Below are 72,089 nucleotides of genomic sequence, written 5' to 3'. Positions count from 1 at the left end.
CCTAAACAGGCTGAATGACGTCGTGGTTCGGATTCGTAAGTCTTCGAACTCTAAACCTAAAGTCGTTCATTACGACAGGTTAGCACATTACTATGGCCATAGTACATAATGTAAATAATTGTAAATAGTATAAGACCATGGTCCTTTTTGTTTATAAATGTGTATTTGATTTGATTTGTATTTAGTATTTGATTTGCATTTAGTATTTGATTTGTATTTAGTATTTGATTTGTATTTAGTATTTGTTTTGTATTTAGTATTTGATAGCATTTGATTTGTTCAAGTTAGTTATTGCATTTATTGTTTATATTGTTTGATATTGTAATGTAATGTTTATGCCTCAGTTGCATTTATGCCACAGTTGTAAATTTAGCTTCCTGTCCAGGGATTGTACTGCACGGGACGTGCAGTCTTTGGGAATGGGGCAGTGTTACGAATTTGGTATTTAAAAAGCTAATATTAGTTCAATTATAAATTAATTGGTTTTATTTCTCGCGTAGTGCAGCGCGTGACGAATATTAAAAGAAAGCTAAGCCGGAAAATTGAAAATACAAGAGCGCGTGCATTAAATAAATAAATATCTCTTTTTGATTTCGAGAAAGTACTGGAAAATTCTAGCGCGTGATTTTAAAATCTTATAAAAGGAGGAAAACATCTCAGTTTGTAGTAGTTGCTTAGTTTGTTGTTGTTTAGAAAACTGCTCTTGTTGATTGTAGCGAATTCGCGGATTAGCGTTCTTTAGCTGTTTTGAATGACGTTCTATTGGACATTTGAGTAGTTAAAAGATAACTACTGTGAGATATTGTAATACTGCATGATAATTTGAGAAAATTTAAGCATTTTCGTTGTGATAATAATAAATTTTTGTTCATTTTTCATCGGACTTGGGCATTCATTTCATAACGAACCCGTACGCACGCAACAATATTTTAAATTATTGTTATTTTAACCCCTTTCCCCGGGTAATTCAAGACTTAACGAAGAATATATAAAGAATATAATCAAAATAAATGAGGCCATAAATTGATGAAGACAAGAAAGAGTGTTACTGGGGGTAGTTGAAAGGCTGCCGCACTTATGTCTTAAAAAGGTCTTGCGTAAGTCTTATGTGATAGAATTTTAAAATTTTAATACGGTTTAAACTTCGTATACAATTACTAGATGGCAGCACAAGCAAGTTTTCTTCGGGAAAACTACTACAAGAATCTTTTCCCAGAAGTACATTCTTCCTAGAAGTGCAAAGAAAGGCTTTCGAGAAAAATACTGCAGAACCTTCCTCTGACTGATTGATCTACTCGTAACAGAGCTGTCAAGAAACACTAAAGTGCAGAAAAAATCATAAAATTTTGTATGAATGCATGTAAAAGTTCTTTCTGTTATAACCCGAAGTGATAATTGTAGGCAATGAAAAAATTGTTGGTCTTATTATTCTATAATTTAATCAAAATTAAATGAATATATTTCAAAAAGAAAGCAGCTTTCATTTTCGACTGTAAGAAAATGACCTTGTTGCTGATACTGGAGATATAAAAATGATTTACTTAAAAGGTATATATTTTATTAGATGTTACTTTGTGTTTGAAACTTTCTAGTATGTATTATTAAGAAATGTTTATAGTAAGTTAAAAATTATAGTCTGTATTACAAAGCTGGTATTTATTTGTAAGTAAGCCTCAGTAGTACAAAGTTGGTGTGCAATAAATATATATACATGATAGTTAGTTTAAAACAGTTACATCAAAAAAATGCACAGTGTTTCAGAAACAATACTTAATTTTTCTTTAAAAATTAATAAATACTATACTAGTATTAATCTCACAAATATGTTACCCGTTAATAAATCTTTAAAGAAACCTATATTTACAGAAACAGAAAAACCTGATAATGTGACGTATCTACCTTCGTTTCTAATAAAATTCTCACACCTTCCACTCTTTATCGAAACTCAGTTATCTTTTAATTTTCATTTTTAAAAAAAAATGCTAGTTTTTGCTAGTGTGTCAAGTTATTAATTTTAGTATCCAGTTATCAGCAAAGAACTAATTTTAAGATACTTATATGCATTTTTCCCGAAAATATTACGCAATTCCTTGAGGCAAAGGGCTTATTTTTGATTGAAGAGGAGAACGATTACTCTAATCTTCAACTATTTTATTTAAAATAAAATTATTTAATTGGAAATCAGTATTTTCTTGGGAAATTCATTTAAGGAACTCTCACCTTCGTCATGCCCTTCGAGGACTCTTTCGAAGGTATCAGGTTTTCTATAATAGCTGTGTGCCAGCATAACAACTACTTCCAGTACTAATGTAATCATAACTTTCGGTATTATTAGAGTGGCGCCATCTACTGGAAAGGCTATAATATCGTATAATATTAGTCTTGTAGCATAATTGGTCTATTATAATTTTCTCAGATGAATAGCTTCTTTCTTGCTGCAACAACACAAATAATTTATTTATAAAAAGCCTGTGGCAAATAAAATAAAATTACAGTTTACAAATTTAATAAAAATAATGAGATTTATGATAACTTAATATTTTCGCCAATGAAACAGTTAGCCTATTATATGATTTTCGTTATTTCAATTTCAAAATCTTAGGACAAAACTGTAGCCACCTTATGCACAGCGTAAATTTGTTTACAGTAAAATTCTAAGCATAATTTTAATATCATATATAGGTAAGTGCATGATAATTTTCTTTACTTGAAAATAGCGTAAATGATATGCAGGTGATGTTGTAGGAAAAAAATAAAGTGTGGTGGTGTCCCTTGAGATTCTTTTTCATCTTTCGCAATAAGTTTAGTAAAAGTATTTATTATGAATATGTCTGTGTGGTTAATAGTGTCTGTGGCGGATTTTCTGATCATGTGCATTTTCATGTGATCTTTGGTAACGATAATTTACACGTTCTGAGTGTTTTGATTAACTTTACGTTTTATGCTTATAAGTTTAAGAGCATAAATATTTTATACAGAAATATATTAAAAAAGTGATTTTACATATCATATATCTTACTTTTGATTGAAATCGGTTCTATTTGCGACATTATTAACAAAGCTAGTTTCAAATATAAATTATTGCAATTTTGAAATAACCTCATTCATTTTTTCGAGACGTATTTCTAAAATTCAGGAAGGGGGGGAAGTTGTACGCTGCGTATGGTTCTTACATAGATTTTAAACTGGACTTTGTATGAACACAGCCCATCAACGGTTGAGATGTAAAAGCTATAAAACACCTGGGTTCGATTCTTGGCGAACGCTAACTGCATGAGAGTTTTGTAGGTAAAACGTAAGTGAAATTATAAAAGACTCGCAGTTTTTTAATTATTTCTTGTGAGTTTATATTTCATTTCCGTTTAGATTAAGTCTTTTCACTAAAGTATATTATAAATTCACTTTCAATTTTGGGGGTAATTCTTTTCTCCTTGTTTAAAGGTTAAAATTTTTATTTGAATTTATCACTAAAGTAATTTATTTCACTTACGTTTTCAATTCTTTGAATAAAGTTCTCTTTGTTTAAAAGTAAAATTTTAAATTCAATTTACTTTTTTCCTTGCTTTGAGGAGATTCCAGAATTTTCGGGTGAACTATTATAATTAAAATACATTGTAATGGTTCATCGGCTGATTCTGCATACAGAAAAGCATGGATTTTTTTATGGAAAAGAGATTTTAATTGATTTCAATGTCCCTCCTTCTGACGCAGTGACAGTCAAAGTGAAATTGATTGAATTCCTCTTCTTTTATAATCTTTATTCTTTAAATTTCATTGATTTTTTTAACTAGGATGTTACTTGTTTGAAGTATCTTAATTTTAACATTTATTAAATTATTTTTACACTTACAGGATTTTGTGAAATTTATTGCTTATGAGTATCAATTTTTTGTCTATGTGAAAACTTGGTTCTAAATTTGTTACTTTATGTCTTTTTCAGCAGCTTAACGCGCAAAAATACTAGGCATGATTATATTATGCGTTTTTTTTTTTTTTTTTTTTTTTTTTTTAATTGTTTTGTACGTATGTTACGGTGAAACTCCGAAATCTGGAGAATGCCGACTTTCAACGGATAATGTCAACATTCACATAGTCGCTTAGTGTATTTCCCAAATATTTTCCAAATAGTCTTATTTCTGACTTACACCGGTAAATGTCGACATTCACCATGTACTAATGGTGAATGTTGAACATAGTATAAGAATATTATATATTATTCTCCGTAATTCAGTCGCGAAAAAACGCACTTGAGACATAAAATAAGAACTTAAAATATACAGTACATTCAAAATGAGAAAGGAAAATAATAGAAGTTAAAAACTTACTAAATTATGTGATTCAAATCTTATTTATTGCAACAACTTAAACTATTCTAACACTTTGAATCGCACAAGAGTCCCTTGCTTTTACAAGTGCATTTATTTGTGGAACACTTCCTTTTGCAATGACAGCGTGTGCATATACTCCTCTCTTTTCGAACTACACCACAGCATATCTGTGACTGTCGACATACACCGGTGAGGGTCCGAATGTACAAGAATGTAATGCAATATCGGATCTTTCACCGACGTATTTGGTGAATGTTGACATTCTCCGGTGAAAGTTGGCATTCTCTAATTTCGGTCTTTCACGGTGACATATGTTTATATAATCATAGGTAATTTTTAAAACGAAGTCTAGAGGTGTAAAGTTATATTCTTTCTTATAGCATTAAAATTCTATAATACAATGCAGTAGTGTCTACCATTATCAGGTATTTTCTCTCGCCTTTCTCCTTTCTCCTTTGTGGTATAACTGGAAGCACGCTCGGCGCGTATTTGTGAGATCCAGATTTCTGATCCTGGAGTGGGCACTGTACATTTTTTCCGTCTCCAGCATTGAAAACCTTAATGACTCTACAACGTCATTTATATTCTGCAATGTACGTGAAGTTTCTTTGACATAAATACTTGCATATTGTATTTTTTATTCAAACCACATATAAATCATTCTATTATGAAGTGTATTTCCGTATTATTTACTTTGATTGATGTCGCTGATAAAAAATAACAAAAACTGTTTTGTCACAACCTTTAAGCCATTCCTGCGTCGCATTCTTAAATCATCGACACTGTTGTAACGTGAATTACAAAAAATGCTGTTTTTTTTGGGGGGAAGAAGAGTCACATAGGACCATGTGTGGTGAATACAATAGATGAAAGAGAAGCTGAGAAAACAAACCTTTTCTGCATCGTTTACCATGGTATTTTATCTTTATAGTTTCTTGGAATTTGGTCAACAAATTAGCATAATAAAGACCTGTTATTACTGTATTATGGAGCTTATAAATAGCTGTCCCTCTTAGCTCCTCTAGTGCTGAAGATATTTTTTTCATGAGCTGCTGCTGACTGATTGAGGCATAACAGGCCCTTAGAAAAACTTTTTCCTGTACAGCAATATCTCCTCTTCCCCAAAAAACTTTTCCAAAAAGGAAACCATCTTCTAATTCGCATTCTGTATCAAGTTCTCACAAACATTTTCTTCGGTTTCTTTAGAATATTCATTGCAAACGGTATTATATTATAAAAACAGTTTCAACAAAAAGCTGTTTAATAAACAATTCCATTTTTATTCTTCCAGTCAAAAATAATGCCACATTACCTGCTTTTAGGCGAAGTGAGACAACAATAAATACATTGAAATTCATATAATATTGATTTAACCGGTGCAGATTACAATATGTCCCTCGAATAGGGGTAACTGAATGAAACAAAAATATATTAGACTCATCTGTTCTAGTTCTCATTTTGTTGGTGTTATTAATATCATTTTTGAAAAATAAAAAAGTCATAATACACTAAAAATTACACTAAATGTGTTCTGAACATAATACAGCATTAAAAATTAATAAGAAATACTATATTTAAAAGGAAATTTACTACAGATGATCATACAAACTACGATGATTTTTACTCTTCATAACATCCAAATATTTAATAAATGTGTCTGTATATTTACTGCAGTATCAAATATTTTGTTGAGATAAAAAGTTTGATGGCTTCCGAATCTATACATAAGTATGATATGTGCATTTTCTGTCTGTAGAATTTATTTTGTTTTAGAAACGTTTCAAGAAATATTCTGCTACATGTAATATCTCGCATCCAAAACAAAAATTCTCATTATTTTGAATTCCCTAACTATAAAACTAAACTAGGAAACATTCTTTATCCTTTCGTCTGATTGAGAATAACTTTATTTGGTATTCGTAATTTTCTTGTAGTGTTTCAGTTCTTATAGTTTTAACTACGCTGATCTTCGAAATCTGTTTACAAGTTGCATTGTTCTAAATTAGACATACAACAAGAACCATCATCTCCTCTGGAACGACGGGGAGTTGAGTTTCGGGTCCCCCTAGATTCCAAAAATTCGTAAGAAACCATTTCGACCATTCTCATCTTCGTACGACTTCACTCAGCCGAGATATTAATTAAAAACTCTAAAAACGCGAATTTTCGCACTCATTTTTCCTAGTGGCAATAGTCCTGGGAGTCTCTCGAGATAAAATGTCTTTATTTCGAAAAGTGTTGCCACTACTCGCTTTCAAAGAGTTTGTTAATAAAAATTTGTAAGTTTTACAAAATAGGAAATAAAAATAGCATTGCATTAAAAAGTTCTTAATTTAATTTAGATGAATGTGTACAACGCGGAGACGTACTGTTTTGGGGAAAATCAGTCACCTGCCAGTAATGCGGCGCAAATACTGTATAAATAAGGATTTGAAAGGTAATAAATATCTTAGGAGAAGCAATTATGAGATTATTGAGATATTAAAATATGATGGCATGACTCTGATGTTGGACGGATTTTAAGGTACTCATTCGATTTTCTTTATTAAATCAGAAGTGGTTTTAAACTGTAAGGTGCCAAAAAGGCTTTAATACATATTTTAGTATTGGTGTTTTTATTGTATTACTAGACGGGAATTACAGAAACATTTTCTTAGTACTTTTAACTGAAGAGAAACCGATATACGATTTCTTTAACGTAAAAATTAGTGTCTTATTTATTTTTAGCATAGTAAATACAAAAACACGTTTATGTCTTTCATTTTTTTATTTAAACAATTTCATTTATGTATTTTAGTTCAAATGAAAATTGGCTGTATTTAAGGAATTAAAAGTAATTCTACTAGTTAATTTTCTCAGAAAAAAGGCGTATTTTATATTGTATTAATATTTATTAAAAAAAATTTAATAAAAATATTTCATTTTCCAGGTACATAAATTTACAATTTTCGTTAAAATAAAAAATAGTTAAAATATAAATCTTCCATTACATTTAAAGAAATATTTTTTGCCTGCAGTAAAAGGCAGCGCAATTATCCGTAGTTTTCAAATACTTCAGCTGACTCTTCAGAAATTGGCTTTCTACTATAAAGGAATTTCCAACAAAAATTTATTTGTTCTTTGAATGCGGCAAATAACATGAGGTCTGTCTCAATAAAAAGAATTCCGTGAAATTACATTTTGCCTTAAAATCAGTATTTCTTCCTCTGGATGGTGGCAAATGCTTCGTTTTTATGAATTAGTATTTTATAATATGCAAATTTCCAAGTTACAGTGAAATTTTTAAATCTTTTTGGGAAAGAAGCCTTTTTTAACGGTCCTAAGTTTATTAAAAACGATTGCTGAAATTAATCTTTTCACTGTCCATTTTTGAAAATAATACGTCAAAAAAATTCTAGATGTTACTAGGTTAGATAATTGCCTTTAATAACTAGACGTAATTAGAAGGCTAGATGTAATTTCCACATTTCTAATAACAAAATAAAGTATCTTTTTTGCAGATGTGAAGTACGTCTATTTAAAATAAAATTATTATTTCGAATAAAGTTTGCCGGTGTTACTTAAATAAACATTTCGATTTATAGTGATTTTCATTACACTTATTAAACTTTTTACAATGGATTAAATACTGTTAAAATACAGTTTTAAATTATATTTCTCTATAAAATGAAGTAACTTGTACTTTTGGACACGAATTAGTATTAATTTACATTTTTTTGTTACAAGTGAGGTTTTTAATTCCTTCATATATAAGTACTAAAGAAATATAATTTTCGTATTTTTAGTTTGTCATCATTTAAATAATCAATTACCTGTTTAAAAATTTGATACCATAATTATATTCCCTTACTCTTTCAAGTGAGTACTTTTGCATGGTTGGTTTTCGTGGTTTTCTTAACCTTATGGTTTGTAATCTAATGGTAATGGTTTATAACGTTTCCTGAATCTAATTGTAATGTTATATAACGGGAATAAGAGCCAGTTTTCCCTGAAATGTCCTCAACAAAGACGTCCCTCCTCTTAGGTAGGCAGCCCTTGTGCGTTTTGCCATATTCAAATGACCTAACCTAATAATACAACTTTAATATATTATATGCAAAACCGTGACTAAATTTACGGAAGGAAAAGATCTGTAAAAAACAATATATAGTACAATAACTTTTATAAATAATCTCAGACTTTTACATAAAGGAAACATATGAAAACTTCAGCATTGTAAAGTAATACGCCATTTGTAAAATCATAATAACTAAAAATCTTATTATATATAACTAGAACCTAGTTGTGGAAGTATAGCATCATTTATATGTGACGCAAAGTACCACGTAAGGAAGTAATTAATTAATTTATGAAAGTTGAATTTGAAAATTAGCAGAGCACTATGTAAAGTGCCGCAATAAAATAATAAAATAAGTTTTTTCACATTTTCTTTTTAATGGGAAAAGCAACAGAAATTGAATTATATTTACCAAATAAAACTGGTCACTAAGTTGTATTATTAAGCAATGAGATAAAAATGAGAGTAAACTTTTGCTAATGCCCTTCGGCAATTTGATAATGCAAATAAATGTGAATCGTTTGTCAATTCATTATTTCTTTTTTGTTCATAGCTTTAAAAATTACACTTTTATTATTATATACTTGCTGCTACACAGCAAGCCTTCGTCTGGCTTTTAAATGTACAGGGAAAATGCTTAAAGGGAACACCAAACATTAAATTTAAAAACTGCACAGAATTTTATTCTACAGAACAAAAACAAAAAACCCACAAATTTCAATAAAATGTATTACATATACGAAATTACAATGAAATAAGCAATGTGCCTTAAAGCAAATATTAATTATCCTAATAAATAAATTAACCAACGTCCTGTTGGTTTATCTGGACAACGTCTAGTATCCAAGAGAAATATTAAATTTAAAAACTGAAAAGAATTAGCACCTTTCTTTTTCCGAGTGGCAACAGTGCTGATATCAGCAGCAATGACATCAATGATATATCAGCAATAATGGCACGATTACTTTGATTTTTCCGAGTGGCAACAGTGCTGATATCAGCGACAATGGAAAGAGTGGTATATCAGCAACAATGGCTGCGTGCCAGTGTTGCTGGTTTAATGAGTGAGAATAATCGATTTGATGCAATTTCATCAAGAAACATAAATTAAAACAAAATCTCATTCGAATTTGGAAAAAATCGCTTCTAGGTGCACTGGCTCTTGTCTAGATTCACTTTTGTACCAAATTTCGTATCCCTGGGTCTATTAGCTTATGCGCAGCACGAACGGAAGACACACACACACAGACAGACTTTTCCTTTTATTATATATAGAGATTAATTATTACTGGCATCATTCACATCAATATCCAATAAACAGTGCTTACCTGAAAATTTAGCAGTAATGAGATATTCAGCTAACAGAAGGAACAGAACTTAAACAATTGTCTCGAAAATCCTCAATAGAAAAAACTCTATGCTAAGCTCTGATCAGTCTCTCTTGATAACACTAGGTACGGTAGAATGTGTATACTAGTACACTAGGTACGGTAGAATGTGTATAAATTCATCACAGAGCAAAGTTCCAAGATTTCTTAGTATCACACAAAAAAAAACAAGCAATAAACTATCAATTTTTTTAATAAAAAAAGAAATAACTAAAATCATAAGCTATTAGCATAAAAAAAATTTATTTCGAAAGATTTATTGAAACATTTAACAATGAATCGGGGGGGCGCAAGGTGAGCGCCAGGAATACTTCCCATTAAAGAGGAATTACATGAGCAAGGTCAGGGTAGTAGAGACTCAGAAATTTCTTGTGGCCTCATTTGTTTGGTGGGATGTGTATGCAACATCCGTACGACATTCACATTTACATCACAAAATGAAATCTCTATTGCGTTATATCGCGGTCACAAATGTAATGTGATGAAAATGTATCAATAGGACGTCAAGTCAAAGCAACTGACTGTAAAGAAGGGTGGTATTAAGTGGTAATATGGGGGTAATAAGATGTACTAGGTACTGCCATTTAGTTTCTAAAGTTTTTTAATTCATTATTACGCGAAAATAAATTAAATACGTATATATAATCAATATTACTAATATTGCACGTTAACTTATTAGTCCAAACGGATTTGAATCCCGAAGGACTATTAGTTTCGTTTTGGCATTTTGCGTTGGACTCATAAATGTCGGTTCACTTTTCAAACTGTTGCCACAAAATGTTAGAGTCCTGCATTATATTTGAAGAAATTAAATAATGAAAAATCTGCATAAATTTATGTATATTTCTCGTATTGTGATAAAACAACGGTACATAAAGTCATCGAATTTTGAATAACGTAATTCTCCAACGAATATGAGCATGTGGAAGACCAAATTTGAAATTTGAAATTTGTTTTATGATCGATTTCCTATTTTTAAAACTTTGACGAATTTTTTATTAACAAACTCAAGGATTTCAAAGCGAGCAATGGCAACGTTGTGCAGAAAAAACATTTTTATCTCCAGCGCGTGAGTCTCTGTATCGGAAATTCTAAAGATATGCTCGTTTTAAAACTATTTTGCGATATTGCTGTTGCACTGGATCTTATGGTTTAAGTGCGAGGAACATGATATTTAATAAAGGTAACACACAAAATGTTAAAAAACGCCCCTTTGGACGTAATTTAAAATCTGAAACATTTCAGATTTTTATTTATTCAATTAATTTAATTAATTAAAACTTATTTTTTATTTATAATAAAAAGTAGATTTTACAGGAATTATTTTTCCATGCTAAGGTTACTTGCAAAACGTGCTTGGTCACTCAGTGACACAGCACTCAAAGTTTATGGGCGCGAGGTTGATTTCATTTTCTGGATGTTGAGCGCGAAGAACGTACTTACCATTAATTTCAGAAAGTCAGATGAATATTGGATTAGCAATCGTTTTTGCTTCCATTATTCTGGAGTGATTTTGATTACGTTTAAAGTGAAATCAGTTAAAGTCCTGACAAAGCTAAGTAGTTCTGCTATTGTTCTCTCACTTAAGCTCAGTATTTACCTACTATACATCTCTATCCTAAGATTAATCCATGTTTTTAGCTTAACTTACCGGAAACTCGGAGGCCCTTTAAATAAGAAATTTACACCTAAGTCTAAATCTCTGTATTTAAGTGCTCCAAACTCCTCACGAATGTGCTTTTCCCTCCTCACTTATGACCCCTGAAAGAATACTGCAATTGCATCGTTGGATTGCCTTTATTTGTCTCTGCCTATTCAAAAAGCATTATCGCCTTTTCTGTTTTCTTAATTAGTGTGATATAACAAAGGATATTAATAGAAAAAAAAGCACATAACTGAATAAAATGTAATTTCAGATATATACTTACTGATGATTTAACGGGGGGGGGGGGAAATAGGTATTTGGCTCCTGTTAATATTTATTGTTTTGATTTAATTTTATTTTTGAGTTTCTTTTTATTTTTTATGCTTTCCTATTCTCTTTACAATATTTGTTTATGTGCTTTGCAGATAATCTGTTTTCATTTCCTTGTGTACTTTTATTGATTCTTACAACACGATAATCATACAGTATAAATGCTTTACATACAGGTGCTTTACATACTTTATACACTACATGCATGTGTATGACAGGAATAACCATCATAAGCCTAAGAACATAGCAGAAATATATTTTTAATTTGAAAGCATTTATTGGAAATTATTTTACTATTTGGCCATTATTTCATTAAACTAATCGCCTATTATACTTGTATTTTTCTTGTAATTGTTGGTATTTTAATTTTATGTTAATACCAAAATCCATCAATAGCCAAGTGTTTACACAGAATGCTTCAATTTGAATTTTTACGGAAGCCAAAAATACTTCTTCTTTTAGTAGCATTCTATAAATTGCATTTCATAAATATCTTTGTAAAAATACATTGTATAAATTTCAAGATTTTTTAAATCAAGCTCGTTGTGGCCCGATAACATTTGGCGTAAACAGCACTGAGGTCTACTAAGAACATATAGTGAATTAATTTCAGAAAGCAGGTCTTTATCTTACTGTGCATCTATTGAAAACCATCTGTAAAACAAAATAAGATGAAAGTATTAAGTCAATTGGCCGCTATCAGTCGACGAATAAAAATGCTTTCTTGAAATATCACGTGAACTCCATATCATTTCTTATCAATGATTGGCAGCAAACTGAGTAAATAATGTTGAAGTATTTAAATTGCTGTTTTCACCAATGTAGAAATTTCGTTAGCAAAGTAAGGTTTGTATATGTTTTCTTATGTTATAATTATTATTACTTTTCGTGGTTACAAAGACGTTAATTTAATATTGAAGCAAAGAATTATTTTTAATGACCTTGAACATCTAGGACATTACTGAAATTGCTTTATTTATGTTAAATAAAATAACCTTGCTGAATTTCTGATATTCTACTAGAATGGAGCGATGGAGTGGTCGGGTCGTATTAGTCACTGGCGCGTCCAGTGGCATTGGTGCCGAGATATGTAGAGAGCTTGTTCAGTATGGAATGAAAGTAGTAGGATGTGCTAGAAATGTTGATAAAATTCGCGAAATTGCCGCCGAAGAAAGTGTCAAAAAAGCATCTGGTCATCTCCTACCTATAAAGTAAGTCTGAACTAATTAATTTCTGAAATTCCGCTATATATCGCATGTAACCTAATTACACACTAAAACTGAAGGTTATGTAACCTTTGTTATTACTTAAATGGATTTTTGTACAACTTCACCTGGAATCGGATGTTTTTAAAATTTACCAAACTATGCATCAGTGATATTCTTTTGACGAGTTCTTGCAGCATTGCAGTTCATAAATTTTACTACCATCTGTTTGGAATATTTACCTTTAGATAAAAACTCATCAGTGTTTTGTGCAATATGTAATGCCAAACAGATTTATCAATGTTTTGTATTTGTTTTAAAAGTTAAGTTTTTCATTTTAAGTAGTTTCAAAAATTTGATCAGAAACTTTCTTTCAATTATCCATTAACATTACATTTATCACTGTACTGCAATTTCACTACTTATTTATTATCCCACTGATCATGAAAGTTAACAGAGATTTGGTCAAAGTTGTGCTAATTGTTCCTGTGGAATTAAGAAGGAACTGATGCCTCTTTACTTAATAAACAAACAGTAACTGACCTGCTTCATTTTTGCACTTCATAAAAAAGCTTTCTTTGGTTTCTCATATTTTATTAAGCCCTTCACTTTTACAGTTATATTCTGTTTAAAAGGCTGTGAATGATTATTTCAGTCTACTTTGTCAGCCATATTGTGTCTATTACTACGCGTTTTTTGGCGGTAGGATACCATAACTTTTAAAATGATCTACTGTTTGTTGTCCTGTAAAAGGCAGGTCCAAAATTTTAATCATTTGTTTTTCAAAATGCAACAAAAATTACAGTAGTAACAGTTAATTTATATCCTTATTCATAAAAACAAAGTCAAGTTTATCGAGAACCTATTGAGGTTACATAAACGAAAGTGCAGATGTTAGAGTGTGTTGTTATGTTACACTGAACCATAACTGAGGTTAAACTGCTGTGTTTGGCACTTAATATATATAAATGCTTTAACATGATTAAAAAAGAAACTCTCAGCTCTTGCATTTAATATATATAAATACTTTAGCATGATTAAAAATAAACATTTGGGATTTTTTTTTTATGTTCGAACTTAATTGTATTATAATGTTGCCAGGTTCAATACAAAAGGCAAATTTTAGACTGTTTTTTTATACCTGTATGTATATCATTCAAATACAGTACAAAGTCCCAAAATCTGGCTATCCAATATTCAGTATGATCTAAAAATCCAGACCTCCAAATCACCAGCAATATTAAAAATTTTTTTCATCTTTGCTTTACATTTGCAAATTTGATATTTTTTCATAAATCTTTTAGACGGTCCTTTTTCTTAATTTCACGTAAACACTGATATCATTCTGGCGAATCATTATTTGTTATTTTTCTGCTTTCATCCCTACATAACTATCAACACATTGCAACTTGAAAAAGGACTTGTGCCACAATGTGTAAACAATTCTTTTTTTTTACTGTTATATTTTTAATATTAATAATTGAATACCAAAGAGCATAGTAACCTTTTATGTTTTCATTACGCTTGCCAATGATTACAGACTTCAACTAACTCTGCTGTAAAGTATTGAATGTGTTGATGAGGAGACATTTACCAGAAATTTCTTTCCTTATTAAAAAATATATATATATATTTTCTAAGTGATAACTCATAGGCTAGATGACTTAGAGCTGCTTGAATTGAGAATAACCAATTTTTTATTAAACTTAGGACCTGTGCCAGAGCTGGTGCAGCTACACCAGACAGTAAAATTTAAGCGAGACAAACTTTTTTTAAGTTTAGAGAAGAGCTGAGCACCAAAATTAAGAGATAGCAAAATCTTTAAAATTTAATGAAGGCACTGGGATGCAAAATTTGGGGGCAGCAAAGTTTTAGAATTTAGGGAGATGCTTAGCAGTAGAATTTTGGACCTGCAGGCTATAAAATGTCCAGCGCCGTCTGTGGGCTAATGTGAAAATTTATTTATTTGGGACTTGGACAAGTCATAAGCATGTGTGCGAAATTTGTAAATATAATAAATAATTATATAATTCAGGCTTAACTTCATCAGTGTGTGATAGAAGCAAGATAAAATTTAGAAGAACAACATGTCTTTAGTCACCAATAGTTTATAGCAAACTTTATGATGATAGCCATGAATTTGAGGGTTTTCAGCTATTGCAAGCAAAAAAGGAAATTTTTCCAATTAATGGAAAGAAAATATTGTAAAGAAATATGGCAAAGGGCTAATAAATGAATGTAACAGGAAGTCTTTCATTGTGATGATAATGTCCCAATCAACTAACAAACAGTAAAATATGTAGTATGATTCTAAATCCAAAAAATATTGCTGTTGTTAGTGAAGGAAGGTTGCTGAGAATGAAAAAAAAGTTTAGTTGACAATTTAGTGGGAATTTTTGAAATGACAATTACAGGACCTTGCTAATTTAGGACCTAAAACTTATTTAGTCTTATGTTATTTATAAATTTAAGAGTGTTTCTAAATTGCAATTTTTATAGGACAACCAATGTAATTTTTTTTTATTATCAAACAAGATTCATAAAAAAAATCAGCTAAGAAGTGTCATAAGGGTATATGCATCTGCTCCTGGTTTTTTTTTTTTTTTTTTTTTTTTTAAATCTTACATAGTTAATCTTCCATAGCATTCATGTGATACCTTTCAGGTTTTATATTATCTGACTTTTTAGTAACTTCATATTTTTAAGTGGAGGTAATAATTTTTATTTCCACATTTTATTAACCCTCTAAGCATTATGACCGGTTTTATCCGGTTATCAGAAGTTTTGCTACTTGGCATATATTTAATAATTTAAGATATTTTGCTTTCTTTAATAACATAAATATTGTCTTGATGAATGCAACTTTATGGAAATACAGACTAAAATAAGTAAAAATATAAACTCAATTAACAAATGCTGTTTAAATACCGGTCTTTATGACACATCTAAAATCCTGCACGGTTCAGAGGGTTAATAACATCACTTTTCCCACCTCTTGATCTCTTAGCTGATATTCTGAAGGGTTTCAATACTGCTAAATGTGTTCTGACATTAAAACATTTGGCTCCAATGCGAACAAATTTTGAATATTGAGTGCTGCTAACAGTGTCTCTCTAATAGTAGATCTATAAATTAACAGACGCTTAAATTGCGAGAGCTGACACAAGAGTAATATATACTATGTAACTTCTGTAATGCATTTTAATAATCAGATTCTGTATTGAAATTTATTTTGACAGGCATTATTATGTTTGCTGTTAAAATTTAATATTATTTGATTACTGCAATTAAATAATTTCCCTATGTTTGTTATGTTATGTGCAGATGTGATCTTGCCAATGAAACTGAGATTCTTGATATGTTTCAAGAAATTCGTGAGCAATATGGCCGTTTAGATGTTTGCATTAATAATGCAGGATTTAGTACTAAACATTCCCTTTTGGATGGAGAGACTCATTTATGGAGAAGTATGCTAGATGTATGTATATATAGTTCTTTTTCATATTTTACGAATGCATGTACTTTCAAAGTATATCCTGAATAAATGCTAGAGCATTATGTTGAGTTTTTGAGAAAGGTGATTCTGGTGCACACCACTTCACTCTGGATATCTGCAATTTCAGAGTCTTGCAACATCACTTCTGGCCAAGCAAGTGAAGGAGAATGACAATGTAATTGCAGGTCACCAGTGTCTTGTATGGTGTGTAGTTGCAGGTCACCAGTGTTTTATATGGTATGCTTCATAATAAGTGCTCAAATCATTAACTATTTACATTAATGTGAATCACCTTGCATCATTTGATGATGGATTCGTTTAAAGACGTCTGGCATCATTTTAAGTAATGTTGAAGCCTTAACTGAATATGCATAATGAATTTCTTCACAGTGTTCAAGGGCTGCTTGTGCACAATTCACAGTTCGTTTCTTAAGGCTACATAAGATGAAACTGATGAGTTTCTAGTTTGATGATATGAAGACAGAGAAAACAATACCAAGTATAAAGCATAGATGCCCCTTTATTTGACCAGCAAGAAGTGATGGGATTTTGAAATTGCTTTTCCATATTCCCATAAGTTCCCAACTCTCAGTAAGTGTTACCATGGAGAGATAATAGAGAGAGATCAAGAAATACTGATTTCACAGTTTCAAAGGATTTCGTAAATTCATTCATTTCATAAAGCCAAAGCTCAGATATCAGCATTAAAAATCAGAGTTCTCGAGACTGAAACTGGAGAAGTAACAACTGTGTGCTTATCTCTTGCATGAAGCAGCATGTTAAAATATTTCAATGTTTGATTTTGGTTTATTCTCATCACCTTGCTATGTAATTTTGTCACATTTTTCCTGAGACAGCTATGTGTGTTGCCTTTAGAAAACTTTCAGTTATAAATCTTTGCTATTAGTATGCTGTGGCCTAAAGTTAAAATCATTCGTAAATCAAAATGTAATAATCCAAGAGCATGTCATGGATACTAAAAGTTAAATTAATATCGGAATGAAAGAAAAACTTATTATACATCTGTTGAAAAAAAAATTATAGCTCAAGTTCACATTCAGTATATAGTGCATTTTGATTTGATAATAAAACCTTTGTTTCAAAATAAAATTGCATTATTCAATAGGTAGCCCAAAAAGAAAGAGCAGTTTTTATTACCTTTAGACTTTTTTTAAGCAATTTAGAACTTACTAGTGGTGTTAACAAGATCATTTTTGAAATGCTAAGTATATTTTCCTTAATTGACACACATAAAAATACAAACACAATTCTGAGCCCATCAAAAATTATTTTCTCTTCCTGTATTAGTACTATCAGTTTTATTAATTAGTATTAGTACTGTCAGTAATAATAAATCCTGCTCTGCTATTAAATCAAAATTCAAATTTTTCGAGGATACATTGACAAATTTGACTCTGTGTACTTACTTAATGAATCCTTAAAAATATGTACAAAAATTAATCAAAATATTTGAGTGAGAGCATCATTTCATGTTCTCTATCTCATATTAAAGTATGAATACAAATTACCTATCAGAAAAGAGGTTTAACCACTGTAAACATAGTTGACATATTGTATTAATGTCTAGCTGTATCATATTCATTAAGCTTAATTTTATTAATCTGGATTGATTCAAGAGGTTTGTAAGCTTAATTACATTTAAATCAAAAGGGAAAGTACAAGGAATCCTATAATTATAAATTAAAAGGTCGCAGCTTCAGCAAACAGGTAAATTAACATGTCTTCAAACCTGCACTTTACTAAAATGTGGGGAAACAGTTTTGTAATCCACACTGTGAAACAATTCTTATAAAAACTAATACATATGCAAATCAGATATCATTCATTACAAATAGATGTCAGTGTTCATATCTTAAAAATAGTTTGTGGCAGATTTCTTTTTTTGTTATGCTTCATAAATCACAATTTTATTCAATATTTCTATTTTCACAACATTTATGTTTTTTTTCATTTTGCATTATAAAGGATGCATAGTTTTAAATATTGTTGAAATGTAATTTGGAAAGTACTTTTCTGTTGTTGAAATGAACTCTTTGTATTAAAATGATCTCGGAATTCAAATTATTCACAGAATAATCATATTTTAATTTGAAGTAATTAAGCTTCAAAAGCATTTTACTAATGGCAATTTTCTTTGAAAGGGCTAAGGAAATTTTCTATTTGAACAGAAAAATATACTTCAGTCATCACGACTTCAAAAAACTCAGTTTTTGATTTAAATGGAATTTAGTGTGTTTAGATGCTGTATGGATGTTTTAAGTTACTAGTGGACCAAAGTTTAGTGACAAATTTATTTTTCAGCATACATCCATGAATTTGTTGAAACAGACTTTTTCTCAGTAAAAAGGTAATGCAAATGCAAATATCAGCACTGTGATGTCAGGGCACACAAAACATGAGAAATCAGTGTGTATGGTGCAAAGCAACTTAAGAAAAGAAAGTGGCTTTCCAGGCATTCTTCTGCAAGTAAAATTGAAATTGTACGTGTAATATGACTACAACAAAACACCAGGAAACATTTATATGCAGAAAAGATTCAAAGCAGAGAGTGGGGAATACTTCTCAAGAGTTGCGCACAGCAACCAGACTTCAGATGTCTCAATTTACTGTTGCCTGACAACTTCATAAGGGAGCCTATTTGCCTAACATCTTGAATGCTGCATACTATTAACTGGAGCCCATCAGTGGCACGATTTACAGTGGTGTGGCGAATACAAAACCAGACACCCTGCCAATGGAGTCGCATCCTCTTTACCGTTGAGAATTGTTTTAGTCAGACAAATGATTCTCTGTGCGAATTGATATGGAAAAAGGTAGGGACATGCTTTAATTCTACTGACATCAGACACCATTGGAATGGTTCTGGTTTGCTTATCTAAGGAGGCATGCTAAATGGATGGATAGATCTCCACATTTTTAATAGAAGTTCACTTACTAGCAGTCATCACTGTTTATTAAGTTACCCCCTCTCCCATGCATGTTTCCTGGGGTGCCATTTAGCCCAGCTTTGTTTTTATGGATGACAATGCACAGGTACACAGGACTCCTGCTGTTGAGAAGCTCCTGGATTTCGAAGATATCCACAGAATGGATTGGCCAGCTTGCTTTCCTGATTTTAAATCCCACTGAACATGTGTGGGATACTTAAGGAAGAAGCTTGGCAGCACAATCTTACTCTCTGGAAAACACCAGACAACTGAAACAGATGCTTCTTAAAGAATGGGAACTCTTACTCCAAGAAATGTCAGATAATCAGGTGTTGAGTATGAACAGATTGTGCAATGCAGCTATTGCAATTAAGGGAGATCATATCCCTTATTAAGGCTCTCCTCTTGACCAGATTTTTTTTTTTTTTTTTTTTTTTTTTTTTTTTTTGTGTGTGTGTGTGTGTAATGTCATTCTGTCAATAAAGCCTTTTTCTGTTCTTTTTGTACTCTATTCGTCTACTTTCCTCATCCTTTAAACATTGTCTCTGTAGTATGAATTTCATGTCTCCCAGTTGATATTTTGCAGAGTTACAGCCAAACTAAGAAAACTTGATTAAGTTTTGGACATTATTGTATTTACTGGCATTTTTTCTCTCTCAGGCATATTTTTCTTCTTTTTCAGTACATGATTTAAAAATTTCTGATGTATATTAACATAAAATGTATGCTCGAATAAGAAAGCACATTCATTGTAAGTAAAAAGAATATTGTTGAAATAAATAACTTTAACTGACTTCTTTGAAACACCAAATGCAGTTACAATAGTACATTTGTTCCTGTGTCTTTTTAAAGTATTGTGATTTTCATTTAAGCCTTCTCCTCAATAGAGGTATGTACTGCATAATTCTTCTGTTTTGCTTTCATGATATAAAATTGATTAAAAAAGGAGGGTGATATATGAATAAATATGATATTAATATTCTCAAAAGGCTAGTTACTGCTAATAGAGAGCTTATGTTCACTTTATCACTTATCTGCTCTTCAATTTCTACTATATTAACAATAGGAACACTGTTGCTGATCCTATATTGTTATAAGAGGTGATCCCTGTCTACTAAATAGTATTACCAATACTTTATTGTGCCTCATTTTTGGTGAAATTGCTTTGTTAATTTACATTCAATGAGAATTGCAATTTCACTTACAATAATTTCATACCACTTGTAAATTTCTTTTCACATTGCTATTGAATTTGGTCTGTGTTTTGTTTATTATTATTATTTTTAATTTTGGGGAGTTAATGCATTATGTTAACATTGTCTTGTGTATGTTATATGCTTTTTTTAAATTGTTTTTATATTCTTTTTTTTTTTGGAAAAAGTTTTTCTTAAACTGCCAAATAACTTTGTTTTAAAACATTAATCATTTTTAGAGAGGAAGTTATAACTGAAAATACAATTTCATTCATCTATTGTTTATTCATTTGTAATTATATATTTATTTTTGCAAATTTATTGTGCTGAAATTTTTAAAAACTTCTCTTAAATTTATTATATAGGTTAATGTGTTAGCTCTTTGCATCTGCAACAGAGAATCAGTAAAATTAATGAGAGAAAAAAATATTGATGATGGTCAAATAATTAATATTAGCAGGTAAAGTTTTATTGATGAAGTCATCTATTAGTTTTTATTTTTGGCAATAAGATTATGAATTGAAAAAATGCATGCACTTCTGTGTTATTATGTGTTTCATGTATTAAGCAATTCTTTTTTAGTTCATTATACAAGTATTTGATAATTAATTTCATGCAACTAATTATTTTTTTAAGGTGATATCGTGAAGTTTTTTTATTTTGATCAGTAGTTCGTATCATGTATGGGCAAAGTAACTGATATATAAATATTAGTAAATGCTTGTGTAGTAAATAGTACTAAGATTCTTGAAAACTTTATTTCTTAGGTATAAGAACTAAAAATTTTCTACAAGCTGTTTAAATTTCACTTTAAGTTTAACAAAGAAGTACTTTTATCTCTTATATTCTTTATCATCAATATTTGTAAAAATGGCTAATCTTCCATAAGCGGGGAAAGTTGGTCCCAAACTCTTTTTGTTTGTGGTGTCAAACTTCACATTGCTGTTTCATTTTGCAGTTGCATGTTGCAAAAAGAAACGCCGATGTAAAATGTAACATCGCCAAACGAAAATGACACTAAATACAACACATGCATAAATTACTACAAACTAAAATATAAATTTAAAATAGGCTACTTAAAATTCAAGTCACAAACATAAAACTGAAAATTTCAAAAAATGCAAAAAATATATTGCTCCAAAAATAATGCATACCAAATGTCTCTTAACTCGCATAAAAAAATTTCATGTCTACAAAATAACTACATAAAGGTATCCATAGAAGAAGGTGTCCTTAATGAGTTCACTATGCTACTACATCTGAAAGTGGTACTCTTATTCTTACAAACCCATCGCCAATCAAGTTTTTTACTTGAATCCTTATTAACAACCATCTTCACTGAACATTTTGGACATTTCACATCAGTTTCAATTGAAGAAATTAAACCAACTTCTGAAATAAATTGTATAATACATTCCTCGGACTCAAAAATCGTCAACCAAATAAATATATCCAAATTCACCAACAATGGATGCATCAGAAACTCCCAAAATATACAAGTTACTTTCATCATGGAAATCAACACACTGGACCACTTTTGCTTAACACTTTAAACATTCCACATCTTTCGGTTGCCACGTGCAAAAAAAACAAAACAAAACAAAAATAATCAATTTACCCAAAAAATATTAGCTAAATAAAATTAAATGAAAATATTCATAAATTATAAACTACACATCTTCTGAAATCCCACATTCTCCTATCAGCAACAGCTTAACCTTCTGCAAATATTAAACAATAAAACTTTTAAAAATAAACACAATATTTCAAAATTAATTTTTTTTTTTTTAAATCTTCTGGCTACATTAAACTTTCACTCATTACAATCTCTTAAATAAAACTCTGTTTGCCACTAGAAAATATACAGCCGGAAACCACAACCAAATCAAAATCGTGCCTCGAAAAAATCTCGCCAAGTTTCGCTTTCACCCAACTTATGGAAGAAGATAAACCTTAAAGCAGTATTTATGAGGAAGTATCTAGTCACTATAGGTTTAGAAGTCATGTGTTTACAAGACAGGCACATTCAATGTATAAGGGATTTACTTTCTAGAAATAAAATTTTTTATTTAATGTTAAAACAGCTTCAATTTTGTACACATTTGAATAAGTAAATCAAAACATTTTTAGTTTCAGATATGCTACAGTGGGTATTTAAAATATTTTGTGCATCTTTTGTTTCTGTATAATGGGAAATTCCTGCCAAGCCGAAGTTTTATTTTAATTGTTATAAGAGGGTAACCATGAAATTGAGATACACATAGGTTTTACAAGTTATACTTATGGAATTTTAGGAGTGTTCAAAATAGCTTCTTCCAGCATCAGTGCACTTCTGTAGGCAAATTTTCCACAGATTAAATGCTTTAAGCCATTCATTTCTTGGAATCAATGAAAAAAGTACATTTATAGCATCATCAGTCTCATCTTTTGAATGAAAATGATGTCCACATAAGTTCTTTTTTAGATTAAAAAATATCCAAAAGTCACACATAGCCAAATCGAGTAAAAAGGGTGGATGTTCTTTTACTTTGATACGCTTTTGTTCAAGAAACTCATATGTCAATCTTGCTGAATGAGAAGATGACTTGTGGTGGTGAAGTACGAGTCCTCACTTTTACTCTTGAAGAATTTCTGGAATATATTTAGTGGTGTATCAGTTAGCTGTGGCTGTCTTCTGTCCTTCCTTCTTGATGGCTTTGACCAGTCCTGTACTTCTGAGGAAAGTGGTATACCTGTACATTACTTTTTTCATGGCACGTTGTCTTTTTGCCTTTGTGGGCATGGAATCATCTTCAAAGACCCATACTTTATTTTCTTAATGTATTGAAATGTCAAAAAAATTATATGCATGTTTCATCATTGGTTTCAGTTTTAGAAATAATGTGGTGGCCACCATCTTTAAATAATTTAAGGGCTTCTTTACTGATTCTAACATAGCAATGAATCCAATCTTAAGTTCCTTGTGTATCATTTGGCAGGTGCAGTGATTGTTATTGATTAACATTTTCTGTATGGCTGACACATTATCCAGGAATGCTGCCTGCCTGTGTATTCGTCTTGGAGATAGTTGTGACCTCTGTAAAATTCTGCAATCCATCTGAATACAGCAGCAGAAGATGGACCTTCATTTCCAAATGTTAACTGTAGGCATTGAATGCATTCTTCTTGATTTAATCCCTCTTTAAAATCATAGCACAATAATGTTCTTGCATCAACTCAGTTTTTTTCTCTTGCCTAAAATTTACTCTATGCTAAACTACTTGCAGTTGGCGTATAATCATCTGCTGGGCTGAACTAGTTCATATTCTCAAATCTAGCCATTATTTTTTTCTGCCGCTTACTGTTTATGCATATCTCAAAAATTAACTCCTTAAAAGTATTTAAAATTTTAAGTATTTTAAAATAATAGTTGTATAAGTAAAATTTAATGAATTTTTTTTTTTTATTATTTCTAATGAATTTCTGATATATCACAGAGCTCCTTAAAAATCTTATTTGAATAACAGGATAGTACATATTCTAAATTTATTTATTAGTATTAAATAATATTAATCTGTGTTTATGTAGAAAAATTAATTAAGACATTTTCATGGTTATTATAGTTCTTTTGTTTGCCTTGAAGTTGAAATATCAGTTTAATTATGGTGATGAAATGTTTTCTGCATACACTAGAATCTGAATGTTAAAATTTGTCCTAAAATTTAATTAATTGGAGTTTAAGTAATTGTTCCTTTGTGTTCATTATGCTGTGTTTCAAGTTCATACACCTTTTAATACTATAAATATTAGCAAATTTGATTATTCATGGTTTTTGGCATACTGTAACTTCCAGTTAATTTGTATATAAAACAGGCAAGAAAATGGATACAAAGGTATTAAGTTTTAAGATAATTTTGGAAGCTGTTTAACTTATTTAAGAAATGTTCAAGAAGTTTTCTTGAATTTTTAAAATTCTGTAAGCTATTTTCAAACAACACATGGACAAACACACCATGAAATCGTATCTTAATATAATTAATTTTCCTATATAAGTATTCTAAATTTTTTTTGTACCATCTCCTCAAATGTTTTAACTATGTGAATTTCCCTCTTCCAATGTAGTATGTCTGGTTATCGACTTGCATCATCCAGAGCAGCTTTCTATGCAGGAACTAAGTTCATGGTTCGTGCTCTTACAGAAGGTTTAAGAAGAGAGTTGACAGGGGCAGGAACTCACATTCGTGTTGCAGTAAGATGAATTTACTCATTTTATGTAAGACTAAACAAGCTGAATATTTACTGTGTGGTCATGTAGTTTTATTAATTTTGATAATTCATATACAATAGAATTTTCAAAATCCATTCATATTGGGAGTAAGAGTTGTGCAGATTTAATTCAGTACTGCTTTATTGACCCAGTGACTTAATTAAAGATAATCTAATGACTGGCTTGGGCATGCTTATTGATCCAATGACTTGATTAGAAAACACTGTTGATTATAGGTCATGTGTCAGTATTTTTTGCAGATTATGGGCAAGTTTTGTTTATTCCCCCATTTCCTGATTTTTCCATTAAATTTGGATTATTTGCATATGAATAATAACCATATCAGGACTTAAGAATTATTTAATACAGATATATCTAATAGAATTGTATTTTTGATACTTATATACTCCAAAAAGTATCAGTGCAAGGAAAAACTCTAGTGAGAAAAGGAGGGGGGAAGATAAATGATGCAGAATTTTTTCAGGAACACTTTTTTAGAGACAATAAAAAGGTCAAAGTATCCTATATTTAAAAAAAAAGTATATCTCTCTGCAAAATTACTTTAGAGTAATTTTTATGTTGTAAAATGAGAGAAAAACAGTTTACTAAATAAATGCACTATTTACAAAATTCCCTGCTGTCTAGTTTTTCCCTAAATTGTATCCTTATGCTTAATGTACCTTTAATTTTCACACATGTGGAATTGGATTAATAATACTAGAATTGAAATTTTAAATTTTTTAAAAGAAATTTTGTTCGTTTTTATTCTCTTGTTGCCATATTTTTGATTTTAACATCAGTTGAATGTCTGAAAATGTATTTTTTTTAAACTATTGCTGTTTGTCACCAATGTAAACACTTCATCATTGTGCAGAATGTAAGCAAACCTCCTGTGAAGTGCATTAAAGCGAAATTCCTGACTGAAAAGCTGCAGACATAAATTTTTTATACATGCTAACTATATAAACTTGGAATTAATTTTAGAAGCACACAGAATATAGACATAAATTTTACAGAATATGACATAAAGTAATGATTAAAGTGAAATATTTGTTAACTAACATGTATGAAAAAAGGCTTCAAAACTCTTTTTTTTTTTTTTTTAAATCTAAATATGTTAGAAATTGTAATTGCATATTTATAGAAGAAAAATACCATTAAAAATTTAGGAACTACTCTTATATGCACCCTCAAGTTGCCAAATTTCTCAGCAAACATTTTTGGTGAGAAACTCCATGGTGCCATATTACTATCTAAATTTTTTGTCTACATTTCGAACTTTAAGCCTAAAAGTATCCAAAAATGCGGTTTTCGTACATGCAAAAACCATATCAGGACTTAAGAATTATTTAATACAGATATATCTAATAGAATTGTATTTTTGATACTTATATACTCCAAAAAGTATCAGTGCAGGGAAAAACTCTAGTGAGAAAAGAGAGGGGAAGATAAATGATGCAGAATTTTTTCAGGAACACTTTCTTAGAGACAATAAAAAGGTCAAAGTATCCTATATTAAAAAAAAAGTATATCTCTCTGCAAAATTACTTTTAGAGTAATTTTTATGTTGTAAAATGAGAGAAAATAGTGTGTTCAAAACATGGTTTTCGCACATGCAAAAACCATGTTTTGAACACACTATTTAAACTAAAAGTCCAAAACAAAAACAAAAAATTTAGATAGCAAAAATTTAAAGTTTCTAACCAAAAATATTTGACAAGAATCAATGTACACAGCGATATATTTTAACTTCAAAAAACATCTACGAATTGCACATTCTAGGCAGCGAAGGAATCTACGAACTACGCACCCTTCGCTCCAAAAAATTAACATAACAGCAATAAATTTCAAAGAATACCATGTACACAGCATTCTGTTTAAACTTAAAAAAACATCTACGAATTGCACAATCTAGGCATTGCGCACAAATCAACCAAATAAACTAAACTAAATTACAAACAATTCAAAAAAGGTGCCACGATTTTGCTATATCACACGTCTTTCTGAGATTCCAGATTTCGCAAATAACGATAAAAAGTTCCTCCAAAGTTAACTTACTACACGAAAACCATGATCCAAATCTTAAACTCCGCTGATAGCCATATACTTTACCAGCAAGCATTTGACTGCAAATCCACACAAGAACTATCAGAAACGCCTTTCTTTGTCCGAGTTCTCATAGCAGCTCCGCATTTCACACTCCGTTTTAAAAGAACCACAGAAATTCCAAAAATATACTTCGATCCTCATAAGCATACCAGTGAACAAAAGACTAACAATTTCAACATCGTACCTTTTAATACTAAATATACTTTCGACACAATCTAAAATACGCGACTGAAACCTTCTCACCACTTCTATCATTGCAACATAGGACATTTCAAAACATGCACGACACTGCAGCAAAAGAGTTAAGTTTCAACGTCAAAAGGATTTCCATAAACATCGTCCACCAAACCATCCCACAGCACGGAATCGCACCAAAAACCAGTGCAGAACACATATCGCCACATTTGGTGACCTTAGGGCGCATATAAGAGTAGAGCCAAAATTTATTATGCTGTATTTTCTAAAAGCTTTTTTTTTTTTTTTTTTTTTTTTTAATTTACTATAAGAGTTATAAATTATCTGAATTCTTCTATATATTTTTGAACAAAAAAAATGTGCCTTGAATTTTGTTAGTTTCTAAATATGGTAAACATTACAGTGTTTAAAAAACCATGCATAAATGTCCCCCTTTCCATTATACAGAAATTTGCTAATGCATACTGAATTTTATGTCAAAATGTGTAACAGGCTTCTTTGTAACTAATAAACACTTATACAACTTTAAACGCTAAAGTTTGTTTAACCAGCCAATTCTAGGCGGTGAGAAATATCCAAAGTATATGGATTACATCCTGGTTCTAAAATTATTAGCAACAGTCCTATAGAAACTCTAATTATAGAGTGCAAGAAGAGGCTGTATTTTGAAATATAATAGAGATATAAAATGGGAATATGATGCTAAACCTTTAGAAAATGACTTATGCTGCATTGAGCCAGCATTGAAATATGGTTTGTTCCATCTTCACTAATAGTTTTTTTTTTTTTATCCTACTTCTCATTTAATTCTTTCTACTCTTCACTCCATTCTTGATTCACTCCCCAGTCATGATTTTTTTCATCAAGGTTATTGTTAGTGAGCAATGATTCATAAAAAAGAACTTATTCACTTTGCCAATCTGTATTAAGAGTTACAGAAGAGAGAGAATGAAAATGATCTATTTATTTCTTACTGTGTTTGTATCCATCAAGGAGCTAAATCTACAGTTTCCCTGCTTTTGTATTCAAGATTTGTTGCCTGCCTTGCTGATAAGAAATGACTTGATTTATACCAGTATGCCTGATTTCTTAGATTGGAATGTTTTCTTTATGTTGTATACCATATTTAGTCATGTATTTTCCCTCAACTTTTTAACACTGGACTCTGAAAACGTTTTAAATATTCAAATAATTTTTCTCCTCAAGCCATTAAGTGAGTTCCCCTAAAATTTAAAGTGAATTTGTCTCCGTAATTTTCATCTTACTGATTTGCTTGCCAACTGCTGCTAAGCTGCCTCAGTGTCGCAGGGGGTGTCACTGGGCATGGTGGGCGAAGTAAGTTGAGAGCATAGCTTCTGGTAGGGTAACTTTAGGTGTGAAGGCAATTCCAATATTCTCAGCTAAAGCATAGCAGGTGAAAACCCTTCAGGGGATTACCTTTTGGTAGACGGACCTTACAATCTTGAAGCCGCAATGATCTTTTCTCTTTTTCTTTTCTTCTCCTCTTATCTCTCCTTTTCCTCTCCTGATATCTTTCTCCCTTGTGGTTTCCTCTACAGAGGATGGGGTGCACTATGAGTTAAGAGCATTTAAATTTTTTCTAGAAACACATGCATAAAAGGTCACATGTGAACAAATATATGTAATAGTGTTCCAACTAAAAAAGTTTTTTTTTTCTCCCCAAATTCGTTATTGTTTTTTCTCAGTCATTAAGTTGTGCCTTCGAGGATTTATTTTTCCATTGTAAATCAATTATCTGCTCATTTACGTTAAAAAATTTAAGTGAAACTGTCAGTTGTCTATCTATTTGATATAAATTAAATTCTTCGTTCAAATTCATATATAACTGATGTAGGTCTTCTCTAAAGAATTTATCTGGAGAAGCTTCATCACTCTGATTTTTATTAATTTGTATCTTTTTACACTGGTTTCCAAAAATTAAGGAAAAAAATCACAAAAATAGTGATAACTGGTTAAAAAATACGCAAATTGATATAAAATGTCAGTATGTTGTCAAATAAGAGTTGCTGAGTGAACTCCTCTAAAATTTAAAGTGAATTTGTTCTGCAGTATGCAAATTAATGGTTCTGCAATCGGAATATGTCATCTGCAAGGAGCATAAAATTGCATGTTCCAGAGGAAGCCTGCATATTCCTCTGTGATACTGAGTTAAGAAATCTGGGACAGCCAATTCATAACAATGAGCTTGAGGCATCATTTGCCCGAAAAACTGCGATTGAGAGCTATTGGAGAGACTAGAAGCAGAACATAGCCAGACAGAAGTGGCCAAATAGCTATAGGTGAATTCTTCTGTGGCTCATAGACATGGCAACAATTTCTAAACTCGGATTCAGCATCCAGAAATCTCAGCCAAGGACAGCCTACACCGAGCGTCAAATGACTGATATTTGTTGTAACAAAGGAATGTAACCACAACTCCGCCTGAACTCAGATCCTCCATTACTATAACTACCAGAAGGTTGATGTTAATGTCAGCTGTACATAGAAGGCTTCACAAAGGAAATCTGTATGCAAGATGACCAGCCATTTGTGTGTTGCTCACATCACATCATAGATGGGAATGTTTGAGGTGTGCACACCAACATGTCCACTTGATGGATAATCAAGATGGCTGTGCTCTTTATGGATGAATCTAGGTTTAACCTCCAAAGCAAAATTAGGTATTATTTTATTTTTAGAGAACATGGAACCTGTTATCATCCATCAAACATCCATGAAAGAGATGCATACAGAGGAGGCATGTCTCTGTGTCTAGGGTAGTATCTTTTCGGCTGGATGCTTAGACCTCTATGTCTTTCCACACTGAACCATGAATGCTGAGGGCTATAGAGATGACATTCTAGTTGCTTATGTGTACCCTTGTGCTGGGGGCAATAGGTGATGATTTCCTGCTGCAGGATGACAACGCTAGGCTTCACAAGACTCACATCATGGATGATTATTCATAAGCAAACAGTTTAATGCATGGAGTGGCTGGGTCAATCACCTGGACTAAATCCTATTAAGCATGTTTGAGATGTTTTAGGAAGATATATAGTTGTTCTGTCCTCCTCTTCAGACCCTTGCCACACTTGCAACTGCTTGTAAGATCATTGGCTCTCATTTCCTATGGAACTGGTAGACTGCATAATTGACAATATCTTACATTGCTATATGTGCTGTATTCTTTCTAGGGAGATTATGCTCCATATTGAAGGTAATTTTCCTATACCAAACAGACACATACAATTTGTTCATTTTATACACATGCTAATTTCTGTAAAACCGTTATTGCCTGGTAATTTCTTTTCTTGTTATTTTATACGTATTGTATATTGTGGGACAGTTTCATTAAATTCTATATGTAACTTTTTGAGTGCCATTTTTATGATTTTTCCATAATTAATGATAACCAGTGTACTTTCACTGTGCTGCCAATGGTTTTTTTTTTTTTTTTTTTTTTTTTTTTTTTTTTTTTTTTTTCCCTGCATTCTACAAACTATCACAAATTTACATACATTATTGTTTTAAGTTCTAACTTCTTTTATACAGTTGCTGTGTTGAAAGTATGATGGTTGGCAGATGCTGCTTACACATGATATTCAAAGCCTAGACAAGACATGGATGTTTGTGATTGTAAAGCCTTTACAAAATAGGGACATCTAAAATCTGTCGGTTTGGTAGCTTGTATTCAGTTGTTTGTCATGCACTAATTAAGAGCATGAAACTTTTTTTTTTTTTTTTTTGTAAAAATGTGATGTCATATACAGAAGTTCTCGAATTATTCTATGTTTTAATATGTACAATAATAATACTTTTTTCATTTTGTATAGAGTATCAGCCCTGGTGTAGTGGAGACAGAATTTTTCTTTCGAATGAATGAAGACAAGAAAAAAACTGAAGCTTTGTACCAAAGTATGAAATGTCTGCAGGCCAAAGATATTGCTGATTCAGTTGTATACATTTTGCAATCACCTCCACATGTTGATGTGAATGATATTCTCATTAGACCTGTTGAGCAGGAATCTTAATTGCAAGATGTGTTTAATTTGATGAAATATTTATTAAATGTAAAATTTCAAGATTGAAGTCCATGTATTTTGAAATGGATGTTGAATTATTAAATCTTGTATTTAATTTTGTAATAAATTTTTACAAGTAAAATCTAGTTGTTTAGTTGGTGATCTGCCAAAATTAGTCTTGTTAACGTCTTTTTCATGACTTCATTTATGCCTTAAAGTATCACATTTTTAAAGAGAGTTATAGCTTTTCTCTACAATTGCATTTTCTTTGATATAAATACTGCAAGTTAATTATGTCATTCCTTTTCCTAGCTTCTGCCATGCCAACATCCACGCTGCTTTGCTTCCCCATCTAAACTGCCCACGTCTTATTTTTTAAATTCGGTGTACTGTAATTCATTATGATTGGGTAAATATCTACTAAGATTATTTTATATGCGTGAAAATAAAGATTAGGACTTAATTAATTTTGTGTTGGCGTCATCTTCCTGTCCTGCCACTCTGCCATCATGACTAAATTAAAATTTTAATTTATATACATGCATTAAAATTTCACATTTATATACATGTTTATTATATATATATATATATATGTTTCACAAGAAAAAAGTAAAGTTGATTTAAAAATATATGTACTGAAATAGACGAGTTAAAGGAAGAAATAATAAAACTAATTAATGTTCAAGTTAATAACCAGGTTCGAAAACATTTTATTAAATTCTGTATTAAAAAGGCAGGCATTAATTTTTCTTTTTAATTTTGTAACGCTTTATGATATGATATTACCTTAAACCTTAACTGGTGGGTAATGGAAGATTTTAAAGAGTTAAGGGATTACGTCTAAATATTTTGTAAAAATGTATGTTTTATGAATACTGGATTCTTTCCTTTTACTAATGAAGGGCCAACTCTTTTCAAAAGACTCTATTATAGCCCGAATCGAGTGAAGATTTTTATCGAATTTTTCGAATTCCCATACCTTTGGCCAGTATTTAGTTAAAGTTTTAATTTAACTTGTAACTTCAGTTTTAAGTAATGCAGTCTAGTACAAAAAAAATTTCTTACAATAATTCTCTATTTCAATTCGAAATTTTCTATTCAAATTCTAATTCAATTTAAATTAATTCAATAAAATTATTATTAAAATTTTTACTTAATTTTTTTTTTCAAAACCATTAAGAAAAAAAAGTAGTTTGCAACATCTGTTTTCACAAACAGTAGCAGTTTACTTTTACACTTTTTAATAATGACTAAAAGTTAGCAACATTTTTGCACACAAAACAAGCATTTTACTTCTTTAAAAATTTTCCAACATAGTTTTTACAATAGCTGTCACAGGTAGTAGCTTTACACTCAATTTTTACATGGTATTAGAGCCCTCTATTTTTACAGTTAGTAGTAACTAACTACTCAACTCAACTAGTAAAGCAAAATAATACAACTCAGAAATTCAATTATGTAGATCTAGGTAAGTTAAATTAACACTTGCTATTTACTAGCCTTTTTATTTTTTATTAATATTTTTATATTTTGATAGTTGTATATCGTTTATTTTAGGTTTACATGCATAATTTGTGTTGAGGAAGTTTCCAGTAGGCAAGAGTTTCTTAATTACTTTGGTTTTCTACTCTTAAATCCGAATAGAGAATATTTGTTGAATTCAAATATATATATGTGTGTATGTATCTGCAATCATCATTAAGATTAAATGGAAACAATTCTTTAGAAACACATTTTTTCTTGATTGGTACAATGTTAGGGGTGCTATAAGTGACCAACAATTTTGTTCACAATTCTAGGTTAGTGGACCTTTATTACTAGCGGACCTAACAGCATTAGTCTCTTCAAAAGTTTTTCTTTCATGGTAGCATTATCTGAAAAGTCTCAGGAAGTTCCTCCTTCTTCTGAATTGAGTATATTGAAACATGGCTGCATAACAAAATGTTTTTCATAACTTTGATGTATGTATGCCGGTTGAAGCTGAGTGGTAGGAGGCTAAAACTAGGTTATAATATATGATATTAATAATCAAATTTTATGAGAATTTATTAATAATGAAGTGTTTTTCAATAATTCCCTAGTTCTATAAATAATGAAGTGCTGCATTTATCCGTAAACAATGAGGTTTTTAGGATAATTATTCGCAACATAATAAACTACGACTTTTTTTTTTCCCCTCTCTTATTCTGAGAGCAAGTGGAAGAGAATAGACCATACATTTCAAGAATTAGATGCATATGCTGCAAAATTATTTATTTCATGATCTATATATTATAGGATTTTACGTAAAGCTTTTCTGACTGACGTAAAAAAATATATTTCACTCTAAAAATTTCGGAGAACATCAGAACATCGCTATCATTGAACTGCAAACTTTACTTAAAGCCCAAAGGAAACAATATACCAACTATCATACATTGCAAATACCTCATTACGTTATTAAACTATAGTTAAGTCCCAACTTAGCTCATTCGTGGATTTTACATTTTTTCTGTTTTCGTTAGAATTCATTTTCATTCGATTTTTATCCTGAAATTACATTATACATTCTCTAATGCTCTAAGGCAAAGTGCAGTATGACTGGTTGCATTCCGCATAGAATTTTAAATGAAGAGATTGTAATATGTAAACTATGATTATCCTGATTTATGTCATTAATAGATGTCTTTCTCATAGGAAGTTTATATTTCATATTTTCTATTCCTTCCAGATTTCAGAAACGTGATCTCCAATATCTTGTTTGATTGCTTCCATGCACTAAATACGACTGTGTGCTGGAATTGTAGGTTCTTAAATAAGTAGCCAAATGAACAAGAAAATATGATTTATTCCAATTTAAGATGAATAGAGATGAAATAAACACACAAAAATTACTCGGAGAAAACAGATTAGTGGAAATTTTCCTTTCAACATAAGGAACATGCGAAGTTGTAAAATCGTTTCCGGAGCAAATTCTAAAGTATTAATCATCTAACTGTAAATTCACTAGCAAAACAGACTTTGAACAAAGCTGATTTACAGCAGCTCGGAGCTTCGTATACATGATCTTAACTAAAAGGAATCATCATAGAAAGGGATAAGGTAGCCACTACCGATATCTTAACCGTCTAGATCAGTGTTTCTCAACCGTCGGTCCGCGAAATATCCACCTATCTGGTCCAAAATCCAAAGTGTCATCGGCCGACAACCGATATTACAACAGCACCTACATTGCAATAACAATAGTTTACTAGTTTAGAAAAGAATATGATCGATGGAAAAAATTGTGCCAGTGGGTCGAATTATTAAACTTACCGATCCGTGACAACATACCGAAATATTTTACCGGTCCTTGGAGTAAATCCGGTTGAGAAACACTGGTCTAGATAAATCCCTCGAAGGAAAACTTCTGGAAACGCCCCAAGTTGGTGAGAAATTGCCAAATGTCGTCAATTGCCATTAAGGTTCAGTTGAAAACATCGGCTCACATCCTTCGCTTTCTTTAAGGAGCCTTTTACAAATCCATTGTCAATCGATTTAGAATGGAAAGGTGTAAAAATACATGAATTAAATTTAAAATTATGTGATAAAAAATAACAATGTTATTTAATATATGCATTAATTAATAAATAAGTAAGTAAAAAGCATGAAGTTCCAAAAGATACCAAGTTAAGTCCTACGAAACGCTTTTAGCGATGTAGGCGGTGCTGATTCTCTATTTTGTGGATTATAACATCCACATCTAAACCCGGTTGATTGATTTTTTTTTTTTTTTTTTTTTTTTTTTTTTTTTTTTTTTTATGGAAGGAATGAAAAAATATAATCTCGTTATTTCAGTGCCATATAGGATAATCATGAAAGAAAAGTTCTAGAATAAAATTCTCTTCTGTATAGATGATTCCCTTGAAGATAAAATTGCAGAAAGTACTGTAACTTATTTTCCCGAAGCCAAATTAAACAGTATGAAATCATACTGGGATATATATGAAGATAGGGGAATTAATTTCTCCATTGATGTTAAGTCTGTAATTGTTTTGCGGTATTCACATTTATATAACATTTTTGTCGCATATTTTTTTAACTTTTATTTATTTCATATTGTATTTCTATGGCGTATGCATTGACAGTATGTTTTCCAGTTTTTATTTAATGCGTTATGTTGATATGTATTACGTTGCATATCAATTCGAAGACATTTGTGCACCTTTCTGCACGTAAAGGTAATTTTATATACCAATGTATATTTATATTTCCTTTTTTCCTGGTTTTTCGTTAACAGTGTTGGACTTTAAAATAAAAAATATTTTCAGTTTGCCAAGCTTAGCATTTCTTATGATATTTCTCTAAAAAGAAATGAAAATATTGTCTATTCAAAGTGGTGTGTTGTATAACTGGTTTATTCCTTTCATAAGAAAATTATCGAGATAAATGAAGGTCAGAAAAGCAGACTAAAAATGAAATAGTCGTTCATTTAAACCTATATCAAATAATTTGTGCAGACCTTACTGATAATCCGTAAGTTATCGGACGAATTTTTATTGGAGATAAAGTTTAAGTGCGATATCTGCATAAGAATGAAAAATACGTGACCAAACACGTATAGTTCTTGAAGCTTGGTATCTTAAGTAATTCAGACTGCCAGATCATGCATTGCAGTTTCCAGAAGGGAGGGAAAAAAAAAAAGAAACAGATAAGCAACAAGTTAAGCGTATGAAATTTAAATCTGCTCATAAAATACTGAAACTTTATCTGAGTAGCAACTACCTATGATTCTACTGTCATTTCCTTTTATTTATACCTTGTATTTGTCAGAAGACGCCTGTTCGTAAGCACCACGTAGCATTTTCTCTCTTCAAAATAACAGAGAATGGATCGTTGGAGAGGTCGCGTCGTTTTGGTTACCGGTGCATCAGTCGGAATAGGAGTCGGAATTTGCAGAGAGCTTGTTAACCAAGGAATGACTGTCGTGGGTTGTGCCAGAAATGTAGAAAAAATTCAGGCTATTTCTGAAGAAGTCAAAAATTCACCAGGGACATTGACAGCCATTAAGTAAGTCCGTTTGAAGCTATGTTTACAATTATGTTCATACAATTACTACTGAGAGACGAGGCGGTCCTAACTTTTGCTGTCTTTTGCGGCTCCTAAATTCTGCTGCCAGATGTTTCCGTGAGGTCTAACAGTTTTGTCGTCCGATGCGGTCACACTGATTGCATCGGCTCTGGCTCCGGCTCTTCTGAGAAGAAATATGAAAATTCTGTACTGAATTTAATATTTTACTGTTAAATTTAAATTTAATTTCTTTAAAAGCAAGACTTTAAAAATATTATTATTTGATATGGTAGCCCTTAACATAGAGCTTAATTTTAAATTTGGTTCAGGTAGTTAATAAATTGACTCGAATCAACTTCGCTGTTGATTGCATTAATTACGCTTCCAAACTGTTGAAACTGTTCTGATTTCTCCTTCAGGTAGCGGACACAGGCTTTTGTGAGTTCAAACTATTATTTAAGCATGATTTTGGTTACAGACCTATGTTCTAAGCAAAGCAGTTCACATTAGGAAAATCTCAAGAGATTTAGGAAACCAACCTTAGGAAAGATATCTTATTACTACCTGATTTGATACTTGCCAATGAATCTTAGATATCTGCTATTTATTTTGAAATATTATTTATACTGAATAAAATGCATTGTTAGCAAGGGAAAAAATTTGATAATCTTACATTTTTGACAAGGTGGGGGAAGGTAAATTTTCCAGCTTTTTCTTTTAAAGTGATATTATTAGAAAGCCAAAGAAAATAATTCGCCCACCCGAAAATGAAGTCAGTTTTTCATCACTTCTCATAAAATGTAATTTTGAAATCTTTGAATTATATAAGGCTCTGGCCATACGCTTCGATGTCGTTGCTATAGTCCGCGCTATGAGCTATGGCTAGGTTTTACGCCGCCCAGTGTGGTCGCACTGATTGCATTGGTTCTGGCCCTATCTCCAAGTGTTGCCTAGCAATGAGATTCTGCTTGGTTCTTTGGTTCTTGCTTGACATTTTTTTTTTTTTTTTTGGATAATTACTCCATTACTTTCTTTCTTTTTCTGTACTAGAAAAAAAAATAATTCTAACTTTAAATTCTAAGATTTGCCTACTATTCCTAGGATTTTGCCAACAACAGTCAGTGTAAAAGAGGGAAACCTAATGATCTTGCCTCCACACAACAGTATTGTAAACCATCACGTGAGACTTCTTACTGTATTCGTCAGCTATTAAGCTATAAAACTGTAATAAAAAAAAAATCTCTTCAATACCTGTCAAACGCAAGTTCTCCAGGAACCTACTTTCAGTAATTTTACCTGGTAATCCTTATTTCTTTTTAGTTTGTTGACCTACTCGAAAGGGCCTTTGTTTTCAGTGTGGTAAAAACATAAAGAACTTAAGACAATGAAAGTTTTTTAATTACTTTAATTATACATATCTCTAAGAACTGTAAATATGGACTGCATAATGTTTCCCACTTTTGCTTGAATTCAATCACATCATGTACATAATATTAATCAGGATTATTGGGTACATATGGACGCGCATCGAAATCATTAAAACTCGTGTAATTATCAAGTAAGTAGTATATGAAAACAAGGAATGGGGGTATTAGTTTAACCACAATGAATGTACCTACCAGAACCTTATATATTTATGTAGTGAAACTAGTGTATATATATTATGTATCTTACATGTTACGAACCTTGTGTATTTATGTATGTCCTGTATTCCGTAAATCTTGATTAGTCAGAATAATTACGTCATCCATTTACACGCTGAGGTTTCCCATCTGCCAGGATGACGCTACACTAGAAGTCATTTACCTAAATCTCAGAGCAGTTGTCATCCCTGGTGGTGCCCAGTCTTGTAAATTGTTGCAAATAAGACAGATTATTAGCCACTTATCATAGTTCAGAAGAAAGTATTTTGATGATAATTGCCTATCATGTTCTGCGATCGGAAATGGGATTTGAACTGTTGTAAGGGCGCTGGAGGATTTAGTTATTTAAAGAGAGAAAATTTGAATCATTAAATGAAGAAAAAAATCAGCATAATAATTAGCGCACAAATAAACAATAATTTGTCGCTGGTTTCATTGGAGCTTAAACCAATGTTATCAAAGCATTATTATTTACTTTAGGGAACACGATGCTAGAAGTGCAGTGTTTGGACCGGAAGTTGTAGAGCATATTGTTAAAAAAAATAGAAGTGAATCTCGGTTTTTCAACATTTCCTACAAAAAAAGGAGATGGAAGTTGAGTCATCAACGAAATTGCTCTGCAGGAAAACTTCAGAAGTTTCAAAGAAATCCAAATTGTGAGGCGAAATAGTTCAAGCAATAGTTTTGTGCTTCGAAAATTAAATTGTGATTTTTATTCTAGCATTACGAAGTTAATGTTTCACTTTTCCACTTTTATTTATTTAATATATTATTGATTCAGACCATTTAGGGATTTATAAGATATATTTATTTTAAGATTTATTAGCATTATTAGAAGTAAAAAATCTTTTTCCTCTCTCTTCTTTTTTTATTAGAAGGATTCGAGAATATTTTAGAATTGGGTTACACGAAAATTTAGGATCGGTTCCGCTTTTAGTAATAATTAATTTTAATTAATAAAAGAATCTGTCATATTAGATTGGACGAATGAATTCTTTTATTTTTAGATGCGATCTGAGTAAGGAATCGGATATCCTCGATATGTTTCAGGAAATCAGACAGCAGTTCGGGCGGTTGGACGTATGCATTAATAATGCCGGCCTGAGTCATAACAGCCCATTATTGACGGGTGAGACCAGTGAATGGCGACAGATACTTGATGTAAGTCCTTTCTGAATATCCATATAAATTTGTCGTTCAAATTATATATCTCTGTAATTGAAATGTAAACATGGACTGCATAATGTTTCATGTAATTAGCAAGTAAATAGTATAAGAAAACAAGCAATGAGGGTATTAATTTACACAATGAATGTACCCACCCGAACCTTGTATATTTATGTAGTGAACCTGGTATATATGCATTATGTATCTTACATGTTATGAACCTTGTCTTGTATGAACCTTGTATGTCCTGTATTCCTTAAATTTTGATTAGTCACAATAATTAAGCCGTGCGTTTTCACGATGATGTTTCCCATCTGCCAGGCTGACGATAGAAGACATTTATTTAAGTGTCAGGGCAGTAGTCATCCCTGGTGGTGCACAGAGTTGTAAATTGTTGCAAATAAGATTATTAGCCACTTTTCATAGTTCAGAAGAAAGCATTTTGAAGAAAATTGTTTTCTTCAAAGAAATTTTATGGTTTATGTGCGAAGAACATGATATATAATAAATAGAGGTAACACACAAAGAGTTAAAAAAGTGTGTAAAATCTAAAAGCTTTCAGATTTTTTTTTTTTTTTTTTTTTTTTTTTTTTTTTTAATTTTGAAACTGATATTATTAGAAAACAATAATTGTTTCTTTGACTACATTCTTAAACTACTTTTTTTTACGTTACTTTTATGATTTTCAGTATCAGTTCATATTTTAGTTCAAGAATTCTTATCATTTCTCTGATTTCGGCAGACACTAATCCCTTTGGGAAAAATTAACAATGTGAAGAGGGGGGGGGAATACTCAACTACGTAATTTTTTTAAAGGAAAATGGCTAACAGCAAGAGAGTAGGCATATAATTTACTTCCTTGTGACGAAAATACTTTATCATAACTTGAATTTTATACTTAAAACTTTATACTTACTAAACTATAAACTAACTTTCTAAACTACTAATACTTACTAAACTATGCTAATACTTACTAAACTATAACTAAACGTTATATTTACTAAACTTTAAAAAAAAAAGTAAAAAAAAAAGCTTCCTTAATCAGTTATAAACAAACAAATAATTTTAAAAAATCTGAAAGTTTCAGGTTTTATGGTTACGTCCAAAGGGGCGTTTTTTAACGTTTTGTGTGCTACCTTATTAAATATCATGTTCTTCGCACATAGCCACATAAAATTCAATTCAACAGCAATACCAGAAAAATCTAAAGATACACTGTTTTTAAATATTTTTGAAAAAAATATTTAAAAACAGTGTATCTTTAGAAATTTTCACAGGCAGCCTCGCGCACTGGAGATAATTTTTTTTTCCCCGCACAGTGTTTGCCACTGCTCGCTTGAGTTTCTTAATCAAAAATTCATTAAAGGTTTACAGACCATGAAATTGGTAATAAAACAAATTCCAAATCCCAAATTCGGGCTTCCAGGTGTCCATGTTCGGGAGGAGGATTACGTTATTCAAAATTTGATGGCTCTAGGTTCCGTCGTTTTTCTTTTAATGCGAGAGACATACATACATACATTCATGCAGATTCTTCATTGTCTAATTTTTTTAAAATATCGTACAGGGCGATAATGTTTGGTAGCAACAATTTAAAAAGTGATTCGCCGTTTATAGTAACACGCCACAAAATGCTGTTTTGAGCCTGTTAACCTTATGGGATACCGCCTCTTTGGGCTAAAAGAAAATATTTTCGAGTAAGCTGTAAATAATGAAGGAAATATTATATTAAATAGGTAACTTAAGTTAATGAAGTAAGAGTAATTTATAAAATCCCTTGGCTCATCAGAAGCATTTGACATGCTAAAATCATTTGTTTCAAGATTTAGCGGTAGCCCACCAGCGGCCGAGCGGTAAAGTCGCTGAACACTGGTAGTTCGGTCCGAGGTTCGAATCCCTCGAACGGGCTGGCTGCATGGGTGTTTTCGTGGTTTTCCCCATGTGTAACGTGTATACGAGCCAGTTTCCCTTAGAAAGTCCTCAACGAAAGGCATCCCTCCCCTTAGGCAGATAGCCCTAGTGTGCTTTGCCGTAATTAAATGCACCAATGCACTAAGATTTAGCGTTAGTTATGAAGCATCTCAAAGGGGCCTCTTCGAAATGCTTAATACTTTCCATTCGTGTATTGGAAGAATGGAAAGTATTACAATTTGGAAGATATATTTGTTGCAAGTCACATGCACAACCGATGGAACTGAAATAAACACACAGCTGCATCACGAATGGTTAAGTCTTTTCGCAAGTCTATACATGGTGTTAAGCTGAAATAATACCATAGCAGTTTTTTTCCTACCATTTTGAACAGATAATTTTAAATATAAGACTTCATGTTTTGATTATTTAATTTATAGGAGGCTTATTCTTAAACCAATCAGCCTTTCACAACTGTTTAGCTTAAAATGATTTGTAGTGTTAAATCAAAGTCCGCATAAATTTCGATCAAACTTAGAAGATCAAACATCATTTTACGTCGAATCACTATAACGGCTGTATCTCTTTTCAAGTTGTTGCCACGAAGTATTATTGCTCAGTATTATATTTAAAGAAATTAAATAATGAAGATTCTGCATGAATGTATGTATGTTTCTTGCACTGTGAAAAAACAACGATACCTAGAGCCATCAGATTTTGAGTAAAATAGTTCTCCGGGCACTTGGAAGCCAAAATTTGAAATTTGGAATTTGTTTTATTATCAATTTTATATTTTTTAAACTTTAACGAATTGTTTATTAAAAACTCAACCATTTCAAAGCGAGCATTGGCAATACATTGTACAGAATGAAATATTTTTATCTCCATCGTGCGAGAGTGTTTATCAGAAATCTAAAGATATATATCGTTTTTAAAGATTTTTAGTCAAAAGAGGAGTTAGCCAAAATGCCTACGAAACGTGTATGTATGTTTAAATGAAAAAAAAAAACGCCCCTTTGGGCGTAATGTAAAATCTGAAAGCGTTCAGACTTTTTTTTAACAAATTACAGCCCATCTTTTCTGCTTCCAGTTAACTTAATGACTCTACAAACTAATCATAAAAATGCTTTCTAAATTTTTAAATTTTTCTCATGAGGCATTTGTAGTTTGCTTCTTGATCAATTTTTATTAACCATTTCTACTGTAGAATATGAAAACATGACTGAGAATATAAATGAAAGCATTTAATAAGTTTTAAAAATATGTATTCCAAGTAAAATTTGAAGAATAATAATATTGATCCTTTTATGTTATTGGAAAATAGTATCCTTCTCAAAGTCCTTCATTTGCAGATTTTATTGTTTCAGGTAAATGTACTAGCTCTTTGTATTTGCTCTAGAGAATCCATAAAGTTGATGAGGGAAAAAGGAATTGACGATGGCCAGATCATCAACATTAGCAGGTAACAATCCTTTTAGAAAATCACTTAAATAATGGACGTGAAGAATAACAGATCACTTCTAGATATTCGCGGACAATTATTATTCGCGTATTCTACAATATCTTTTAACAACAAAAAAGCGAAACAGTTTTAACTGCAAATCAGAATCAAAATTCGTTTGAGATTCATCTTGGATTTGTTTCATGTTCTTTTTCTTCATTACAAAACTTCTAATGCATTTCTTTGACTTCTGTTGCGACTATCTTTCCAATTTATTTCTTAGGTATAATGTGAAATACGTAATTAGTAGTTGATTATCTCTGCATTCTGCATCGAATTGTTACAGAATTTTTACATTTCGTAGACTATCATCTGAAGTTTAAAAAAATTTTATTAACTAGTCCATAATGATCACTGCCATTTTATTACTATTTTTTTTCGTAGATGTAGTTCTCATTGGAGCTTCATCTTTGCAGAATTATTTTATACAATTTTATTTTTAAGTACACTCGCATATTTTTAATAAGAAAGTTGCAAATGTAACTTGTTGTGAAATATCAAACATTATGTGAGCTAATGAAATAAAGAATGTTAAGTTGTATTTCTTAAATTATATTTACTGTATTCATGTATTTCTTAAATTATTTACTATAAAACTGGGTAGTTTGAAAAAGGTGGTCACGTGTTTAGTATTTTTAAATTCAAATGAGATACATTCCGATGACCTCATTGATCACGTGATTTATGTATACCTTTTATAAACAAACAATGCAGATGACCTCAGAGATCACGTGACTTATGTGCAGCTAATGCAAACAAGCAAGGTCATTCTTCCTCTTCTTGCGGAATGTATCTCATTCATTATGTACACTGCGCAAAAAAAGGGGGGGGAGACAGTTCTACATCTCCCGTTCTACTGGATCGATTGACGAAATTCAACTTTCATATCTCGAAACACAACTTAGGATATATATTAGTTTTATGTATAACAATATTCTAACGTAGGTATTTTGGACGCAAAATCGGACATATCCGGGTCCGAAGGTATCCGGGTCTCCAATCTTCTTTCTTTTTCTTCAATAATCTAATCTTTTTCTTAATCTTTTTCTAAAATAATCTAATCTTCAATCTTTTTCTAAAATAACATACCATTTTTTTTTCATACGACTCAAATGATGCCTACATATTAAATTTTGTAATTTTTTATAAGAAATTAAAAAAATTATCTTGGCACATTTTTTTCAGTTTGCGCCAAGAAAAATTCACTTGGTGAACTTCTTAATATACAGCAACTTATTTTCCTTTCCCTTTTTTCATTGTGCACAAGCGAAAAAAAAAGGCGCGGTTCATTCTTTCAAATATATTTAACAAAGTGCGTAAAGCATATTTGACTTATTGTCGCTTATAATGAATATGCCTCATTTCAAAACGCGCCAATATATAAATTCTCGTATATCTTTGAAAACTTTGAATAAAAAGCTCTAATTTTTAGCTGGTATGCTTAGAAATATATCTACTTTAAGGTGACTTGCAAAAATTTTATAGATTATAATCCAAAGTTTTTTTTCGAAAAATTTATAAAAAATATTTAAAAATACAAATTTTAAAAATAAATCATAAATAATGGGCTAATTTTATTTAGAATGAACCTAAATTTCGAAATGTGAAAGGAAGAATCAAATAAATTTAATAAAAAAAAGAGATATTAATAAATATATACCAAATCTGATTAACATGGAAAAGCTAACATTTTGAGAACTATTTTTTTAAAAACTACTGGTGCGATTTCTACAAAACTTGGTACTTAGGCATAACTTGAGTCGTAGAATCGAAATATGAAAATAAATTGGTATGTTATTTCATAAAAAGTCCGATTTTGCGTCAGAATACTTATGTTAGAACAATGCTATATATAAATCCAATTTATAGCCTAAATCACGCTTTCGAGACATGAAAAACGCAGTTTGAATTTCGTCAATCGGCCCAGTAGAACGGGAGATACAAAACTGCCCCACTATTCGCATTTCCTTAATATTAAGTCTAGGCTCTTATTGCTAGTTGATAAAATCTCTTAAAATGAAGCAGAAGAATGATAAAAGGAAAGTTTTCTCAATAAGATTTTTTTTTCTTTTTCTGCTGTCTCCATATAACAAAATTCAGTTATTGAGATATGCTTTAACAAAACTGTTCGTGATTTTTATGCACAAAATACGTGCAAATACAATTACAGTTACACATACGACAAGCACACTTTCGTCTAAAGATTAAATAAAGTATGCAAACTCTAAAAAAGCAAGCGAATCGCACGTTTTGTTGGCGAAATTTAATAATTTAATTTCTGATTTGATAGTGTTATTAAGTTGGTAAATTTTAATGAATACCGTCTGTCTGCAAGTATGAACTATAAGCACAAACAATTCAGAGTAAAATCCAAATAAAAGTTAAAATTAGTTCTAGTAGTTTTCAAATAAAAAATTAAATGAGGTATATTCCGCAGGAGAAGAAGAGGAAGAATGACTTTGCTTGTTTGCATTAACTGTACATAAGTCACGTGATCTCTGAGCTCATCTGCATTGTTTGTTTACAAAAGATATACATAAGTCACGTGATCAATGAGGTCATCGGAATGTATTTCATTAGAGTATAAGATAAAAACAATGATTTGTCGTACGTGAATTAATACAAAGATGAGGTTGCCTTGCCCTGTAAATAGATGTCGGATATATGTAAGAGTGACCTAATTCCAAGATAAACACGTGGTCTATCTGTGCTGAAACGAATCTCTTAAATTAAATTTAACAACGGCATAGCTAATTTGGCCCCAGGACGCTTATTCTACGATCGCTGACCCCTCGACTACTTGCGCGAACAACATTGACTCGAAAAAAACCGGTGTCTTCTTCCGCGGTCAACTTATCGGAGAAAACCATTCTGTGTTCCTCGGTTGACACGCGGCTGAGTCCACTTGACTGTATTGAGAGGGGACAAGGTTTCGAGGAGCTTTAGACCAATCACAGCACAGAGAATTGACGCAATTTGTAGCGCGCGCCGGCTGAATTTCTACGAACGTTCTCCCATCATTTCGCTCTCACACCGCATTTGTAGTTGGGAAAAAAAAAATGGCACTGAAAAGTATAATGACTAAAACGCAGCAGAATATGCTGCTTTGTTACATGGAAGAAAATCCCATTTTTTTTAGAGGAAAGTTGTCTCAGGACTTCACGGCTAAGAAAAAAAGAGAGATGTGGGACGTGATTGCGTACAATCTAAATGCACAAGGAGGATGCACCAAAACAACAGAAAAATGGATAAGAGTAAGTGAAATAAGCTTATTTAAAATCTTTTTTAAAAAGAGGCAATTTTAAATATTTAAATTTATAATATGATTAATTTGCATTGCAATCTAACTGCAAACTGTTTTTTTTTTTTTTTTTTTACTCAAATCATTTGTTGATTAAACACATAGCAATATTTACCTAACAACATAATGTTATTAAACAGAATTTAAAACACTTACAGATTCTTCTTCACTGGCAGGGTCATCGATGCCTTCCATTCCTTCAACGGAGGTACTTCCTATTAAATTCAGCAATCTTTTTTCTAGATCGCTCAATTCCTTTGCACAAGGTGGTCCTCCTCCAGTTTTTTTTTTGTGAAACTGTTATTTCGGCTGCCTTCTTTTTCACGGAACATTTCCAATCAATCCATGTCTAATTACAATAAAATAAAGAACTAATGTTGGACATACTAAAGTAAGTAGAGTCAACATGAATGCATACATTTACATGAAGAATAGAATAAAATAAAGAACTAATGTTGGACATACTAAAGTAAGTAGAGTCAACATGAATGCATACATTTACATGAAGAATAGAATAAAATAAAGAACTAATGTTGGACATACTAAAGTAAGTAGAGTCAACATGAATGCATACATTTACATGAATAGTTTTAAAGAATTTGACAAGGAATTTCTTGAACTGTAGGAGGTCTATGTTTATTGTTGTTACTTTAGTACTTCCAATGTGAAAAGAATATTACTACCTTTTAATTGCTTTCACAGAATTAAATTATTTTGAGAAGGAAGAATATTTAAAACAAGCAGTTCTTATATATGTATAAGAAATTAAAATAACAGTAAAGTAATATTTAAAAAAAGTATTATTGATATATGCATATTAGTAATGACAAAAATTACAATACAAATAATTCACTTATATAGAATAGATGATTATAATTTTGGTTACATATTTTATATTGAAAAATTATTTTCTATTATGTTAATTATAAGATAAATTATTTAAAATAAAATATTTTAATACATGTGCGGTAGCTAAATGCAGCAGCATACTGTAAGGAGCAAATAAATTTTATTTCTTTTACATAAATAAATAATTTTCTTAGAAAAAGAAAATAAAAGCTATAAAGAAATATTTTTCTGATATTAACTTTAAATAAATAGCTTCACCAGAAATAGCAATTTTAATGTGTGCATGAAAAAAAAAAAAAAAAAAAAGTTTGCAGTTAGATTGCAATGCAAATTAATCATATTATAAATTTAAATATTTAAAATTGCCTCTTTTTAAAAAAGATTTTAAATAAGCTTATTTCACTTACTCTTATCCATTTTTCTGTTGTTTTGGTGCATCCTCCTTGTGCGTTTAGATTGTACGCAATCACGTCCCACATCTCTCTTTTTTTCTTAGCCGTGAAGTCCTGAGACAACTTTCCTCTAAAAAAAATGGGATTTTCTTCCATGTAACAAAGCAGCATATTCTGCTGCGTTTTAGTCATTATACTTTTCAGTGCCATTTTTTTTTTCCCAACTACAAATGCGGTGTGAGAGCGAAATGATGGGAGAACGTTCGTAGAAATTCAGCCGGCGCGCGCTATAAATTGCGTCAATTCTCTGTGCTGTGATTGGTCTAAAGCTCCTCGAAACCTTGTCCCCTCTCAATACAGTCAAGTGGACTCAGCCGCGTGTCAACCGAGGAACACAGAATGGTTTTCTCCGATAAGTTGACCGCGGAAGAAGACACCGGTTTTTTTCGAGTCAATGTTGTTCGCGCAAGTAGTCGAGGGGTCAGCGATCGTAGAATAAGCGTCCTGGAACAGGTGCAAGTGGACGGGGCACCAGAATTCACCGTTGGTTATACATGCCTCAATTTTGTGGAAGAACCTCCCGGGCGCGGAAATGTCCGAAGATATCCGGGTATCCAATCTTCTTCCTCTACTATAAGCCTCTCGAAAGGCCCCTTTCCTTACAGCCCTTGCACTATACACTTACAAATATGCATGCCTTCATAGAGATTTGAGCCCCGGCCCATTGGCTCGGCGGTCAGCGTCTCTAAGCACAACAGTAGCTAGGTGGCCTTCAACAGAATCAACAAGAAGTGGTTCCTGGTAAAACAGCGATGATACAACAAAAGTTTCGTTAGGCCACTGTTAAACTTCTGCCTTTTTAAACCCTTTAGCTTGCCTTTAAATTTATATAGTTTTCTGGTCTAAGTCTGGTCGTGTTACGCGAAATTGGAAACACTCGTTTAACTAAACGTTTAACTCTTGTAAGGTTTCCGTTATTTTGCACAACAAATTATTTTAAGTTTGATACTTTTCCTGAACGCCTCAACTTCTCCTCGCATTTTCTAACCAGGATGTAAATTTAAAGTTAAGTGAAGTAACTACTTAATTGGGTGAATCTTTGAGTTTATTCAGAGCGTGTTTTCGCTAGCCAGCGCACGTTTCGTAGCTATTTTGCTGCTACGCCCTTTGGCCATTTCGGATAATTGTCACGCCTGTTAGGTTTTGTTGAGTCAACCTAAGTTAGCCATATTTAGCTTGCTAATTCAGCACTATTTTAATTAGACTTTTGAATTGATTTATATTCTACGTTTAAGTTTCACCCGCAAGTTGACGGTGTTATTTTAAAGCATAAAGATCGTGCCTTTCTGGTATTAGTTGGAATTAATAAAGGGTTATTTTACCCTTCTTCTGTGCTGATATTTCAATTGCTCGTTTGCGTGAAAAGGTGTAGTCGTTTTAGACATAATTATTTTACTTTCCTGTAAATTGATATTATTGATAAGAAAATTTACATGAATGTTATCTTTTCTTCAAATACAGTTGCATCTAAATATGAATACGATATTCTCACGTACCTACTTGGAATTTCTCTTTCTCTAATTGCTAATCCATAATCTTCAAAAAATTCTTTACCTTACTTTAAGAAACTTTAAAATTAAATATCTACTTTTAGTGTTTAGAGAAATAAATATATCTTTTTCGAAACCCTGTTTTATTAAGTGTAATGATTTTATCTGCCTAGGCTAAAACAAAATACTTGCATTGTACATTTATTTAATATTAAAATTCTTCCATTTTTTGTAATGTCTTTTCTTCACTTAGCATTTACGGATATCAAATAACTACTGCGTATCCTGGTATTCACTTTTATTGTGGAACCAAATTCATGGTACGAGCGCTGACGGAAGGATTGCGAAGAGAAGTGAAAGAATTGAACAGTCATATAAGAATAGGAGTAAGTTTTTCTACTCTTTTCAAATTATGTTTGAGGTTTTTTGCAGCATAATAAAATCTTATCAGGACTATGAGCTTTTATTTCATAATGTTTTTATATTTCTTATCAGACTAGTCTGAGATATCTTTTCCAAGAACTAAATTTACATTTACGTTTAGTATTTAAGTCTAATAAATTATCAATTTTTATCTTGGTTAACAAAAGGTCAAATGTAGTAAAAGACAATTTACTTGTAAAAAAAGAAATTAAAAAAAAGCTAGTTTTAAATCTAATCGAAGGTGAAGAAGCTACAAAAATTAAAGGAAAATGATATGAGTATTTAATAACATAAGTTTGTCTACTACTCGTAATTTATTTTTTCATACAATTAAACTTCTTTACTTTTAAAAATTGTTTAGATGGATGAAGAATACGGATGATATTCTATTAGAAATTCTTGGACTTGATGGTGTTTTAGTCCTCCTGACAGAATAAAACTCACTGTTTCTACTTGTATAACCACTGCTATGGTTTTCTTAAAATTCAGAGATTTTGCACATAATTCTTCCAAATGAATAATGCAATGGAGTTTGATGCGTTTTTTTTATCAATATCGGTATGTTTTGGAACAAATCAACAAACTCTCTTTCCACTCCAACCATTGTAGATACTCCATCTGGGATTGCTCTAGAAAGCTTTGGTAAATGAAGATTCATTTCGGTAATCCGTTTAATTATTTAAAAATTGTTTTGAAAAATATCTACTGCAGTGCTAGAGTCCATCACAGGAACCAACTGTACAAATTCTTCTATGATATCAAAAGTTAATGTTACACCCCTCATAAACACTGCAAGTTGATAACTCTCCTTCAAATATATGCTTTCACCACTAGAAATGAAATAATACTCAGATTATTCAAAATGCCCTCCAAACCACTTCTGTTAATTCTTCGATCTTCTGGTATTTGCTGACATCTTTTCAATTCACCTTGTTACTGCTCTTGTTGATGAAACGATCGAAAAAAGTTTTTTTTCTTTTTTCTCTCTCTCTCTCTCTGGACAAAAGCATCAGCTACATTCAATAATAATTTTTTTAAAGATTATCCATTGGTAAATTGTTTCATTCTGTCTGGAATTAGTTTTGACACCTCGTAGCTAGCACGAATGTTTCATTTACTTTCTTTAACTTTGTAAAGGATCTTATTTTCATTAACCAGTTACTATTTCGGTATTTATTATAACTTCTCCTTTCCGCATTCCTCACTAGAATGCAAATTAGTTGATTGAGTATTTAAGCTGAAACTTTTAGACCTTGAGAGACAGAGAGTTTCTGGTCGGCATTTGTGCGCTATTTGCCACAATAGTAATTAATACCTGCTAGCTCCAGCAGCTGTAATTATTCGGCTCTGTGGTCTCTCACTACCGATTCTTTAAATCTGATGCGCTGGTAAAGTTATTGAGCTAGTTTATGACTATTAATTAATTGTGTAATCTTAAACTGCTGCTAAGCGTTTAAATTTATTCACTGTTCTTACATTTTAATTTGCATTTCCACAAGCTGTGGTTATTGTAGCACAAATCGTGACATTCAAAATCCAGTTTAATTTTTTTTTTTTTTTTTTTTTTTTTTTTTTTTTGTTAATAATCTTCCTAGGACTTTGTCAGCCTGTCTCAAACATAGCGATAATTCACTTAACATCTGTTACGGCTACAAGATTAAAGTAGCATTACCAGATCAGGTGTAATCCTGTAACTTTTCTAGAGAAGAGATTTCTCAGCCATGCAACTTCAGTTTCTGTTATTTTTCCTCTAAAATTGTTGTACTTATTGTGGCGAGATTCATAGTGTAGTTTAATATTTGAAACTTTCTACACGGCAAATGATAGGTGACAGGTAAAAATGTGGGGGATTCCAGAATTCCACTATGAGATTTTACAAGCATTTTCCCCTCACACTTACCATGTAGAAGGAATACCATTCCAGGGGTCTCGCAAGCATCTTGTTGGGCGAAACTTGAAATTTTGAGGTACTAGGCGTTTAAACTTGTGATTTATCGGATGAGACCACGTTTCGCGCTCCAGCTATTTTTATGGGGCGAAAGACTATAATATTTGATTATTACTCAAAGTACACTGTGTACTTGATTACATAACTTTATAAACATTATTTGAAGTATTGAACGTACCTATTATACATATGATTCAGATAATTCGTAAGATATATTTGACTTCAGTCAGGAAATAATAGTTAAAAAATCTGAAATATCTATTAAATAAAATAAGATACCTTAAATTATAACTGTACATAAATGATAAAATACATTTTTCTTATTGGGATTTAGTTATGCTGATTTTAGGTACATGATAAATGGATGTGGTAATTGCAGGAACTTAGTGCTTTTGTTTTTTAGAAATGTCCTGTCGTGCTATGGAGATGTACTGTGATCCGATTGCTAGTATCACTTAATCTTGGTATAGAGCTCTTGGGCTCTGAGTTCATTGTTCAGTAGTTTTTTAGTTTTTAAGTTCATTAACCCTCCAGCACGCGCGCTTGGCAATTTTACATGAGCACGCGCGCATCATATTTTTTACGATATCCGTTATTTTACCGTTTTGAGCGCGAAAAATGACAGAAATGAGTGAATATTGATAAGAAATAAAATATTAATCTTATTATTGCAAAATACAAATGATATCACATTCAAATATAAGTAAATTATTTTTAAGTTCTTATGTTAGTGAGATGAAAATGCATTGATGTATTTCATTATAGAAATTTTGAAATTTGTTATTTAATAATCATGTTTTAAAATCGAAGCTAATTTTAATATTCATCAAAGACAAGTATAGACAATAAAAAAGGAAAACACCTTGATAGGAAAAAAAGTAAGTTTAGCATTACTTACTTCTGCAAGGAAATTTACTTTTTACTGGTTACAAAAACGCACTTTAAATTAAATTATATTTTATTTATTTCTAAAATGGAAGAGAAAAAAAGAAATAAAACTTTAATGGTTTTATTTGTTTCCTTTTCTTCCATTCCTTATTTTCCTTTATTTCTAATTTTATTAGAAATTAAAGAAAATAAGGAATGGAAAGAAAACAAGGATGGAAATCGCTATTGTTCTCCCATCCAAAAGGTTTTCTTGTCTTCCTTTTCTTCATCAGATATTCTTGAAGAATCCGAGCAAAATCAGCTGGTTGCACATATTTTTTTGCCATGAAGACCGATATACAATTTACAGAGCCAAATATATTCAAATTAAAATAATACACGGCAATTAATAATACAAAATTACAAAATATTTGAAAAAAATATTTTCCGAATTTTAAAACACGACCTCGCGCGTGTCGCAACTTTTATGAAAAACCTGCCCCGTAGCACAAAAGCCCAGCTAAAAAAAGTCAAATGACTTCCCGTTGGCACATTCCATGATGTGGGGCAGGGTAGAAAGGAGGTATAGAAATGATCTTCAGACGTTTCAGCTTCGATATACGAAAAATGTGCATTAAAAACTGATTAAAAACATTAATTTGTCATTTGATGATAAACATTAATTTGTCGTAAATTTTGCGCATACGCGCGTACTGGAAGGTTAATCAATCCATAGTTTGTTGGGCTCTTATTTGAACCCATTTGGTTATTGAGGTACGTAGGTTCTATTCATGTTGCTTTGTTAAGATCTGCGTCATAAGTCTGCGGTTTCGGGAGAAGTTTGACCAAATTTCTGTTCCTTATTAGTTAACTTTGTCAGTTTTTTTTTTTTTTTTTTCTTTTGGTTGAAGTTGCGTTGTGAGGTTAGAGGACTTTTGAATGCTGGGGTATTGAAGATGTATGGCGTAGACGAAGTTCTTGAGTTAGTTGATAACTGAAAGCATAGTGATTAACGTAACCGTGATCTCCGCATAAGCATTTATCTGTCGCTGATATGCCTCTTCATTAAATATTCAGGAAACGGTCCGTGTCCTGCTACGTACTGAGTGTGGTGAGACTGGATATTTCTAGTTGTGACGACATTTAGGTAAAAGGCTTAGAGTCTGTGTTCTCTGAGGGCACTTCCCATTCCTGCTGCCAGATATCATGTATTGTATTATTAATAATATTTGGAAGATGAGATTTTGAGAGTCTGACTGATAAGAGAGTTTTTTCTTGATTTTGAGAGGCTTTCTTGGCTAGTTTGTCTGCCGGGTCATCAGCCACATCATTATTATGTCTTTTGATCCAAGAGAGGGAGATGTTGGGGTTTGTTAAGTTCTTGGATGATTGATGATTTCAAATGGTATGGGGGATGGATTATCTGGATTTAATATGGAGAATATGGCAGCTTGGTTGTCAGATTTCATATATAAAATCTGTTTATAAAGAAGGCTGGCTAACTGTATTACTGCTTTAATTGCACATAATTCATCTCGGATGCTGTTAAATGAGTTGTGGTGGCCTATTCAGTTTTTTGAACTCTGAATTGTATTCTAACCAGAAATATGAACTGCACAGCCGAAGTTTTCTTGAATCATGGAACCGTCAGTATAACTGATGATTGCATTCTATGGGGTGAGGATCTTATTATTGATGAATTTAATTTTGTTGTGAAGTTCGGCTGGATTTCTGCTCTAAGATACAGGATAGGATTCATATTCTTTTGCTGTAATAATCTGGTCTTCAAACGAGATATTATTTTGAGTTGCAGGACTGGGAAGTAGATGGCTACGTGAATTGCTCGTAGGTGGAAAGGAGTGGTGCCAGCAAGGATATTCAGTGCTGCGGTTAGACGTTGTGCGGTAACCGCGAGTGACGCACAGGTTGAATTATGTGTGAATGGAAGTTAGGATTTTCTTCTTACTTTTAGTCATAGGAAGGGTCCATACAGTAGCGTAGCGAGGGGTGTATGATGCCCCGGGCGCTGCTCGCAGAGGGGCGCCAAATGGTCTCCAAACAAGATTTTCATTATATCACTGTGTTTTTTTTTTTTCGGGGAAGGAGAGGCGCCAAAAAGGTATGTTGCCCCGTGCACCAGTTATGCTCGCTACTCCACTGAGTCCATATGATGGCTCCGTTTGTTACCATTTTCCCTATCACTGTCAGAAAGAGGATTTTGATATTGTATGGGTTGAGGACCCAATGCTTTCTTGATAAATTAAGCAAACACGTATCGCATTGAGCTCAATAAAAAAGATAACTATCCGTCCAATCATTAAGTTCGGCTTTCCAATTCCGCTTTCCTTTTCCTAGTTTTCATGCGCGTGTTTTTACTCAGAAGAAAGGGTTGTAGAAAGGAACCAAACAAAAAATTTTATACTTCTCTTTCAGGATTGTTACTAAATTTTTAGTCCGAATTGGCTTAGTTATAGCGATAATTAATACAATTTATCACACATAAAACATTATTATCGAATACGGATATCAACTAGAAAAATTGTTTTCCCATCAAGTAAAAAACTTAAGTTATAACTGAGCTTCTCACCTCATCTCGTCGCTGTGTCTCAACCATCATTGACGCAATAAAGGAAACTTGGCAACACCTAAGGAGGAATAACACCTGCGCCAATTGTAAGAAATGTGTTGAATGAAAAACTTTGGGAAGAAATGGTGCGAATAACTTTTCCGGTGCTAAACTGAATTTAATTAGTATCTAATTATCTTTACTAGATCATTTTTGTCAGGTGTTTGATTTTTGTCAGATCATTTGGCGGACCGTGTGAAAGTCACTCAAGGGCCATATTAGCCCGCTGACCGGGGTTGCTGACCAATGTACTATATTGTCCGGTAAGAGAACAAGGGAACAAAATTAATGTGGAAATGCATAAAAATTTTTGGATATTTTTTGTAATGGCTGGTACCAGCCATTTTAGTCTTTCGCCACTACTAAGGCCAGAAGTAGCTTTTATTTTATTATGTAAGGCAGCTGACAGCGAACATCTTTACTTCCTATGCAGGAAGAGACAATTTACATCCATTCCTTCTCCAAGATTCGACCCTAGGCCCTTCAGTACGGCAGTCAGAGTCATTAATCACTTTCCCATCTCGTCGGCTAATTTTTTGGAATAAGTTGTAGTAAATTTTTCTGTCGATTTTATTATGTGTTTGCCCAGTGTATCCGGCCAGTTACTGTAGCATTTAAATTTGGTTTCAGTAACTGAACTTTCTTTAGAGTAAACATTTCTGAGTTTAGAATCTATCCCGATATGAAGCTTTTGTTAAATTAGCACAAAAAATGCATATTAGGATTCCTTGGCTTCCTGCAAGGCATAGAAACATGGAAGCTGTGTAGCTATATGCCACTAGTTGATGATAAATGTTTTAGCATTTGTTACTTATCCATATACTTACTTACTTGTCAAATGCTGAGCTTAATTAGAGAAGGCCGAAAATCGCCTGATGTAGTGGCTCACAAGAAAAGGAGATTGTAGCCTTTTTCTTTTATATGGTTTATTAAGCCTGTGAGATAAATAAAATATGTAATTGACTAACAATCGGGAAGTTTAAATGTGGAAAGTCTTGGTGTTATGTTTATATCTGCCAACGTAATTTCTGCAATTTCTTAGATGGCATCACAAAATATGGCCAGATACGTTCTAGAAATATACCTACGTATATATATATATTAGGTTGGCCCATAAGTCCTGGCGCGTTTTTTCAAGTGAAAGTTTTGCGTGAAAAATAAAATGTTTTCATGATGCTTTTTATGTTATTCGATAGAGCATATAATGCTCTATCGAATAACATCGAATCTACAAAATCGTGTGCTTAGGTTTTTTTTTTTTTTTTTTTTTTTTTTTTTTTTTTTTTTTTTTCCTTTACGCTGATATACTTTTTTGTTTCTTGTCATTAAAGTGAAGTCTCAAGGCGACCAAAAAATTCTTCAACCTTCTGCTTTTTGCGTTTAATCGAGGTGCCAAAGCCACAGAAGCTGCTCGAGACATTTGTGAAGTGTATGGCGAAGAAGCGATGCATCTCAGGACGGCTGAAAATTGGTTAAAGACTCAAAATTGGTTTAATGATTATCCAAAGACTGTGATTTCTGCCGTCGAGCCATTGAACAGCTTGTTGAACGTTGAGAAGAAGTTGTTAAGACCAACGGAGAATATATTATTGATTGATTTTTTTTTTTTTTTTTTTTTTGTTCATTTCTTGTTTATTTTATTTATTTATTTTTTTTTGGAAACCTAATCTTAAAAAAAGCAAGGGCTTATGGGCAACTTAATGTATATATATATATGCAATTATAAGGGAAAATCTCTTATCCAAAATCATTGAAGTCCCGTTATTGCCAGCTAAGAGAGATTCTACTGTCGTAGACATATTAATAAATGTATTTTAAATTTTGTTTACTCATGGGTTTTCAATTTTTCGAACTTTTGACAGCAAAATATTACTTATTTAGAAATACATGCTATTTTTTCAGATTCTTATCAGACAAATAATTTTTATCAAGTTTTTTATTTAATCGCAAATGAATCCTGATTTGCAAATGAAATTTGAATATGTTTCAATGGGTAACTCCATATATAGTGATACTCATTTCAAGCTCTTTGTTTCTGACCTTTTTGTTATCTTTCTTTTGCAGAGTATAAGTCCTGGTTTCGTGGAAACACAGTTTGTGCACACTTTTTTCAAAAATGATGAGGAAAAAGTTGCCTCTCTTTTCGGTTCTGTGAAATGTTTGCAGCCGAATGACATTGCCGATGCCATTGTTTATATTCTGTCAACTTCTCCCCATGTGGAAGTGAACGATATTATAGTGGAACCCGTTGGGCAACCTCATGCTACTAAACTAAAAATTGTTTGAAGCTTCTGAAGTGCATTCATCTGCTTCTGTTTATCATAGTGGATCTAGAACACTGTTATATTTTGAATATATTAAATATGTTTAGAAAGAGACAAGCATACGATTTCAGTATAATATGACATTAGAAAAAAGAATAATAAAATATTTTGGTAATACGTAAACAAATTTTTAATGAAATTTTACTTACTTTGTTAATAAGTTAGAGCAACATTTTCCAATAGATCATTATTGATAATTCTCATAATGATCAATTGAGAATTTAAAAAATAATATTTTATTTTTAAATCTAAGTGTAACAAATTTTTGCCATATCCATCTTTTAATATTGAATTTTTAACAGTTAAGAGAAATACTGCTGTTTAAAGTAGTTAATGATGATACTAACATTGTAATGTTGGTCTAAATAACTGATTAAACTCAAACAGAATCAACAAAAGCTAGATACTTTCGACAAAACAACTAATTGAATTAGAAACAGCACAAAAATCAATACAAAATGACTAAAACAAGTATTAATTTGGTGCTAAGTATCTTAAAAAACTTAAGTCACTGAAACTGGCACCCTTACTGTTGTTTACTAATCACTCACATCTATAGCAAGTACTTCGCAAATTTATTCGCAAAAGCAGTATGTACTACATGTGGCATGTAATTGCTACGGGAAGATCGTATTAAAATTTTTTTCATGATTTGCTTTTGCTATATTATACAGATCATTTTGAATGTAGCATTTTAAATTCTATGCCATTTGTTTCCGGGAATTAATTCTTAAACCAGAAGGCCTATAGCAACTACTTAGAATAAAACTATTTTACATATTAAACTGAAATCTGGATCTTTTGCATCTTAAGATTTTATATTTTTAATTAGTTTTGAATAATATTTTTAAACTTAAATGGTTAATTCTCTTGGCGGAAACGATTTAGTTCAGTCTGCAAAAATTTGCCATTTTGTGGCCTGAGAGCTTGAATTTTTTCGCTTGTTAAAGATGTCTTAGCAGTTGCTTCTTCTTCTAATAAAATATTATTGATGAAATCGTATTATGAAATTTTCCGATGATTTTAATGTCATGTTCATCTACATTTTACTGAATTTCAGTGATTTTCTAGTGGAATTTATTTTTGTGAAAATAGTGTTCCAAAATATTCTCGTGATTACTCTTTCATATTTTCTCATTTTTTTAAATAAAAATTTAGCTTCTATTATATTTATCCTTCCCCACGAAACCTAAAACTCAGATGTTGAATAAAGCTTCTTTTATATCACTGTAATTAATTTTTACAGGGTATGCATTACTATGAGCGTAATGTATATATATATATATATTTCTTTTTACTCATTTTAAATTGTATTTGCTTAACAGACAAGAGATTTCTTTTACCCAATTTGCTTCACTTTTTCATTATCTTTTCAGTTTAATTATTTTCATTTTTTACTTAATTTTCTAATTATCCATAATTTAAAATTTTATCAAATTTATTCTGTATTGACCTTTAAAGGAGTTATGCTTAGTTTGCATTGTTTATCACGTTTAACTTCATATTGAAATTCTTAGCATTTTGGCTAAATAAGCACTTTTAATATGAATTAAATTTATTTTAAATTTCATTGTATATATATACATTTTACTATTCAAGTACTTTCACAACTCCCCAGTTTCCTACTCAAAATTGTCCAGCGATGCGACGATGCAGATAAAAGATGCATATAATGTTTGCACAAATATAAACTACTAGAAGGCAGGATTACAATTGTCTGCAGCAAAACTGCTGTCCAGATTTAAAGAGTGAATATCATAGAGACGTAGGTCGTGTTCGATTAGCTTGTTTGAAAGCGGCAAAATAGAGGAGGGCTTTACAGTGAAGCATATAAAAGAAGGCTTTCGTGGAAGACACTGTAAGGAAAATTGAATCGTATTCACGTTACACATGGCAAAAAAACATGTAACTAACGTATTTGCTTGGTACTGAGCCAACCTCCCAGTGGCCGAGAACTCCCAGCATTCAGAGGTTTTTAACCTCTGAATGCTGGGAGTTTGGCTCAGGTCACGTTCTAACCATGGTATTTAATATTCACCTGTAATCCTGGTAACTTTCTAGTAGGTATGCTGCATTATCACATATTTTCCCTCGATACAGTTTAATTTCCATACTTAATTTTGCTAAAATAAATGATACTTATTATTCCAAACATGACGTTAGATATTCCAGTCAGTTATATTCTTCTTTTATATAATCGTTCATAGGAACACATATCTCAAGAGAGTTATTAGTTGAAAAATATCTGAAACATTAGGTGCAGCGTCGATTGTAAGACTGTAGTAATTTTCAGATATAACTTCTACTATGTTGTTCAATATTTTCTAACGATGCTTGTAAATCCACCACAAGCATTATGAGTTTTTAAATGTTGTTTTCATTGCTCAGTAGATATTGAAGTATGTCGAAAGTATGAGTTATTTGACAAATAAGTGGACTTTTACTTATTGTGATTATAGAACTGATTTGTTCTGACATATTCAGTACTTAAATACCGCTCACGTAGTAACAAACAATAGTTTTGTCTCTGAAGCATCAATCCAATTTGAAGCAGAAACAATACCACAACATGAATTTTTAATAGTCAGTGATTTTCTTACCGTGTTACACCTTTAGAACAGATAAGAGCTATCACGACAGCAGAAAAGAAAAATGTATTTGCAATATGTTGTGATGATGTCACGTCTGCAATCTTATTGAATGCCATTAGAATATTTTATTCTAATAACATGTATATAAAGTCTGGAATTGAGTATATTTTCATCACAACTACCATTCAGCATTGATATTGAATTTTAATTGAAATTTGAATTGTTACTTAAATAATTTTATCAAATTATGTTCAGAAAATGTATCTTAGGATTCAAGAGTCTCGGTTGGATTCTTCATATACTAATTTAATTTGTATGTATGTAATTTTAAAACTTTATTCTTACATTTGTTTTTTATTAAACGGAGATTTCAAATTATGCTTATTTTCAAAAACGTTTAATACGTGTTGATTTGATCAACACGCATTAAACGTAAAAGCGCTTTTCATACACATACAAACATATGTAAAAGCGCTTTTCCTTCTTATTCCTATTCTTATTTAAAGAATTCGAGAGATTTAAGATTGGAAAGATTCGAGAAACGTTTCAGGATTCGAATTCAAGAAAATTTTAGGACTTCTAGTAACTATTAAATCTCTAACCGTTCATTGCTACTAGGAGCTGGTCAAATCCAAGGCCTAGAATATACATACGGCTTAGAATTTTTTGTGACGTCTTTAAGAAAGTATATATATATATGCGTTGAAATATGTCTAAGAAATTAAGGCAATATACACTACTGGACAGCAAAGGATGAATAACAAACGGCTATATAGCAAATAAAAAATAAGTATGGTTCGATGCCAAGTGAAGTAAAATAATACCAGAATATTAGGACATAGCAATAAAGATAATGTATTGTGCTCGGAAATCCAGAAGACTTTGGAGTGTTCAAGGGACAAAATGGTCATTTTGTACTTAATTCATGAAAGTGATAAAAATGCAATTACCGTCAGCAAATATTCTGACGTAAGATGCCAATGTGGGATATGACCACCATGTAGGGTGCTTGATAGTCGCAGCCCGACTCACCTGACAGATGCTGTCTTATGATGCCGTTTGAGTTGAAATCCAAAAACGGTGGCACCCAGCAACCCGGCAGCATTAATTGTAAATGACGATATTAAATTAGCCATGGAAAACAAGAACCCCGAGTCCCGAGTAACAAAAACGCTGGTAAGAAAATAACCAATGAAAATAAACGTCCTTTTTTATTGAAAGGAATTACGACTATTAAGACTCAAAAATACTATTAAGACTCCCCAAAGCATCTCAAGCATTTTCAGTGAGATTCAGATCTGGATAACATGCTGGCCATACGAGGTGTTGAATATTTCCGATCTCTAGACACTTCTCAACAGTGACTGTTCTATGACATTCTGCATTGTCATCCATGAAAACAAATCTATTACCAACAGCAGCACGGAACATTACGAACATGAGGCAGCAGAACATCATTAATGTATCGATGGCCATTCATAGTCCCAGATGGAAGCACATAGAGCAACGTATGGCTACTAATCATGATCCCAGCCTATACTATGACACTACATGTAGGATATCGGTTCCTTTCGTGTATATTTGCCGGACTATATGCAGCATCACTCTCATGCCACATCAGTTGTCGTCCACAATCAGACGAGAGACTGAACCTACTTTCATCTGAGAATAGTATACAAGCCCAGTCGTCTTCTTTCCGTTTCAGAACATTTTTGGCATAAAATCTCTTTCTCAACGCAGATTTGGAAAATCTGAGTTTCCTCAGCTGAAACCCCGTATCAGTAAATTTTAGTTTTAAAGGAATCTTTTATATCGGACTAGGTGGCTAAATAATTTTATTTTTAGAAATGACTGGAGCAAGGAATTGGATATTTTTGTTATGTTTGAAGAAATCAAACAACAATTCGGTCGCTTGGACGTATAATGCCGAACTGAACAATAAAAGAGTCCTTTATTGATGGGCGAGACCAGCGAATGGCGAGAAATGCTCGAGGTAAGGCTTTTCCGAATACCCTCATAAATTCGACACTCAAGTTATAATTATGGCGAAATAGAAAACAAGTGAAATAACATTTGGTAAATATTTTTAAAATTAATATCTTTGTTATTAATCTGAAATCTCTCATTTTATTACTTTTTGTAATGCAGTCTTTGATACTCTAGAATGTAAAAAATAGAGAAGAATTAGTTGAGATCATAAATAAAGTAGTTAAAGAATTGTAAAGAATACCTCAGTATTAAAGTTTATGGAAATATTTATCTAGCCTCTTATATCATGGGAAACTAATCGCTGCTTCGAAGCATTTCAGGTCAATATATAAGCTCCAGGGAATCAATGCAAGTGATGCAGGAGAAAAGAATTGATGATGGCCAGACCATCAGCATTAGCTGGTAAGATTCCTTTTCAGGATAATCCCTTAGAAATGATCGGGAAGAATAATCAAAATCTAATTAATTGAGAATAAAGATCCTGTAATAACTGCAATGTAACTTGTTATCAAAAGAAATAACTTATCAGCCACACATTGTTAACAAGAATATAACCTCTTATCAACTGTACATGGTTAATGTCGTGAAGTATTAAACTTCATGTGGACAGCGAAGATAGAGTGGAATGTTCAGCTGTATGTTTTTAAAATAAAATATGCTGCGTACATAAAACTAGGGTATTCGGAGCTTAGGGCATTTGTTACAGATTTATAACGTTTTAAAATTTATCATATGAATGTAACAAAGCGAGGGTTAGAAAAAGGTGATTACACGCTTTTCCTTAAATATTGATTCTAGGCATGTGTTTTCAGTTACAAAATTTCTCAAAATAAATTAGAGAAAGATTTGAAAATAATTTAATCATTATGAGTTGAAAAAAAGGTTTCCGCAGAAATGAGAATCTTTTTCCAAAAGCATCAAGCAGAAGCTTAATTAATAAGATATGCTTTAACATGTTATTCCTTGGCTATGCAAATGCAATTCATAAATACTCTGTCTTACAAATTTTAAATAAAATATGGACATTTTTAGTGTAAATTTTATTGCACGAAATTTCATAAACTTATTTCCTTTATGATATACTGCCAATTTTTGATTTATCACACGTATTTCAAATCTCATAAAATATATTTGACGATTACTTGCATCCCGCTAACGTACAAGCACACCTCACTCGAAATATGGAAGCAGAACACTAAGAAGTGATTTGTTATTCTATCTTTACCCATCAAGCATAAGATAGTTTCAAAAAGGAAATTACAAATTTAGTTATGAATCACATTTTAACGAAGCGGGAATAGTTAGTTGTCAAAAAGGATATATTTAGCTTAGTAGTTTTTCTCTATAAATTTCCTGTTATATCCTATGCCTTAAAATTGTAGTAATAAGCATGGAAAAATGACATAAATCAGCGAATTCTCTTTTGAATATATTCAGAAATTTTGCACCTGAAAATACCTATAGAACTGTTTGGTTTTAATTAATTTAGACGTAATAAATATTTAATTAGATGAAATTTTTGATTTGTAGGAGCCATACGAAAGGTAGCTTTTGTTTTTGCTCAGCACTCTTAATAAAACCTTATTTTATTTAAAAAAAATTTTGTATTTATAATTACATATCTAGGACTAGCGCTCACCGAAAAAAGCCCTCTTTAGGCGATTTGCGAATTATTTTTTTTTTTTTTTTTTTTTTTTTTTTCATGATTAAGAGTAATATCTGGAGCAAGTACGGAAAGGAAAATTTTAAATAAAATGTCTGTCTTTCGTAATAATATTCTCTTTCACCAGTATCTATGGATATCGAACAACAGCTGCCTATCCTAGTATTCACTTTTATTTTTTTTATTTATTACGTGCTTCACCTTAAGGCACTACGTAAAAAGGAACGGGTGCCCTGTGGAGGACTTTTTAAAGAAACTAGCTCGTATCTACGTTACATGTAGAAAACCACGAAAACACTTGCTTAGCGAGCTCTTTTCCTGAAACTCGAACGTCGTACCAAACTACCAGCCTTCAGCGGCTTTTATCACTGGTGAGAATTATTTACTTTTATTGTGGCACCAAATCCATGGTGAAAACACTGACTTAAGGACTGAGAAGATAAGTGGAATAATTAGATAGTCTTAAAAAAAGAAAAAGGGTAAGTTATCTGCAGCCGTTCCGAAATATGTCTAGGTTTCGTGCACTATAATAAAATCTTATCAGGGTCATACATTGCATTTTAATTTCGTAACACTATCATTTTGTTTTTATCAATGTAATTTGAAGATATAATTTCGAAGAACTAAATTCAGGTTCATATCAAATCTTAAAGTCCAATAAATTATCAATCCTTTAGGCATTTTGCCTGATAAAAGAAAGACAGTTTACTTGCAGGATAGAAAATAAAAGAAAACAAGCCATTTTAAATCTAATCACTTTTAAATTTGATAATTAGATTGGTTAAAGGATACAGTAGTGTTTCAAGGTAGCTTATGGTACTTGCTGTGGCAAATAAAGTGAAATTATAATGATATATTAGAAATATAAGAAAGGAGCTGCAAAAGCGCAAATCCTTTTGCGCTTTTGCATTTGCGCTTTTGCAGCTGAGGATGATGGTTCGGTAAAAACCGTCGAAACATAGTCCTGTGAAAATTTGAAAATATAATGCTGATTTTTGTTGTTTGACTTCTAAATTAATAACATGTGTTCGTCGTTTTATTGTATCTCAATTATTCACGATGTTTTTAACTTCTACTCTGTGGAAGAAATATTAACACTTATTTAAAATTCTCAACAAACACTACCTGGGAAGTTTAATTTAAATCGTCTTTACTTGGCAGTATTCTGTATCTAATTCTGATGACGCTTAACGCTGGATACAAGGCGTGGCCAGACAGAAGCTCGCTATCCCCATTTGGCTCCCTGACTCTGCATTCGTATTCTAACAAACAACAGTTTAATTTTTTAAACATGATAATTTGAAAAAGTGGTATGGCACACTTTTTTAATAGTCAATCATTTGATTTTTTAAAATTACTTTATATGTATATATATATTAATTAAAAAATTTTAAATTGTATGTCACAAGAAGCAAAATGCAAATAATTTTGTCCTGCTGTTTGCTACCCTTAGCCATGCTATTTCTAAGCAAAGGTAACCGGACAGTTCGAAAGATAAAGCATTAGCATTATAATGAGTTGAGGTGTTTCTCGAATCTTATTGAATGACATTATTATTTAAAATACTCGTAATTTGCAATGAAAATAAAATGAATCTGATGATATGCTTTACATCTAATAAATTACTGTAATTAAACGATTTATATCCAGGTTTGATATCATTATCTCTTCATATTAATAACACGGGAGAAACTAAGCAACTTTTTGTAAGCAAAAGTCCTGTGGTGAGTTGAATAGTTTAGTTTAAAATGCGCCCAAACGTTTTTAAGGCAAACACCTGCAATAAATGATTGGATTATTCAGGTCTTAGTAAAATACTCAAGCATTAATTATCTAAGGATAGGATGCCTTCATGGAGAACCCTTTAAGTGAAGGTCCTGTCTGTTATTTCTAACGGTATCGATACTAGGAGGCTTGACGATCTTAGCTTGACCAACTGGATAGAATGTGTTGTTTATTGATTTATTACAAAGATATCTCAAAGCAAGCCTATAACAAGATCTGTGCTATTGGGGAAAATTAAGAACTTTCAGTAAGAAATGAACTTTCCGAAAAATAGGTGTTTATTTCAAATAGATAACTTCATAATTTCCAAATAATGCAATTTTTTTTCAAATTAGACACTGGCGAACTTATGGCTAGGCTAGGTTATTTGAATGCGTTGAAGCTTACTTTGTAGAGTCATTAGTTTAATTGGAAGCAGAAAAGAGGAAAAATATGCAACCGCCTTCGCCGGGAATCGAACCACGGACCTCTGGAATACCGGCCCAGCGTGCTATTGTTACACCACGAAGGCACGCTAGGGAAGTGGGGGGAAATACCTTATAACTTATCTCCCTAAAGACAAGGATGCCTTCCACGAGGTCTTTCTAGAAGAAAGTGATTTTTATGCGGGTTACATATGGGAAAAATCATGAAAACCAACCATCCTGCCACCTCGTTCGCCTGAGTTCCACCTCGAATCGAACTGTTAATATTCAGCAGTCTTTAAAGATACCGAACTTTTAAGACTTCGTCAAACTTTACGTTTGCGATTTTTGAAAAGAAATGCACGAAAGAACTTTAAATTGAATAAGGCTAAGCTAACTATTTTATTTTGTGAGAACGCTTCTGAAAACCTCTTAAGCTTTTGGATAACAGTATGGCCTATCTGACAACCGCGGAACTCGATTTTCGAAACATTAGTGCATCATACCCTCCCTAAAATATAAGACCTTGACTCAAACTAAGGGTCAAGGAGTTCTTCAATACTTCAATAAATTTAAATACAAGCGCTCGTTTGCACAAAATTCATTAAAACCAAATTGCAGCATTCAGTTCAATGAAAATGATGAAATTTTTACGGTTGCTATTGCTTGGAAACATGTAAACGAAACATAATAACAAGAAGCTTGACGAAAATTATGTCCAGATTCTATGAAACAAAATTTCAACTAAGAAGGTGAAGATACTGATCATCATATTAGAAACCATTCTGAGTTACTAAAAACAATTAAAGGTGCTCCGATGAATAAGCCATGCTTTCAGTAAACAAAGATAATTAATCCGTTGAAAAGGACAAAAACTGATCAGTTTTGGAGAGTAAAAGATGACGGTTTCATATTTCTTAGTATCCACAGGAAACAAAAGGAAACGGATATAAGGTGTTTTCACCTTTCTTTGCGCATGCTTCTGTGGTGTAACTAAAAGCACGTTCGACACATATTTGAGAGGTCCGGCGTTTGTATCCCGGTGAAGGCACTGCACATTTTTCACTTTCCTGCATCAATATAACCAAATACTTCTACATGAAGAATGACGAAAGAAATTCGTCCGACGTGAGGCTGGTAAAGTGTTAAATATATTTTTGAAATTCGCGGAAAACAATGTAATATTCGAAATAATGAATATTCACATATTCTATAAAATATATTTTAAAGAGCTTAATCTATGAAACAGGGCAACATTCGAACATTATTTGGAAAGCTTTCATTCACTGACAGTAATAATAATCATAAAAAATTATTAATTATAATTAAACTGTGAATATATTTAAATAATTAAATATATTTTCAGAATTACTGTATACAATTTTTATCAAATTTGAGGGCATTTATCAACAGAAAAAGTATCTTTTTGAAGCATTGCGTAGTTTAGTCCAATAATCTGACATATTTAATAATCTAGTATCCGTACAGCCCAATCTTCCCCCTTTTGCTTCAGTAAGAAAACAAAATAATTAATACATTTCGTATTAATGCATATCACTGAGTGATACATAAGCATTTCCATGAATGTATTTATTTTTCATACATGGACAAACTCTGAGCTGAGCAAAAATAGGGGAATAGCTTCTGACTACTGGTATGGATGCTTAATGTGTCACTCTGTAGTATGTCAACATTGATGGGGTAGATTTGCCATCATTGTTATGATCGATGTTTAGTGAGGAACGAAGTGTTTTGATCAGTTTCAGAGTTTTCTCTTCAGTGAAGGAAATATAAACAATGTTTTTTCTTTAGTTCACCAGAAAAGTAACTTCTACCTAGCAGTTTGTTTAGTCTGCAGTGAAATTTAACTGGTACTTGAATTGGGTAATTCCATTGCTTCTGAAAATTATGAAAGAATCACTTCAAGCTCTTTGTTTGAAAGACTCTCAGTTATATGCTGTTATCTTTCTTTTGCAAAGCATAAGACCTGTTTTCATGAAAGCCAGATCTTTGTACAAAATTTTCAAAAGTTATAAGAAAAATGTTTCTTCTGCTTTTGGTTCTTTAAAATGACTGCAGCCAAAAGATATAGCCGATGCCGTTGTGTACATTCTCTCAACTTCAAACCATTTGAACGCAAACGATGCTATAGTGAAACCTCTCGAGCAGCCTCATTCTGCGAAGCTAATAATTATTTAGAGAATGCGGAGTGTATTCTTTGGTTTCTGTTTAGTTAAAAACAGAGTGTATGTGGAGGACTGCTAAATTATAAATTTTTAAAAGAGATGATTACCTTAATTTCTGAGTTAAATTATATTTGAAAAAAGCTAATAAAATATTTTAATAACAAAAAACAAATTTTTATATTAATTTTAATTATTTTCTCTATAGGATATAGAAAGTTTTCTCTACTACAATCAATTGAAAATCTTCAAAGGTTCTCTTTTACTTAAATCTAAGTGTAACAAAATTTTACCATTTATCTTCCAACATCGAATACCAACAGTTCACTGAAGCACTAATGATTAAATCTAATAGTGGCACAAGCATAACTAAATTCACGCTAAACTCTAGGTTGATGAGAATATAACAAACCAGATACTTTTCAACAAAGCGCTATTTGAATTATCAAGATTGCAGAAGTCAAAATGAAATAACAGAAACTTTTAGTTAGCCATAAAGTGGCTAAACGCAAATAATGATAACGTAAATATGCAATGATAATCTGGATTTAGCAGTTAATGCAATAATAAGTACTCCATGCTAAGATGAGGCTGGATTCTATTGGCTAAGATGAGAGGTTCTCAGCATCACGACCAACATTTTATGAATTGTTATCCCTCATAACAAGTATTTAATTAATTCTATCAACGAAATCGTGCTTACTATTTCAAATTTCTCAGATTTTATTACAACGGAAAAAACTGAAGCTTCGATGTTAGAAAATAATTACTCGTAATGTTATCGGTAGTGGTTCCATTGCACCGCGACTGACTAAAATATTTTAAACTGGCTGTTTCAGTTATGATTAGTAGGAACAATTTGCTTCTGCCATAGCTGTGTTGCTTTAAAAGCGACTTATTTTTATATACACGAGTAGATAATACGCCGTGCGTACGAAATAACAGAATGATAGAATAGGGATAGTAAAATATAAGAAATTAAAGTAAATAATAATAATAAAAATCATAATAAAAAATCTGAAAGGTTTCAGATTTTAAACTGCGTCCAAAGGAACGCATTTTTAACGTTTTGTATGTTACCTTTATTTATTAAATATCATGTTCTTTTCACTTAAACCATAAAATTAAGTTCAACAGCAATGTCGCAAAATAATTTCAAAATGAACCTATCTTTAGAATTTCGGATACACAGTTAGTTCCGCGCCCTGGAGATAAAAAAGTTTTTTCCTCCGTAGAGTGTTGCCGTTGCTCGCTTTTAAATGGTTGAGTTTGTTAATCAGAAATTCGTAAATTTTACAAAATATAAAATCGATAATAAAACAAATTCCAAATTTCAAATTTGGGCTTTCAGATGCCCATATTTGCAGTAGGATTACGTCATTCAAAACTGGATGGCTCTAGGTACCGTTGCTTTATCACTATGCGAGAAACATACATGCATTTACGCAGATTCTTCATTATTTGATTTCTTTTAATATAATACAAGACGATAGTATTTGGTGGCAACGATTTGAAAAGTGATACAACCTTTAAAAGTTTTCAACGCAAAATCGCGAAACAAAAGCAAGCAACAAAGCCCCTTTGGACTAATAAAAATATCATATTTGGTTTATATACATTTCCATCGTTCGAAATGCGTTTATCAGATATTTGTAAGACTGAGCTGTTAATGCACATATTCAAATGTTAAATTACAGTTTAAACTGCTCCCGCTATGAACTAAAAAACCGAAATTTTCTTGCAGTTGTCGACCTTACTAAAACTCTCTTAGCCTGTTTGCCAGGATTTAAACTCGAGTCGAAGTACCAGTGTTCAGTGATTTTACGTTCTGGCTTCTGAATGGCCATGCTTTCGTCGAAGTGAAGCGAAGAAATAAAAGAGGATTTGGGAGAATTTGAGACAATGGACAAGCAAACTACTGCAGTTTTAATATTTACAGCAATGCTTGACCAATGAATACGTTTTCAGCTAAATACATATGTAGAGACATTAGGTTATTTTTGGAGGCAGGAGTCATGAAAAATGGGCAACGCCTTCGCCGGGAATCGAACCACGGACCTCTGGAATACGCGCCCAGCATGCAGACCACTACACCACGAAGGAACAGTAAGAAGGCGGGAGAAATACACTGGTTATTGTAAATTAAAGAAAAATCACATAAATCGCGATTACTGAAAAAGTTACATATAGAATTTTATGAAACTTGCCCACAATATACAACCCATAGTAAGGTATCAAATAACATAAAAAGAAATTACCATACAATTATGGTAGTATAGAAATTAGCATATGTATAAAATGAACAAATCGAAGGTGTCAGTTTGCTGTAGTAAAAGTACCTTCAATATGGAATATAATCGCCTCTAGAAGCAATGCAGCACATTCAGCGATGTGTGATGCTTTCAATTATGCGGTCTATCAGTTCCATAGGAAGCGAGAGCATTGCTCTTGCAAAGCAGTTGCAAGCGCGGCAAGGGTCTAAGGGGGCTTACTGAGAGCAGCTAAACGTCTCCCTAAAGCATCCCAAACGTGCTCGATAGGATTCAAGTCCGGGGATCGAGCTGGCCACTCCATGCGCCTAATTGTTTCCTGTTGAAGATAATCATATACGATGCGAGCCCTGTGTGGTCTTGCATTGTCGTCCTGTAACAGGAAAGCATCACCTATTGCCCCGGCATATAGGCGTACATAAGCATCAAGGATGTCATCTCTATAAATATGAGCATTCACGGTTCCCCTTGGAAAAACATGTAGGTCTGTGCGTCCACCCATAGAGATGCCACTCCAAACACAGACACTGCATCTTCCTTATGCATGTCTTTCACGGATGTTTGACGAATGATAACGGGTTTCAGGTTCTCTCCATATCAAATAATTCCTACTATCGCGTTCTAGACTAAACCTAGACTCATCCGTAAAGAGAATAGCCCTCCATTGCTCAGGCGTCCAGTGGACATGTTGTTTTGCCCACTGCAAACGGTCCCTCCTATGGCGTGACTTGAGCAGCAAGCAAATGGTTGTTCGCCTCGCATACAGACCACCTTCTTGAAGCCTGCTACGCACAGTTGACGTTCACACCAACCTTCCGGTGGCTGCAGCAAGGGAGGATCTAAGAAGAGTCGGAGTAGCGGTTCTATTCCTGAGTGCACATAATGTCAAATATCGGTCATCGGCGCACGTCGTAGCAGTTGGCCGTCCTTGGCGGAACCTCCTAGGTGCCGAATCTGTGATTTGAAATTGCCTCCAAAGTCTATGAACCACAGAAGGACTTACATTTAGCTATCTGGCCACTTCTGTTTGACTTTGTCCTGCGTCTAGTCTCCCAATGGCTTTCTGTCGTAGTTGTGTAGGCAAATGATGCCTGGAGATCATTGTTACGAATTGGCTATCTCAGATTTCTGATATCACTATCACAGTGAAATATGTGGGCTTGCTCTCAAACATGGACTTTTATGCTCCTCGCCAATGACGTATTCCGAGTGCAGCGCCACTAATTTGTATATTGGAGTTTTACTCAGCTACTCTTACTTGGCAACATATTCAAATTTTACACGGTTTGGCTTATTTTTGAGGGAGTTATCGCTATTTTTGTGAATTTTCCTTAATTTATAATAACCAGTGTACCTTATACGTACACAAATTGTTAATATTTGAATGTTTAACTCTCAGTAGCACTTACTATCGTGACTCGACACTCAGAAAGCGCTTTTTAAGATAAATAAAACTATCAAAACTTTCGTGCTACTATTCTCCGGTGTTTTAAAAACAACCTGCTTTATGTGCGGAGTTCAACGCAGGAATCTTGGAGCTTCTCCTTGTTTTGAAACAATTATTCAAGGTTCATGAGAATTTACAGATTTAGTTTAAGAAATCAAAACTATATTTATTACTTTTTTATAAGACTATATACTGTTTATACGAAACCAGCAGTAGTTGGACACAGCTGTGGCAATTAGGTATGTTTTACAGTAAACACGAATAAGAATTTTCACTGTCTCCAACGATATTTTGCAATGTATTCAGTTTTATTCTTTGTGAAGATAAAAGCAGCTCGACTCTTTTTGCTTTTTTGCTAGTAGATGGAATCACAAAAGAATCTTTATTGAGATAAACTAATGTCGAATCACTGTTTATCAAAGCTGTAAACGTTATCAACGCTTACAGGTCATATTTTTGTGAAAAGAAGTTTGTTCTTCCCCACTAGCAAAGTGTCGTTTCATAAGTGGATTTCACATTGCTAGAAGCTCCTCGTATATTTGTTCTAAATGGAACGCTGGAGAGGTCGCGTCGCTTTGGTGACCGGCGCATCGGCCGGAATAGGAGCTGGGATATGCAGGGAGCTCGTAAAACAAGGAATGGTGGTTGTTGGTTGCGCAAGAAATGTGGAAAAAATAAAAGCTATTGCTGAAGAAGAAGAGGTCAGAACTGCCGCAGGTAGACTTATTGCTATTAAGTAAGTATTGCTTAAGTTTCATTAATATCTGTACATTTCCTAAAGTTCACAATATTTCTCTAAGCCGTATTTCTCTAAAATTAAACTTTACTTTGTATTTGCAAACTTAGGGGATAGGACGAGAAACGGTATTTTTAACATGGTGTAAAACCACATTTCCTTTTCAGAGACAATTGATCTGTTTCTCTCTTCCCCAGAAATAAATTATACCGAAGATGGTTTTCTCTTTCCCATACGTTATATAACAAAGACATAAATCTCATTGGAAAATGGTAACAATGAATTTATTTTTGCTGTTTTCTTTTCCTTTCAGTTTTGCTCAACAGATG

The 72,089-nt window shown here is 32.0% G+C and overlaps 3 protein-coding genes across 4 annotated transcripts in view; all 3 read left to right on the top strand.

Moving 5' to 3' along the window:
- The first annotated feature begins 12,441 nt into the window (after positions 1–12,441).
- LOC118195541 (dehydrogenase/reductase SDR family member 11-like) lies at positions 12,442–31,304 on the top strand. Of its 2 annotated transcripts, none has more exons than XM_085822634.1 (6): positions 12,442–12,589; positions 12,771–12,959; positions 16,278–16,431; positions 20,956–21,050; positions 24,692–24,818; positions 30,974–31,304. In XM_085822634.1, exons 2-6 carry the CDS (start codon positions 12,772–12,774, stop codon positions 31,169–31,171), a joined length of 762 nt encoding a protein of 253 aa, XP_085678760.1. In that variant the 5' UTR covers positions 12,442–12,589; position 12,771; the 3' UTR covers positions 31,172–31,304. The 2 variants fall into 2 exon arrangements, with proteins under 2 accessions (XP_085678760.1, XP_035222758.2); XM_035366867.2 differs by having other exon boundaries at positions 12,442–12,594.
- A 4,478-nt stretch (positions 31,305–35,782) lies between these two features.
- LOC146996010 (dehydrogenase/reductase SDR family member 11-like) lies at positions 35,783–57,694 on the top strand. Its single transcript, XM_085822635.1, has 5 exons — positions 35,783–36,190; positions 38,841–38,994; positions 42,279–42,373; positions 48,758–48,890; positions 56,433–57,694. The coding sequence occupies exons 1-5, from the start codon at positions 36,009–36,011 to the stop codon at positions 56,652–56,654; spliced, it is 786 nt and encodes a 261-aa protein (XP_085678761.1). The 5' UTR covers positions 35,783–36,008; the 3' UTR covers positions 56,655–57,694.
- A 13,810-nt stretch (positions 57,695–71,504) lies between these two features.
- The window catches only part of LOC118195543 (dehydrogenase/reductase SDR family member 11-like), a 14,550-nt gene continuing 13,965 nt past the window's right edge, over positions 71,505–72,089 (top strand). The window contains exon 1 of the mRNA XM_085822631.1: positions 71,505–71,760. Within this exon, the coding sequence (XP_085678757.1) occupies positions 71,573–71,760 (188 nt within the window). The 5' untranslated portion in view covers positions 71,505–71,572. The remainder of the gene's footprint in view (positions 71,761–72,089) is intronic.

The sequence above is a fragment of the Stegodyphus dumicola genome, chromosome 8 (assembly GCF_044657685.1).
Source record: "Stegodyphus dumicola isolate Sdum_Otavi_A_Nest chromosome 8, ASM4465768v1".
NCBI classification, from domain to species: Eukaryota; Metazoa; Arthropoda; class Arachnida; order Araneae; family Eresidae; genus Stegodyphus; species Stegodyphus dumicola.
The sequence above is the reverse complement of the archived record's forward strand: the minus strand, read 5'-3'. Positions and strand labels throughout refer to the sequence as shown.

What these genes read in the sequence shown, in the direction of transcription:
- LOC118195541 (XM_035366867.2), top strand. Translation starts at nt 12,536, where the DNA reads ATGTTGAAGTATTTAAATTGCTGTTTTCACCAATGTAGAAATTTCGTT. An exon ending in GGTCATCTCCTACCTATAAA is followed by an intron (nt 12,960 to 16,277) that starts GTAAGTCTGAAC and finishes TGTTATGTGCAG; the next exon opens with ATGTGATCTTGCCAATGAAA. An exon ending in GAACTCACATTCGTGTTGCA is followed by an intron (nt 24,819 to 30,973) that starts GTAAGATGAATT and finishes CATTTTGTATAG; the next exon opens with AGTATCAGCCCTGGTGTAGT.
- LOC146996010 (XM_085822635.1), top strand. Translation starts at nt 36,009, where the DNA reads ATGGATCGTTGGAGAGGTCGCGTCGTTTTGGTTACCGGTGCATCAGTC. An exon ending in AATGGCGACAGATACTTGAT is followed by an intron (nt 38,995 to 42,278) that starts GTAAGTCCTTTC and finishes TTATTGTTTCAG; the next exon opens with GTAAATGTACTAGCTCTTTG. An exon ending in ACAGTCATATAAGAATAGGA is followed by an intron (nt 48,891 to 56,432) that starts GTAAGTTTTTCT and finishes TTTCTTTTGCAG; the next exon opens with AGTATAAGTCCTGGTTTCGT.